General features: G+C 47.3%; 2 protein-coding genes across 4 annotated transcripts; one reads left to right on the plus strand and one right to left on the minus strand.

The window, feature by feature from the left end:
• Positions 1 to 9,258: 9,258 nt before the first annotated feature.
• Positions 9,259 to 19,991, minus strand: LOC140706101 (uncharacterized). Its single transcript, XM_078389703.1, has 2 exons — positions 18,542 to 19,991; positions 9,259 to 17,816 (listed from the first exon to the last, which is right to left on the minus strand). Exon 2 carries the CDS (start codon positions 11,307 to 11,309, stop codon positions 10,395 to 10,397), a length of 915 nt encoding a protein of 304 aa, XP_078245829.1. The 5' UTR covers positions 11,310 to 17,816; positions 18,542 to 19,991; the 3' UTR covers positions 9,259 to 10,394.
• A 296-nt stretch (positions 19,992 to 20,287) lies between these two features.
• Positions 20,288 to 51,972, plus strand: BCL6 (BCL6 transcription repressor). 3 transcript variants are annotated; one of them, XM_072996365.2, is made up of 10 exons: positions 20,288 to 20,425; positions 38,911 to 38,949; positions 40,036 to 40,210; positions 41,228 to 41,449; positions 42,517 to 43,509; positions 45,446 to 45,627; positions 46,501 to 46,668; positions 48,311 to 48,441; positions 49,979 to 50,116; positions 51,686 to 51,972. In XM_072996365.2, the coding sequence occupies exons 3-10, from the start codon at positions 40,050 to 40,052 to the stop codon at positions 51,827 to 51,829; spliced, it is 2,139 nt and encodes a 712-aa protein (XP_072852466.2). In that variant the 5' UTR covers positions 20,288 to 20,425; positions 38,911 to 38,949; positions 40,036 to 40,049; the 3' UTR covers positions 51,830 to 51,972. The 3 variants fall into 3 exon arrangements, with proteins under 3 accessions (XP_072852466.2, XP_072852467.2, XP_072852468.2); XM_072996366.2 differs by having other exon boundaries at positions 40,039 to 40,210; XM_072996367.2 differs by lacking the exon at positions 46,501 to 46,668.
• Positions 51,973 to 70,577: the final 18,605 nt, after the last annotated feature.

A 70,577-nucleotide genomic window follows, 5' to 3' on the forward strand; every position in this document is an offset into this window, starting at 1 on the left:
TTACAACGGTAAGTAATGAAACTGAAAGTAATGAAAGTCATGAGCTGTCCTTTTAAGGAGAAAGGCGAGGTAAAAACAAACAAACAAACAAACAAACACACGTTTTAGTTCTTTCTCCTATCAATGTCTTAGAGTGAGTTATTGAGCCTTTTTGTGCTACTTAGTGAGAAAGGGGTGGACTGTCTGGGAAACTTGAAGCTATTCTCCTCTATGAGTCTCTGTACTTCTGCTGTGTACCACAAGGCCTTTTAAAGACTTCCGGCCAGGATCTGTATGTGAGTGAGGGAAGCAGAGTGTCTGGTCAGTCTTGTGAGCTGCCAGTTTCCCACATCTGAAGGCATCCCTTTTGCCCCCAGTTTGGAACTGGTGCTGTTTGGGACTAAAAATCCCAGATAGCTGTGGAATGCTGGGGGCTGTAGTACAAAGAAGTAACATTACACACACACACACACACACACACACACACACACACACCTTTGATTCCTTTGGTTGAAAAGAAAACCAGCGTCACTAACTTTCAAAATGTTTCAAAAACTGGAAGTGGGTTTCTTCCCATTTTGGGTAAATTTTCAAGCACGCTTGTTTGTGTGTTTCCAAATTTAGTGTTTAGATCCTATGCAGAACACATGGAAATTAAACTCAAACTGTTTGAAGGATTACTTGAAACGTGAACTCTATTTCAGTGAATAGGCCTTACTCCCGAGAAAGGTTGCACAGGACTGCAAGCTGGCGGTCCCATCCTAGAACATAGTGGCTGCAATCTTGTGGATGACGTGGGTGGAAGTTAGATTGCACACTTTACTCTGGCAATTGCTGCTAATTAACGAGGGGCTGGTCGCATTGCTAGGAGTGCCCTTCTTATGGCGTGAGGTGCATGTCCCGTCAAGTGGCCGGCTCCTCATTAGTTTAGCAGCAATGCACCATGAGTTATGAATTCAACTAGACCTTTGGAACTCCCTCCCACTGGAGGCCCTGTTGGCCCCATCTTTGCTGTCCTCCCGCAAGCAGCCAAAGGCTTTTCTCTTCTCGCAAGCTTTCCCCAAGGCTGCCTGAGTGGGGTTTTTATTTTATTTTATTTTATTTATTTTAATGGATAGTTGTGCCTGACTGCTTTGGATGTGACAACGGTGTAGCCAGACTCCTGTCCCTTCTCTTCCTTCCCCACCATATGTTTTACCGTATTTTATTTTCAGCCTGCTACCCTAAGGGCAACTTCATTTCAATCCCTTCCTTTCCGTGGTTTGGCATCAATTGTGGCAATTCCTTTGAGTGCTGATTACTGCAATACATTTCCCGTGTTGTTGTTGTTTTTAATCACAGTTGTTTAATGATCTCTTATGAAGGGGATGGGGTTTTATGGCTTGTGAACAGGGGCATTGGCAAGTCCTTAGCTCTGAGTCCCAAGTCCGAGACCAAGTCTTGGGTCCCGAGTCCCAAGTTTGAGTCTTTGAAGCCAAGTCCCAACTCCGAGTCCCTATTAAAAATAAAGTTTCCCCCCAGAAAAAAAAGGAGGGGTGGGTGAGTTCCAAGTCCCAAGTCAAGTCATTGGGGGAGGGGGGAACCCAAGTCAAGTCTTGTGTCACCATTGTGACTTAAGTCCAACTTGACAGCAAATCCTGCAACAGTCCCCACCCCTGCTTGTTAATGCCTGCACATCCCTCCTGGTGGGGCTCATTTTCCAGGAATGGGGGGGGGCAGTCTGTTGCAGAACAGCCTCAAGGAAGGCCTTCTTCTGCCAACCTCATAGGGTGGGCGCTCGTGCATGACTGAAAAAGGAGGAGATGAGTCAACCAAAGAAGGGCAAAAGAAGCCCCAGATTGTGTAGAATTGCACATGCCCGCTTATATATACAGAGGGTTGTTATAGTTATGTGCCATCAAATAACTTCTGACGAAAGGTGAGCCTACGAATGAACGGTCTCCAAAATCTCCCGTCCTCAACAGCTCTGCTTGACTCTTGTAAAATCAATCTTAGGGCTTCATTTTGGGAGTCAGACCATCTCACATTGGGGTCTCCCTCTTTTCCTGCTGCTTTCAACTTTTCCCAGCACGATTGTCTCTTCCAGAGAGTCCTGCCTTCTCGTGACGGGCCCAAAGGACGACAGCCTCAGTTCTGTCCTTTTTTTGCCTCCAGATAAAAATGCCCAAAGCTGGAAATTGATTCTGAGCGTTCAAACAGACTTCCTTGGAGTAGCGATGACTGTGAGCAGGTGACCGGCTCAGTCGGCTGTGCCTGATGGCCAACGTCGAGAAGGACCTTTCTTCTTCAGGGCTTTGGCCTTTCCATGGGGTGGGGGACTGGACCGACATTGGAGGGGGAGATCCCTCCAGAAGAAGGAGACTCCTCCATCCGTCCTTTAAAGGGAGGACTGTGTTCGCTAAAAGAGGAGAACTGGCTCGCCACCCCCATCCTATCTCCCTGGCCTCTCTTTCCCTGCCCCGGCTGCCCTCTTATCTCGGCCGTGGCTTTGAGTAAACGGAGAGTCGGGAACAGGGATATGGCGACAGCTCACCCTGTCTAAAGGTTCCTCCTGGAAATAAACAGGGAACGCTGCTGTAGGCCACGCTGAGTGGAAAAATACCAGCTCGACTCAGTCCCCCCTGAGCGCGTTGCGGGCCTCTGGGAGCAGCGCGGCAGCCTGATCTTTGTGCGGCCAGGTGTGTACACCGCGGCGAAGGGTGTGCTCAAAAACAAGGTCCTCGGCTCCAGCAGGCCCGTCAGGTTTTTCAGCTTTGCTCCCGTCGGGCCCAGAAGGAAAAACTCCAGATGTACAACCCAAACATCTCACTGAAATAATAAGAGGGGGGAAAAAATCCATGCGCATGTACCCCCTTCCTCTCTCCTCCACTTCCCTGCCTCGGTCCGTTCCAACTTCTTTTCATGTTTGCAACTCACACTTTCCTAAAGGTGGTCAAGAGCAGGGCCACGGCGCACGGCCTGCATGGATGAGGGAGAAATCTGCCAGGGACTTTCGGCCCGGTTGGGCCAGGTAGCAAGGAAATCGCTTGCCTCCCGCCCGGCACAATCGGTGAACATCTGCGGCTCCCCATGCATGGCATTAGATTCTCTCTCCTCCCAGCCACGCTGGTTCTTTCCCTCCTTGTATAACTTATTAAACTAAATAATGCAGAGCCTGGCACCTCCGAGCATCAAATAAAATTTGCGAGGAGCGGCTGGCAGTTTCTCCGGGGGATCCGGCTGCGAGCAGCTGTGAAGGCAGCCAAACTCTGCCACGCAACATGTTCTCTCTCCCACACACGCACGCACGCACGCACGCACACACACACACCCAACAACAACAGCAACAACAGGAACAACAGTGTCTGAGTGACAGCCCACAGAAGGCTTCATTGCTTGGATGGAAAACTCCCTCCGCATGGCTGATGTGCTTAGAAGAAGCTGTGCGTGCACGGTCATGCGCTGCCATTCAGATGAATGATTTAAGGTTTCCAGATGAGGGTTTTATTGTGCGATCACCTGGCGTCTTTCAAAGAATTTTGGAAGGCGTTCCAATCTCTCTCTCTCTCTCTCTCTCTCTCTCTCTCTGTGTGTGTGTGTGTGTGTGTGTGTGTGTGTGTGTGTGTGTGTGTGTGTGTGGACTACATCACCTAGTATCCCCAAACAACCTGCCCTGCTAGCCATGCTTGCTGGGGATTCTGGGAATTGCAGTCCAAAATACGGTGCCTCTCTCTCCCTCTCTTCCTCCCTCCACATAACCTCTGGTTCACAAACTGGCATAAAGACAACAGTCGCTGAAATCCTCTGGTGCTGTTGCACAAATGGAATAAACTTGAGATGTGAATTGCCATAAATTAAGAAATCTCTCTGGGTATTTACGTATACATTGCCTGCCGGGTTGCACGGCTTGGTACACAACAGAGGATGTTTATGGAGATTCCTTAACTTACAGCCGCTTGTTTCCAAGAGTTACGCTGTTGATGCAGCTGCACAACAGGATTTCAGCACACGAGTTCATCCGCTGGATCAACAGGACCTTTGCAAGCCCCATTAATTCAATGGGTCTACTCTGGTTGGGGTTAAGAACTCGACTGAGGCTGCTGTTCCCTTCCATTTGCCCCCCTCTTGTGCATTCCCATAATTTGGCTCATCCTTTTTTCTTATCACGGGGGGGGGGAAAGTCCCTTGAGGAGAGAAAGGAAGAACGGATGCACAAGGGCTTTGGCTGGGTAGCACAAGGATCTATCAGTCTGGAGACACCCCCATAGACGCACACTGCTAACCGTCTGGATATAATTGTTCACAACATCATGAGGCTTTTAAATTCTCACTTGGTTATTCAAAGGCAAATGAGAACACAAAATCACTGAGTAAGTGAGAAAGGGTCCCAAACGCAGGGCTTCCAACCAATTATGACAGGGGTTTGTGGCTGTGTAACGTGCATCACTTCTGACTTAGGGTGAACCTAATGGAGTTTCAAGGCGTGCAAGATGCTCAAAGGGTGGTTTAACATTGCCACTGCCTACATGTCCAAGCGGGAATTTGAACCCAGATCTGTGCCTTGTCAAACACTCTGTCCCCTAATGACATCACATCGGCTCTCACCATCGTGTGCAACAGGGTTAAAGTCAACATTACATTTATTTAGAGCAGACCCAAAAAAAAGAAGAGCGCTCAGAACTAAGGCTATACGTGTTCATTTCAGTGGAACTAGGCAGGACTGACCCAGGATTAGCTAACACAGTCTATATCCGCCTATGTTGAATTGGTGCCCCCCAAGTACTAAGCCATAAATCCATTCCCTCCTGATTCAAAATTCTTCATCCGTTTCGGGGCTTAAATCCATGTGTAAATCCCAGCTAGAGTAGGCTTATTCAGTCCATGGAACTTACATATGGACTTGCCACATCCTCAGCAATGCAGAGGTTTTAACTTCAGCCTGACCTAACAGCTGGATTTACGCTTCTTTTTTTTAGAAGCACACAAAAAATTAATTTCTGTAATATAAGCATCTGATATGCATCCTTTCGTAATATATGCATTTTTGCATTGTCTCTCACTAACACGAACATTTCTGTTTCCATCTTTCTGGAACACACAAATAGTCACATTTGTTTTAACCCGACTGTCTAGTCAAAAAATGCTCAGAAAAATTCAAAGAATTGCAGGATTTTAGAAGGAATTTCAGGATTTTAATACCTGCTTCTGCTTGGAGCCACATATTATGCCAGGAAATGTGAATTTGTCCAGTTTGCTTAGTTATGTGGACAAAAATAAATAAATTCCTGCATGCCTACTATATGTAAGATTACCAAGTGATTAATCATTTGCCATTAAACCAACAGATCACATCCATCAATTGCTTTCATTGGGGGGAAATCTGCATGTTGACAAAACCTTGAAACTGTGAACTGAGTTGACAGCTTAATCCATAATATCTAGTTAACAGTATATGTGGCCTCAAATCTCTTTTTTAATTTATTGGTACACGAGCTTACCATGGAAACACAGGTAGCGCCAGTGGTCCGTACTGCCTATTTCCATCTGTGGCGGATTGCGCAGCTGCATCCCTATCCTGATGTTGGGGTGCTCACCACTCTGGTCCATGAGCTTGTAGATTCGAGATTAGACTACCGTAATGCGCTCTACGTGGGGCTCCCTTTGAGATTAATGTGGAAGCTTCAAATGATGCAGAATGCGGTGGCCAGACATTTCACTGGGCTGAGAAAATATCAGCATATTTCCCTCACTCTGGCTGCCTAAGCAAACCTAAGACCCAGCTCTTTAGACAGGCTTTCCCTCCTGTCATCACTTGAATAATTTTCCCCATCTTGAACTATATTACTATTGCTGTTTTTTATTTTATTATACTGTATTGTTTTTATTTTGTTTATTATTGTTCGCCCAGAGTAGACTTCGGTCTAAATGGGTGGGATAATAAATAAATAAATAAATAAATAAATAAATAAATAAATAAATAAATAAATAAATAAATAAATAAATAATTTGAAACAACTGATGAAATAATAAATCTATTATTTTGAAACCAGTGCACATCTTTTAAAAAATATTTTGATCTCAAATCTGTGCGAACCTAAGCTGTGATACCCAAAAGCAGGTTAAAAGAAAATGTCTTTAAAAAAATAATAATAAATATCACTTAGTATAGGAATAAGTCCCATTCAACTAAATCCAAAAGAAAAAAAAACCCTAAAATTTAAATCCAGTCTAATGAAATGCATCGGAGCTGCTCATCTCTCTATAGCTAACCTCCACTGCATGAGCTGACTATGCCACGGATATTCTGTTGCTACTTATATTTTAAATATCCCTTTTAAGATTTGTAAGCAACTTTTACAACCTGGACCTAAATAAATTTAGAACCAGTCCATAAATAAATTTCTGCCGACCCAGAGCTTGGAAAATCTTTTTTTTTCAATTGGTGTTGCAGGAATAAGTTATATACTCATAAATTGACTACAGTCTGAAATCACATACAAGTCCCTGGGATTAAGATCCAATGAAGTTTAGTTCTAGATAAACATTCGTTGGTTTCTGCTGTGTCAATTGATTAATCTGCATCATTTACCTGGGATTAAATCCGGATGAATATAATATAATTTATATAGTAGGCATGCATTGTGAAAACATGCAGTTGGTTGATTAATCTACCAGTTCAACCAGTTTCAGGTCTAAAGCCTTAACAAACCATAATAACACCATAACACAATTCCAAAGAGCAATCAAGGTCTTTGTGGAATTAACTGCACAATGTCTTCCTGTAAAAACCTCTCTGGTGTCACAGTTACCTTGTCAAAAATAATCAGGATACAACACTGAAATTTGGACTACAAATTAACGTTAATTTCTCCCCATTGGAAAGGAGGGATGTGTGTGTGTGTGTGGACAAATTGGTTTTACTTTTAGGAGATTTTGAACAGAATCTGAGATACATTTGCAGTGAGATAAGGGAATGGACCTCATGCCAAGGATGTATCTTATACATGTTATAATTACCGGTGGTATAAATTAGTTTAGGATTTGGAACTGGTTTGCTCTGAAAACAGCCTTGGATCCTTGCAAGGAGAAAGGTGAAATTAAATATATATATATTTAAATAAATAAATAATGAATAGGAATTTTATTTTATTTTTAAAAAAGGTGGAGGGAGAATGGCTCTTGAATAAATAAAGGAACATGTATGGAAAAAAAAATCTCAGTTTCAGGTTGTCGTAAGAATAACACAGCTGCTAGGCCTAATATATAAATCATGGGGTTTAGAAAATGATATTATGACATAATGGGAATTTAGTTTTCAGAGCAGCTAAAGTATAGAGATTTATGTGACAATTAGCTATGAGGCTCCTCCCCAGAATAACTCTTCTGATGAAGATTCAGTAAAAGAAGATCTACTGAGTCTGGTTGAGATAAACAGAGGGAAACGTAAAGGATCCATGTTCAAATTTCAGGAAAATGTGCCACTTTCATTTTCCTCATAAATTGGAAAAAGAAAAAAGCTCATGGTACTGTATTTCGATCCCAAATATGGACAGATCTGTGAATTCTTATTAGTTCCTCAAACACAGATTGATCCATGATTCTTTGCACCGACCAAACTCAATTAGTTATCCGGTCTTTTAGGCCAGATGGGCGGGGTATAAATCAAATAAAGTAAATAAAGTAAGTAAGTCTTCTTAGCCAGAAGAGGACCGCTTTCTATGTACCCCGATCCTGGTGTGCACAATTTAAGAGCTAAAACGAGGAGCCTCGTGGGAGGCAAAGAGTTTTCGAACATAACTCGGCATCAGCGTGGTGGAAAAGACATGGATTTGAACCCAGACCTTCAGGAGTTAAACAAGGAAAACCTTCAACCTGGACGCACCGCTCCGTCAGCTTTTCCTTCTCCCCCACTTCTGATCCCCCCCTTTTCTTTCTTAAAACTTAAATTCTTTCAGATATGAAGACATGCACAAAATTTTGTAAATTGTCATCAGAAATGAATTGAAATTCAATGCTCGCTCGTCCTTGGGTCCAAACGGAATATCTCACGGAGATATTCCAAAGATGTTTTCTCTTTCTTTGTGTGTCTGTTTCTCATTTAAATTGTAGGCTGAACATCTGGGAGTTCCACTGGGAAATGACACTTTCCAAAAGTATATGGGAGGCAAAATAGCTCACCCCGAACAGGTTTGGTTTAAAAATAAAAAATCAGAGATCAGGGCTTTGCAGAAAATACAGGATTATGCCTCTTGATTATAACTCTTGATTATTTGTTTGCTTTCCATGTTTATATTTTTTATTTATATCTCACTTTTCTTCTAGCATAAAGGAGCACAAGGTGGCATACATGTGTTAAAAATATATATGCATGAAATCACGATAAATTAAGTCATTATGATTCAGAAAGGGTTAAACAAAAAGAGTGTTCAAAACCTAATTATTATTTTTTTAAAAAACATGGAAACAAATTTAAAATACCTGATGAAAACATACTGATAAAAAATATGCTCCCTGCCCTTCTAATCTTGCAGAGGCATTTGAAGGCTAGAAGCCAGTTCCCAAAGGAATGTTTTTCACCTGCCAGTGGGAGAACTCTAGGGAGGAGGCGGGCCAAAGTAGCCTCATGAGGCTGGGAGTTCCACAGGCTGGGAACAGCCACTCGAAATGTTCTCTCTCAGGTCTCCACCCAATACGCCCAGGATTGGACGTGGGAAAGAGGGGACGCCTTTCCCACATAACCTCAGACATGGGGTGGGGTTAGGGCAGAGGGAGATTGTATGGGGAGAGAGGGTCTTTCAATTGTCCTGATTCCAAGCCATCACCCGCACTCAGAACTGGGCCCAGCAATGTGGTGGCATCTGGGGACTGATTCTGATGAGAAACTTCCCAAGGATGGCACCGATGAAAAGCACAAATGTGTCCGGTCTCTGACCAGGCCTTCTTGAATACAGCAGGAGAGAAGGGCACTTCCCAAAAACCACCTTCTTAAGAAGGCCTCGTATGTCAGTTTCAGCGTGATTGTGTTTTTCTCTGTTGTCTTGTTGGGAATTGGGGGTAGATATATTGTTCATGTTTGTGGTTCACTTCCCTCAGTGGTAAAATGTATGCTGTGATGACGACAACAACAACAACAACAACAACAACAACAAACAACAACAACAACAACAACAACAACAATAATAATACAGTATACTACACCACCATACTGACATTGAACAGATACTTATGTTTTTGGTTAAGACTTGTATCTGTTATATAATACCAGTAAATGCTTTTATAATTTTGATCGACTGTGCCTGGCTTTTATAATAATAATAATAATAATAATAATAATAATAATAATAATAATAATAATAATAATAATAATAATAATAATAATAATAATAATAATAATAATGGCTGCTAGGTTTTGCATTTTATGTATGTTATGCTTTCTCTTTGCTTAAAAGGGGGCTTCCTTTCTAGTTGCAAGAATCCTTAAATGACATGGCATGGGTATCGTAAAGGGATTTCATCAACCCTCTGTGCATAGCCCAGTCAACAGAAAATTGCACCACATGCAGGATAATAAATAGGGACTGGCATGAGTCAAAGAGGTATTTCAAAAGGACCATTGCATAAGTTTTCAATTGATCAAGTGCTTTAAGAGAGGAGGGGGAAACCCCTGTGGTTTCCTTTCTTTCAACCCAGAGATTTGTCTCAATGACAGGATCAGAAATGGGACTCTCCTTTTTCTCTTTAACCCGAGGGGATGATTAGAAGGAGGGAGGGAGGCCAAGTGGGATGATCAAAGATGCCTGATTATTAATACATATATATATTATACCCATCAATCATCTGTCTTGAGAAAGCTGAGCAAAATAGGGCAGAACAATGGGAAAATATTATGGGATCTGAAAGGCCTGGGAATTTTATAGGACTTTATGAGTGGTGTTTCCACCTCTTGCAAACTGGACAAAGTACGTGGAGACACCATTAATAATTGCTGGCTTTGTGACAAATTGTCCAGGGATATCTTAAATGCATAGCAGAACTGCCCACCAGCATGGCCCCACTAAATTAAGTCACTGGCAAAACCAGTAAGAGCACTGGGCTTCCAGTTGCATCCCTCAGTTGTGCCCTTAGCTTTATATCTCGGTGTCCTTTATTACAGGATGAAACACTCTTTTACTGATTTTCTCAGTGGGTGAATGCTGCCAAGAAAATGCTGTTTATTTATTTGTTTGTTTGTTTGTTTTCATTTTTATAGGGCCCCATCAAGGTTGCCATTGTCTCCTGACCTGGGAGGACAGGAATTGCCCCTTAAAAAAATGTGTGGTTTTTTTGTGGAGACTGAAGTCAAAGTCAGGAGATTTTGTGAAGAGAAGGTGGTCCATTTTCAGACCTGCAACAAAGGCGACCCAGGAAAAGTGAGTTGCAGAAGGCTTTGTGCATATTTACCTTTGTTTCCTGTTTTGTTTGGCAAAAGAACAGAGAGCATTTCCTTTGATAAACCATCCGCTTTCAAAGAAAGAAAGAAAGAAAGAAAGAAAGAAAGAAAGAAAGAAAGAAAGAAAGAAAGAAAGAAAGAAAGAAAGAAAGAGAAAGAAAGAAAGAAAGAAAGAAAGAAAGGAACTAAGTAAGAAAGCAAGAAAGCAAGAAAGCAAGCAAGCAAGCAAGAAAGAAAGAAAGAAAGAAACTATGTAAGGAACTATGTAAGAAAGAAAGAATGTAATCAAGAAAGAAAGAAAGGAACTATGTAAGAAAGCAAGCAAGCAAGCAAGCAAGCAAGCAAGCAAGCAAGCAAGCAAGCAAGCAAGAAAGAAAGAAAGAAAGAAAGAAAGAGGAACGATGTAAGAAAGAAAGCAAGAAAGCAAGAAAGAAAAGAAAGAAAGAAAGAAAGAAAGAAGGAAAGAGAGAAAGCAAGCAAGCAAGCAAGCAAGCAAGCAAGCAAGCAAGCAAGCAAGCAAGCAAGAAAGAAAGAAAGAAAGAAAGAAAGAAAGAAAGAAAGAAAGAAAGAAAGAAAGAAAGAGGAACGATGTAAGAAAGCAAGCAAGCAAGCAAGCAAGCAAGCAAGCAAGCAAGCAAGCAAGCAAGAAAGAAAGAAAGAAAGAAAGAGGAACGATGTAAGAAAGAAAGCAAGAAAGCAAGAAAGCAAGAAAGCAAGAAAGAAAGAAAGAGAGAAAGCAAGAAAGAAAGCAAGAAAGCAAAGAAAGCAAGAAAGCAAAGAAAGAAAGAAAGAAAGAAAGAAAGAAAGAAAGAAAGAAAGAAAGAAAGAAAGAAAGAAAGAAAGAAAGAAAGAAAGAAAGAAAGAAAAGGAAGGAAGGAAGGTGTGTGCATACTTTGGTTGTGGTTTTAGTGATGGAGGGCATGCAATTCACCACCTTGTTGTTGTTGTTGTTTAGTCCTTACATCGTGTCCGACTCTTCGTGACCCCATGGACCAGAGCACGCCAGGCCCTCCTGTCTTCCATGGCCTCCCGGAGTTTGGTCAAATTCATGTTGGTCGCTTCGGTGACCCTGTCCAACCATCTCGTCCTCCGTCATCCCCTTCTCCTCTTGCCTTCACACTTTCCCAACATCAGGGTCTTTTCCAGGGAGTCTTCCCTTCTCATGAGATGGCCAAAGTACTGGAGCCTCCGCTTCAGGATCTGTCCTTCTGATGAGCACTCAGGGTTGAAAGTATGGTACATCCAGAAAGGTGACTGGCCTCGGTTATGCTGAATTTATTTGCCCTCTTGCTTCTGAAGTGCACTTTGAAAACATGGGGGGGGGTGGCATTTCAGCCCCATGTCACTCCTGCAGAGGGCCTTCCTTGACTGGTTCTCGCTGGATGAGGCCCTGTCTGCCTAATCCAGCCCCCGGTGGCCAGCCAAATGCCTCCCAAGCAGGACCTTAAATTCTGTGTACCCCTGCTTTTCGCTCTCCCTTGCCCGATATTCAGAGCAGCACTGCCTTTGAACAAGTGCTTGAATTAGTTTAATTTTTGGATTATACAACCCCTTAATTCCTTCCCCCCCCCATCAAATATGGCCAGCAGGGATTCGTGGAGTTGTAGCCCAGAAAGATAATTTTGCTACGCTTCAAATGCAGAGGAGGTGTTTTTTTTGCACCTCCCTTTCTTAATCAGCATTAATAACCCATCACCCCAAAATAATACCCTCCATACACTGGAAATATGGAGAGATTTCTAAGCCTCAAACCCTTCTGTTCCCCATTTCAGAAATAATTTTGTGAAGCTTTCATGCATTTGCTCTCGATTAGGTTTGGGAGACCAACAGGATTTACGAGGGGGGAAGCACCCTGTGTACAGGATTCAGGCCTCTAAATTCAGCCCTCGGGCCTGGAGACAAGAGCCTATCAAGGCTCATTAGCTGATGAGGTGATCCCAACTTATCGAATTACCGTTTTTTCTGGATCTCAGTATTTAATATTTGCACCCAGTTCTCTAACTGCTGCTTGTGTTGGTGTAACAGAAAAAACACCCAAACATCGAGGAAATTAAGTGCAAATTTATTATTTTTATTTCATTTCCGTAACAATGATATGCAGTTAGTTATGCAGACACACCGTTAAATTAAGTGCAACCAGGTCCACAGAGTTGCCACTGCTTGGGGTTATGGTTGAAACATTGTCTGGTTCATCTCTCAGCTGGTTCACCTTGCTTACGAGTAAGTTTAAAAAAAGTCTGTGTGATGGCTGGGGAGAAAGCAGTACATCATTTATCTCATTGGAGGCTAACTGCTTCCAAATTGTGCGATGGTTTTCTTCTACTGAAAGCCCATAAGACGGAAGAAAAAAATCATCTTGGAAGAACTCGGGGTGCTCAGACTAAGCTCACTGGAATGCATGAAAACATTATATTCATCCAATGTAATATAGACTAAAAAATACCGGTAACTGCTACTGAAATTCAGGAATAAATCACAACGAGAGTAAGCCCGTTGAATTTACAGAGGAGCTGACTCACTGGATCCCCACTGATTGAATGGGTCTACTCTTGCTGTGAGTTACTACTGGATTTCAACCACTCTGTAATATTCCCGAGTCCACTGGTTTAATGGGTGCAAAACCACTGCAGCTTGTATGCAGATTCTAGGAAGACATAAAGTTGATGCTATCTCAGAAGGCCACCTTCAAGACAATTAAATCAAGACAGCTGTACCCTTCTTGTGATGTTCTGCACAGCATGGAATCCTAAAATGATGATAATTTCATTGAATGATAAGTCCTAGGACCTCTGTGTCCTTTGTAGTCCCCAAAGGTAACGTTGCCACGCTCTGCCGTTTTGAAGATCAGTTCCCCTAACTTGCCCTTAGCTGTGCAACTGCACCCACAAGACAATCAAGGATCAACAAGTCATCTGACAGATCCGTCTATTGATGAGAATGTAAAACAAAGTACACATAATTAAAATAACTCATAAAGGCCACGTGATGCTTATGCATTCTGAACAAACAGGCAGTTAAACTACTGAATGTCAGGGAGATAATATCTTTGACACCTCCTGCACACATGGCTGCAGATTATATTGATACAGGAAAGAAAAGAATAAAAAGAAAGGTGTTACATGCTTATATTATTTCATTTTCTCATGGGTCAGGCAGAAATGCAGCACAGATCTTGGTCAGAACGCTGGTGTGCAGAGCCCAAACTACTCCCCCATCCAAAAAAGGAAGAACAGAGCAAATGCAAGAAGTTAATTTAATAAGTTCACTGCCAAAGTTATCTTCTAACCCTGCCTTGCTTATGGGGAAAAAAATTGCAACACATTCAGATTCAGGTTATGATGTGTAACATATTAGATATTACCAAACTGGCTTTGGACTTTCCAGACTTATTTGACATCCCCAGCGATGAAGGGGTTAATGAAGGGGTGTGCCTTTATGTGCATTTTCCAGGTATGTGGGGGGAAAAACATTTATAAAACCTTCAAAATATAGCCCGCAATAGTCTTGAGTGCAAGGCTAGAAAAATGGAACAGAATACGAGCAGAATCACACCCTGTGCAAAAAGCAGATTAATGAATCTGGAATAATTACGTGCACTCATAATTTTGATGAAGAAGCATATGAGCTTATCAGAGGAAAAAACACGAGAGACCATTTATGGCAGAGTAAAGAAGAACTGGTCTCTAAGCTTTCGTGGACTGAATCTCTCTTCATTAAGTCCAATAAATCATTTTTAATATTACTATTTAATAGCACAACTCATGATCATAATAATCACTGTTCAGAATGCCAGGGAATTTTTTTCCCAGGAATACTTGAAAGACATTCATGTGCGTATGAAAAAAAAAAGTCCTTCATTTTATACATTACCAACCCCAATTCGAGGTCTGACAGAGCATGGAGGAAGCATGCCGAAAGAGTAAAAAAAATAAATAAATCAGCATTAAAGGAACTTTCTTTCTAAGCTGTTTCTTTAGAGGTTAAAACTTTTCCCTTGGTAAAATTATTGTAGTTGAAATTGTAATGAAGTTATTAGAATGTGTATTTTTTTCAAAGAGACTCATGGGGGGGGGGGAGGAGGAAAAAAACAGGCACACAACCCACGAGTTAAATTATGCTCTGTTCTGGAAGAAAAGCTTCATTACATATAATGAAAATGGACTTTCTAACCCATCGAGTTAGCTGCTAGGCCGGTGGAAGCAGATCTCCGAACACCCAGCATTTAAGAACATTTCGCACTCAGAATAAAACCAGCAACCTCCCAGCCTGGAGAAGTGGGATGAAAACCAACAACGTCTTTGTGAAATATCAGAAATCAGCCCGGACAACATGAAAGGGTGACCTGTCCCGTTTCCCTGTCACCGCCTTGCAGCATGCAGGCTTTTGGCGATCCCTGTACATAAGACTAAGAAGAAAAATTCCATCCAGATGGAACTGCAGGGCCCCCGAATAATTCCCTTGTTCCACTTTGCAAGGGGGCACAGCTTGCAAACTGTCCTTTCGAAGAATACATTCTCCAGCTTTCCCCCCCCCTTCCTTGTGAATGCCGGTGGTGCCGATCCTCTTTAACAGACCGTCATTTGCCGAATGGCATTCATCAAATATTTGATATCCGAGTAACAGTAAAACTCCCCCGGGCTCTTGGCCTTCACACACTTGATAGGCGACCGTTGTTTGGGGACTCGGCTGATAGCTGACAAGCAATGGTATTTGTCTGATGACATGACATGGCATTTAGCACTTGACAGCTGTCGGGGGGGGGGGCAGGCCCTTTCATTTTACATGCCTGACAAAGCAATCAGTAAGGTCTCGTGTGGTGAACTTCAAGCTTCACATTTACAGTCGGAGAGCCAGAGATTCGCGTCCGGGATGGGACAAGAGTTAGGGAGTCGGGGATATTGGTCCAAACTTTAATGTCTAGGTTTCGGCACAAAACTTCTGGAGCTCCGAGGGTTTGCTGCCCAGTGGTACAGGGCATTTCGGGGAATAAATCTGAGATGGAGTAACTCAGATTTTGATCTGTCCACACCGCATAGTTCTATTTCAAAACAAAGCAACACCCCCCTAAAAAAATCCAGGAAAACAAACGCTGTTAGCTCAGCAAACCAAGGTTTTTTTTTTAAAAAAAAAACAAAACACAGAAATAACATCCCTGATTATAAAGCACAGGAGCATGGACTGCTACAAACTAGTGCCTGGATTGTAGTTTTAAAATGTGGGCTTTCATCCCATGGTTTAAATCCCTTTCAAATAAAGCTGGCCGAAATAATGCAGCCGTTTCAAAGCGGCTTCTTATTGGCCTTCTCTCACGTTGCCTTCAAACCGATCGGCTAATTGAACGGTCCCTTAAAAGCATGGCAATCAAATGGCAGGAGAAAACAAACCAACACACACACACAACGCAGCCCAATGTTGCCAGGCCTGTAGGCCTTTCTCAAAAAAGGGAAACCAGCCGCAAAGTCAGGCCTAGGCTGTAGGTTGGCAAATATGAGAAATCAGAAATGTTTGCTTGGGTCCCAGCAAACAGAAAGCAGATGCGTGGGCTGTTGTTATTTTTATTGTTTTGTCTGCTGGGAGGGGGAGGAAGACCGGCTTCTCTCCCCACCTCGGCCCCACAACTCAATGGGAACAAGTGGCTGCCCAAGGGACTCATATGGGGGGGGGGCAAGGAGGAAGGGGGGTTGTGAAAATCCTCCAGGGAGAGCACCTTCTTATGTCACTCAGCCCCCTTCCCATATTCTCCATGGTCACCCTCATTTCACAACATGACACAGAAGAGACGGGACAGACCCGGATGCCGTTCGCTGGGATGAAAAAGGGGAGGGAGGCACCCTCAGAAGTGTGAAAGAGGAATTCCAGCAGGCGCCTCCCACCCCTAGGCAAGCAACCCCCCCCCCCAAATAATAATTTTTGCTTTTGCAGATATAAAAGGAAGAGTGTCTCTCGGCTCCCGGATGGCATTTATTTATGAAACTTGGGTGGAAAAAAAATACAAGGGCTATTAAAAAATAGCAAATATAAGATTGTCTCCATAAAACAGGATTCCCCCCCCCCCATTCTGTACCTATTTTGCTTTGCATTTAGATTCAGCATTTATTTCCAGTCTCCAAAGCACCGTGTGTGTACACAACGGTGCGAGTCTGCAGAGGGAGCAGGGCTGTGGCCACCCGGATGGGAGACGAGAAATCTCCTTCTGGGATATGTGTTATGTGGACAGGGAAGGTCAAGGAAAGGGAGTCGGATCCTTACGAAGGGAACACCTTCACATGGGTATATTTGCAAGCATCACAACTTCAGAAATGGGCCCTCAAATGTCAAAACCGGCGGCCGCCTGCCTTTCTCTTTTCTTGCACCCCGAGGTGGGCCGCCTACTTAAAAACAAAACAACACCAGCTTTTTGTCAGGCCTCTTTAAGTGCTGAAAAAAAAATCGGAAACAGGCGGGGCCAAGATAATAGTAATAACACTGATATTTAACTTAATTTTGACTTTTGGTTAAAATGTATCTCTGTTATATAACACCAGTCGAAGGCTGTGATTCTTGTATTCTTGAACAAAAAAAAAATGGCAATCCTCAGAATAGAATGGTAATGATCATCATGACCTGCCAAGACATGCATGGACGGATAAAGGTTGCACTTCTGTTTTGAAGGTGGAGGTGCGCTGGGGGGGGGGGTTCAACAGAAGTCAGGATCTGGGCTTCCCGGCGTAAAGAATGCTCGAGGCAGGACTGAACTCTGTAGCGCTCTCCAGTGCCCCCTCTGGCCATTTTCGGTAGTGTCACCAGCCCGGGGGGGGGGGGCTGCAGGGAAGACATGCCTCTAAGGAAGAGGAAGTCTTCACTGGACGGGGGGGGGTCGGTTTTGGGGGGAGAAAAGCAGGTGCACAAAGGAGAGGCCCCTGTGGAAAGGATGCAAGCGGTGGATCCGCCGGAAAGGTGGCGGTCGTGGGGATGACAAGGCTCCGAGGGAGGCAGGGATTCCCTGAGAATACGACCCCCATGCACAAGCCCCCCCCCTTTCCTGACTCCCAAACTACCCCGGAGCATCGAGGGCCTGGGATTGCAAAGAGGGGTGTGTGTGTGTGTGACTGCTCATAATAAGAGTTTATAGCCATCTTCTGCAGAGGGTGTGTGTGTGTGTCATACAACGAGGGCACAGCCTCTTGACTAGCTTCCAGACAACTTATTTATAACCTCAAAACACCAGATATTGGCCTGCCAGGCGAAAGGAAAGAGTTTTATTTCCAGACCAATAAATAAATAAATAAATAAATAAATAAAAAGTGACACGGAAGGAATATTGACGGCACAGAGAGGAGCCACTGCCTGCCCCGCCCGTTTTCGGATGGATTTGCAAACTTTCCCCGGTTTCCACGCCGTCCTTCCACCGAGGGGAGGACGCGGCGCACCCGGTCCTCGTTCTAACTGCCTGCAAGTCAATAAATACAATATATATATATATAAAGGCTGGCTTTTTCCTTGCAGAGCCTTTCACCGGCCGAGGAGGGCTGGCGGGGCCCTCGAGTGCGCCCGGTCGCTGTCCTCCCCCCCCCCCCTACACACACACACACAACCGGGCCTGGCAGGAGCCGAAGCGCGCTCCCGCGCCAGATCGGCGCTGCGCACTGACCGCGCGCGTCCCCGCGGGGCAGCGGACGGCGGCCCCTCCTTGGCGAAAGCCGAGTTGCAAGATTACCCGCCCCCCCCCCCCAAGGGCTCCGCTTTTAACCCTCCGATCAGCTCGGGAGGCGCTTGGGGGAAAAAAACAACAAAACTGGGGGGGGGGGTTCAAGCCCTCCCCTCCCCCACCGCCCAGGAAAAGGGGGAGGGGGAAAAAAAGAAAGTCGCCGGGATATTTTTAGATCCTCGCTTAACCTTACGGCGATTAGGGGTTGGAGTTCTGATTAAACCAAGGAAGAGGAGAGAGATCCACGCCACGCGCAAAGGCGCACGCCGGTCTCCGCGGGACAGAGGCCGCCCCCCTTTCCTGTGGGTTACTTTGTATCCCCTTTCCTGGGGGGGTTACTTTGTATCAACCCCCAGCCCCACCACCCCTTTCATCCCTGTGGCTTTCCTTCTCATCTCTCCGGCTACCCCTGCACAGTCCCTGCCCCCCCCCACCCCGCAGGAAAAGGGACCTACTTACAAAAATACCTCGGCAAGGGGGGGGGGTCAATGTTGGCACCACCGACCCCCCGGTCTTTTGCAGCCATAAAGGGCCCGCGTGAAAGCCCAAAGCCCAGAGGGGCACCGGGGGGGGGGCGCTCCGCTGGCGAGCCAATTTTTGCCGAAGTAAAGCCAAAAACGTCCGCCGACTCTTCTTCCATCCATCCACGGCTCATCCCAAGAAAAGATGCCCGCAGCCGGAGTCTGGGTGGTTTTTTTTGGGGGGGGGGAAGGATGGCATCCAGAAGTGTGCGGGGGGGGGGGAATCCCAAATGTCAAATTTCAGTCTGTTTTTGTTCCAGCATCCAACCCGCTCTTCCTCCTCCTCCTCCCCCCTCCGGGGGGGTAGCCCTCCAGGTGGAAATCCACCCACTAGGCCCTCCGGCCTGGCTGGCAGAGGAAGCGGGTGCGAAGGTCGGGCCCCGCGACCTCCTCTGCTCCCCCCCTCCCCCCCAAACATCCAGCACCTCCCCCAGGCCACGGGGCGGGCAGGCGTCCCGGGTGGGGAGCCAAGGCCGAGGGGAGGCAACGGAGAACCAATCCACCGCGCGTCCGTCCGGATCCGTCCCAGGCGAAGCGGCCTCGCCGCCCTCTTTCCAGCCACCCCGCGCGCACGAACCGCGGGTTTCAAAACAAGCCCGGTTGGCGCAGATTAAAAATATCCAGGAGGGGGTGGGGAGGAGAGGGGGGGGGTACCAAAAAATAAAAGAGAGAGGAAAAAAAACCCCACAACAGAAAACAGCAGCAATAGAAGGCGCATTCGCTTGGCCCGGAAATCCGCAAAAAAAAAAAGTTTGGAGAAACTCGAGCCTTCTTCGCGCGCTTGCAAAAAAGAAGACCAATGCAATCCAGAGCAATTGGAGGGGGAAGAAAAGCAAGGAGAAATACATTCCCACGCCGAAGGGACGGGGGAGAAAAAAACAAGATGTTAGCAAAAGTCTTGTGTTTTTTTTCCTGCCCCGGCCTCTTCCTGGAGATCATCGGCGTCCCTGTTTTTTCTTCCCGGGGTTCTCGTCGCTCGTTCCTGCGGCGTTAAGGAGCGTTCCTCTCCTCCCGTTCCTCGGCGGCGGCGGCGGCCGCTTGCTTCTGTTTGCTTTACATTAAATCAACAACCCCGTTGTGCCAAAAAAAAAAAAAAAAGGAATTAAAAAAAGAGAAAGATTCCTGCAAATCAAACCGACAGTAGGAACTCCTTGCACTTCTTTGCAAAAGGAAAAAATAAATAAAAATAAAAACGGCTTTGCACGGAGTCCCCGGGGGAGGGGGTGTCTTTTCAATGCTTGGGGGGGGAGGGGATGTTTTTTTTTGGGGGGGGAGGAATTATGGAGGGGCTCCCCAAGGGCGCTCCATGCAATTCGCCCCGGATTTCTCTCTTATGTCACCGAAACGAGTTCTCCGAATTCCGCGCGGGGGGAGGCGGGAGCGGCGAGGGAAGAGCGGGAGGGGAGGGAGAAGGGAGGGAGGGAGGGGGAGGCCCTCCTCCGAACGCTGCAACATTGTATTCAGGCAGGGGCCTGACGTCACAGAAGGCAAGGCCCCACGTGACGCCGGGCGGGCGGGAGCTACCACCGGCGGCGGGGGGAGCTCGTTGCCCGACCCCCTGCCCGGACCCTCTTTCCGGGCGGGGTTTTGGGCGAGACCCCCGGGGATCCCCCCTGGAAGACCCCCGGCCAGGTGTCCGGGGGTCTCCGGGCCTGCTGGGGGGTCCCATCGGGGCCGCCCCGCGGGGAAGCCTGGCCGGGTCCCTCCCCGGCCTCGGAGCAATGGTAGGGCCGGCCGCTCAAATTCCGAGAATTGAGCGGTGTTGATTCTTAGAACTGGGGTTCTTAGAATTGGTGATGCAAGGAGTTTCTAGGAAAGCGCGGAGACCAGGTGATGATGATGATGATTTTTTTTTCTCCTTTTTTTTTTTTATTTCTGCTTGCGCTCGCTCCATCGCTCGCGGCTTCGCTAGGCGGCTTGGCCCCGGCGGCGGCGGCGGCCGGTCCTGGAGGAGGACAGTAATGATGATGATGATGATAACAATAATAATAATAATAATAATAACAACAACAGTAACAATAACACGGCTAGAGAGGATGATAGTAGGAAGGTGGCCGGGAGGGGGGGGTTGGTGATGATGCTGGAGGGCTGGCGCCTGCCTTTGCTTTATTTCGCTGTATTGTGATGATTGTTGTTGTTTGGAAAGATTTCTGGGAACTGACTTTCCTCGAATGGGGTGGGCTGGTGGTGGTGGGGATGATGAGGATGATGAGGGTGCGGAGGTTGGGAGGCCGGCCGCTCGCTGGCTTGCTCGCTGGCTGGCTGGCTTCCTCCGGGGCTCCGGCCGCCTCGCTCTTGCCCGGCGGCGGCGGACCTCTCGTCGTCCCCCCCCCCCTCCTCGCCGGCCTTCCGCCTCCTTCCCTTCCCGGCAGGTGGAAGGACGAGGCGGGCGGAGGAGGCACGAGAGACCCGGGGCGCCTTCGGGCTTGCCTTGGCTGGGAAGGGGAAGGGGAAGGGGAGGGCGCGCATGGGCCCGGGGCTGCTGGTGGACCCGTGTCTCTGTGGTCGTCGGGAGGCGGCGGCGGCGGCGGATCGGGGCGCCCTGTTCTTCCTCCTCCTCCTCTCTTTGCTCCTTCTCCCTCCCCCGCCCGCCCGCCCTAGTTTCCAAGGATCGCTCTCGGAGCGCCTGCCGCCGGGACCGGGAGGACGTGGACGTGTGTTTGTGTGTTTGTGTGTGTCTCTCTGTGTGTGTGTTTTTGGGAGCAGCGGGCGAGGGGGGGGGAGAGGGAGAGCCGCGGCGGCGGCGGCGCGTGTGCGGAGCCTTCCCTGCCCTGCCGAGCGCGGACCGGCTGGAGATCCGGGAAGGAGAGCGCTCCTCTCGGGCCCGGGAGGGGCCGGATCTGGCCCGCGGTGGGGGCGAGACGCGCTTTCGGGAGGGTTGCGGGGCGGCTCCGCGTCTTCCCAGTCCCCCCCCCCCCCGGGAAAAAGAAAAAGGCTGCCGCGCGGGGAGACCGGGGAAGGAGGGTCCCTCTCCGGCCTCCTCGCCCGTCGGCCCCGCGGGCTCTCTCTCTCGGGCTGGCGGCGGGCTCGTGCTTGGCTTTGCGGCCCGAGTTTGGAGGCCCGCCGGGCGCGAGCCGACTCGCGGACCCCGTGGCGCTGAGTTCCGCCGGCCTCCCTCCAGGGGACTAGCTCCCACCTCTCCCGAGCGCAGTCGGGCCGCGCCGACTCGCGAGGAAGCCCGGGACCCGTAGAGACTCCTTCGGGCGGCCGGGTCAGACGTGCACGAGGGAGATCCCCGTGGAAAAGCTGGGACTCGGGGGAAGGAGGACGCGCCTCTCGCGTGTCGGGGAAGGAGGGGTCCCCACGTTGCCCGCCGGGCGCCGGGCACCTGCCGCGGCGTGGCGCCCGGACGAGCCCGGGCAAGCGGCGGCGGCGGCGGCGGCGGCTGCGTGACTCCGGGCGGCCTGGCAATGGCCGGGCAAGGCAGGCCGGCAGCGCTCGCTCCGCTCCGCTCTTCCCTTCCCGTGTTGTCGGCTGGGGCGCGCGTGGGAACCGGGAGACCTCCTGGGCCCCCGCGTTAAAAAAAAAAAAAAGAGAAAACTAACCGCGCCGGATGCGCAGCCGCGTAAAGGGGGAAAAAGTAATGAAAAAGACTGACTTCGGGAACATTCCCTTTTTGTATTTTTAATTTTTTTGCGGGGCGACTACAAAAACCCTGAATCCCCAACCGATGGGTTGGGGATGATGAGCTTTGTAGTTCCGCAAGAAGCCTTATTTCCACCCCCACCCAACTCCCGGCCGTTCCGTTAGGGAGTAGCGTAGAAAATCCCTCGGAGGGCAACGATGGGCTTCTTCTCTTTTTTTGCGTTCTTTCTCAACCCCCCCTTTCCCTTTTAAAGACAATAAATAGATGTCCGCGGTTTGGTTTCCTTGTCTGGGTTTTTTTTTTAAATGTTACGGTATTTTATTTTAATTTTGGAAGGACGGGAAAATATCTGTTTAAAAAACGGGAGAGGATTGGAAGGCCGGAAAGCATCAGGCCTGGATGGGTGAAAGGGACGGAGCGGTCGCTGCCCCGAGGCGCTTCCAGTGGGTCTTTAAACGGAGAGGAAGGTCCGTGGCGCGAGCGAGCGAGCGATAGAAAAAGCGAGCGAGCTGGCCTGGGTGGGATCCGGACTGCAGAGGCTCTCCCCGTTCACTGCCCGGGGCCCGATCCTCCAGCCCTGGAGACCTCAGGAAAACTGCCTAAGCGACTCACTAAGAGACCGGTTGACCGAAGAGCGCATTATTTGGCTTTAGCCCTAATTTAAAAAAAATCCTAAATTTTCCTCCGGTTGAGCCGCTTTGGATCCTTAAATCTTACTCCAGGGAACCCGAGCTGGAGGCTCTGTTGTGTTCCGACTCTTGATTTCTAAGGTTTCGGGCGTTTTTTTAGGTCTCTTATGTGTGATATAAGGCAAGAGGGGGGAGGCCACTTTTTAAACCCCCCCACCCCCCACCCCCCCCAAAAAAATCCTCTCTTTGCAAAGAGGAAGGAGGTCAGTTTCCAGATCTGGAGATCGAGGACCCCGGCCTCGGGCGGAGCGAAAAGACGGGCGGCTTGGCCGTGCGAGGCGGCCGGCCGATGATCGTCTGAATCGCGCCGCAAGGAAAAAAAGAGGGGCCGGTCGGGGGGGGGGGGGAAGCTTGCAGGCAGAGCCGTGGCTCGCAAGCAGAAAAGAGAAAGGAGAGAAGGGGGAGGAAAACAAAAAGCCATTGGGGGAATTTGGCCCGCGGTCTGTTCCTGATCGAGGAGACGAAAAAAGAGGCATGAAAATAGCCAAGGAGGCGAGAGATCTCCTGATCCAGAAACTGACCTCCTTTCTCTTTGCAAAGAGAGGATTTTTTTTTGGGGGGGGGGGTTTAAAAAAAAAAAGGACCGCTCCGGAATTAGAGTTCAGTAAGCAGAGGGAATCCTTTTGCAAAACTCCCAAAACAAGGTGGAAAAAAAACCCACATACCACACCCTGGCCCCTCTCGAGGCCCAGGACGCGTCTCTTGAGGTCCTTCCTCTCTCCCCCCCCCCCCCCAGTTTTTTAAAGTCCCCAAAGAACGAGAGAGAGAGAGAGAGAGAGAGAGAGAGAGAGAGAGAGAGAGAGAGAGAGAGAGAGAGAGAGAGAGAGTGGTTGTAGGAGAAAGCAACCGGCTCGGTTTGCCTAGGTTAAGTCAAGGCGGAGCGAGGGTTTCCCAAAGCTAACTGTTGAGAATCTGTCTTTTTTTTTTTTTAAGTTGAAAAGGGTCCAGCATGACCAAGCGTACACAAGAGAGGGTGCTTAGAGACGCCTCCCCTTCTCCTTCCCCCTTGAATTTGAGGGGGGGGAGGAGGAGGACAAAAAAAAACACAACAACTTTGTTTTGAAAATTTCAGAGGTTGTGTGTGTGGTCCAATCCCGGCCTCTGGTGGCGGAAGGTGGGATAGCAGGCCATTTTCTCTCTTCTCCCCCCCCCCTCCCCACCGCGTGTTTTTCCTTCCCTGGCAAAGCCTTGACTTTTTTTTTTTAAAAAAAAGATGTGTTTGTTTGTTTTGCAATGTTATGAAACAACCTTGACAGGCTGGAAAGGGGTGTGTGTTTTGGGACAAGAATCTCTCTTTTGTAAAACACACACGCACACACACAAACACCAACAACTCATTTTTCTTCTCCTGACCATTGCAGAAGTTGTCCTTCTGGGACAGCTATTTTGCTTTTTTTTAAAAATCTCAGCTTGCACAACACTTTGCTTAACATGCTCAGTGCCTTGTGTGTGTGCCTTTACCTTTAACCCCATGTGTCTACTGGCAACCTTTTTTCCCCTCCAGCTGGGGTGGGACTGCGTGCCCCATAATCCCCAGCCATGCCATCTATGTAGGGATTGTGGGAGTTGTAGTCCAGGAATCGAGGAGGCGCCAGGGTGGGAAGGCACATGTCAGATAAAGCCCCCAAGGCTTGTTCTGCAAACGGGAAAGGCACTCAGAACCGAACGGTGTTTTTTTAAAGCAGGTCTTTCATCTGTTCTGGCATGTTCTCTGGGTGAACTTATTTATGACTATTTATAGGTTATAGAAAGCAATTCTGCAAGGTCTAAAAATAAAATCTAGGCTCCTCCGAGCTTTGGTGTGCACTCCTGGGCATTCAAAAAATATATATATGCATCTCTCACTTGGTAGAAAGTCCATGTTTTCATTTGTCGTTGTTGCCTCCCTTATCAGCTCAGGATGAATCCCCGGAGAATCCCCTTTCAGAGGTTTTAAACTCCCATTATCTTTCAGAATATTTTAGGGGTAAGCATAAGGAAGGAGAACCTGAGGGCAGGTTACTTTTAAATGTAAGATGCTTTTCATCTCACCATTGAAAACGTAACTTCAGATGAATTGTAGGCCACTGTCTTTCTTTTTAAAAAGAGAGAAATTGGTCCATCTGTTTGGGTAATAATGGTTTTCCTTAAAATGTGGCGTTCTCTCTGTATGTAAAATAGATGACAGTGCTGGTTTTTTAAAAGAAAGTCAGTAAAAACATTTTGCACTTAAGAGGGTTGGGTATAGCTAGGAAAATCTCTCTTTTTTTGCTAGCTAAATCTGGGAAGGGTCACCCCAAAAGTGAACTTTTTTGAAGTTCTAGCTAATCGGCCCCTGTTTTGAAGCCCTTAAATACTCTAGCCCCCTCCCCTGCATAAGAAATGGTAGCAAGGCCAAGAATGGGCAGGGGAGGCGAAGATTAATTTGCCAGTTGCTGGGATTATCTGCCACCTTAAACCAGAAGCTAATACCACAGTCTGGTTAATCTCCAGCGTCTGCAGAAGGAAATGCCCCTTCTTAACACCTTATTCTTGGGTAGCTCGGTGCTTGATGCTGGAAGAAGTTCAGCTGTTTGTAATTTCTCCATCTGTCTTAAGGAGAAGCTGTGACCAAGTCCTGGCGTGGGCAGTCATTTAAAAAAAAAAAGAGGGAGAGATTTTAGAAACCGAATTTAATGCTTCCAGTTGGTTGCAGAAAGAGATAAGCCACCCACCCAGATGTTTTCCTGTAGGAACAGGTCAGGGAACACACCAGTCTTGTTTCCATGGGGTTTGCGCAAACACTCCTCAGAGTGGATAGGGCCCTCGGGTGGTGGCGAGGCAGCACCCGGGTGCCACTACGTGGCTTAGTTCTAAGAAACCTCACGTTCTAGAAGCTTGGCGAGGTAAGAGGGGCGGCGGGTCGTTATTGGCGCGGGTGTGCCTTCGAGCTTTGGAACGTCGTTCAGAAATTGGGTTCTCACCTGCCAGAGAGACTTGGAACAGCCGACTTAAAACCCTGTTCCTTCAGAAAGTAACCAAAAGGGCCCCATCCTGCCTCTGTCGGGACCATTTGGAACCCTGTGGATTTGGGCAGGAATGATGTAGGCTTTTCACCTTTCCCTGGGAATCCGTCAGCCTTTCCTAGAGTAGAACATGTTGGATCGTGTCCACCCGCAGGAGTCGGGAAAGCCCACGGTGCTCTCGAGGGGGGGTATGTGTCATAAAAACCCAGTCAATTTAAAATCAAGTTCTCCCGGAGCAACCTCCTAGCATCATTGGGTCCTGTACCAGCAGGTCCAACGCAGGGGTAGCTTTCATGCAGTAGCTGGAAGAAGAAAGTAATTTCCTTCTTCTTCTTCTGCATTTATCTCCCGCAAACTTTCACTTTGCTTTTCTTGGGGCCCTGTGTCCCTTGTGGTCGGTGGAGGAGCGCAGGGACGAGAGGTGGCTTTTGGGAAGTGGTTACAGTCACCAAGTCCTGTTTTGACTTAGGAACTGCTTCTCGCCGAGCGGCAGGTTTCGTAAAGCTACTTTCGTATAACCTTTACCCTCCCTGTTTTGCCCATGAAGGCCCAGGGGGAGGTTTCTGTTTTGCATCCCTCTGGTTTCACATGTGGATCTATACCAACACAGAATCCCTGCGGACCTTTGGGGTGTTGTTATTATTGTTTGTAATTTTTTATTATTATTATTATTATTTTTGCAAATCAATCTTGACAAACGAGCTCCCAAGCTTGGGGAGAAATTTCACCTGTCCAGAGAAAGATATAGTAAGTTCTCGGCATGAGATTTATTTGCATACATTTTCCATTTTGCTTACCTTGATGGTTGGAACGTGGAGTTCTGCTGGGAAAAGAGATTCCCCCCCCCACCCAACCTAAGCCTTCACGGTTATCATGCTAGGTCTTCTTGGTAAGGTGGATGTCCTCAAAATCTGGTGAACATCTTCTTGAAGAAAGAGCGGGCTGAAGCGTGTGGGGCGTGAAGCACTGAAGTTTGGACAAAGGCTAAGAAGAGCCGAGATCTGATCCCCACTCGATTATGAGGTTTATTGAGTGGCCTTGGACCTGTCATGATCTGTCAGCTGGACTACCTTTCAGGGTTGTTGTGAGGATGAAAGGTGGAGAGGGAGAGCGACGTTGAGTTCCAGGGAAAGAGATGGGACCAAAATGTAATAAACACAGTTCCCTTTTAATTTTCTTTATTTGCATGACACAGTATTTCCAAGTTCTGGTTTGCCTTTGTGAATTGGCTTTAGCTCTCTGTGCTTCTCCAGTTAGAGATCCTTCGACGTGGCGTTGCTTGCTGCTGCTCTTGGCTTTTCTTTGCCAAAAGAGACGGCCCGTCTGTGTGTTGATTTTGAAAGTAGAGCAGGGTGACGAATCCAGAAGCCTGCCTGGGCATCCTCTTTTGCATGGCGGCTCAGTGGGCATCCAGGCCGATGAATCTGGACTACCTGGAAGCAAAGCAGGCGGGTGGATTCAACATCATTCACCTGCACCATCACCGATTCTAAAAATATAATGTGAAAAGTTTTCCGAAGTCAGCCAGAGGCCACGGTAGGCAGATGGGTGGGTTACGGCTCATTCATCGAAGAACGTCAACCTCAAATCCCACTGAGGGACAATAACTTCATGAGCACAGATGAGAAATCCCCAGCAGCATGCAAACTTGAGAGCTTGCCATTTTTGACATGAGCTGGCTCTTTAAAAGTCCAGCACCCTACGCTGATTTGATTTGGTTCTGCTTTCATGGACCAGCACAGTTATTTTTTGGTTTTGTATTTATCTCGGTACAGCAGTGCAGTGAAAACGAGACCCCCACCAAGATTGTTTTCAGTGGTCTTTGACTAGATCGGCATGTCTCTCTTCCGTCACTGGAGCACACCTCTCTTTTATGACTAACGGATCTTCCCAAAAATGTCTCTCTGGGCCCGGAGCTTTCTTCCACCACTTTTTGGCCCCATTTCCTCAGGGTTGCTATTTTACCTATGGGGAAGCAAGGCGTTGTAATGGTAGCTCTTGTCACCCTCGTTAGGGGATGGGTGGAGGACTCATTGGACCTGCTGGACCTAAGGCCCCGAATGCTCTGAATAAGTTCTTGCCAACTCTCTGCGTGGCTCTGCTGGGTTTCTCCTAAGTGGGCGAAAGCGAGTTACGCAAGTCAGTGGATCAACGGAATGGCCCAAGGCCAACTCTGCCTCTGACGTTCCAGCAGTAGCTGAGGAAGGTGTTCACGGCGGCTTTGTGGACGTATCCCCTATTCTTGCTCCCTGTCGTGGCTCGGTGGTGGCCGCCGACTCTTCCGTAGCTTCTCAGGGTGAGAATGGGCTGTCTAAAGGTTGCCACCCAAAAAAGGCTGCAACCCAAACCTGGCCCTTTGCCCCCTCTGCTTCCCTTCCATGCTCCATCTGTAGGTGTACACTTCCTGGACACACGCACACACACGTTCTTTGCCTGTTGTTTTTTCTATTCATTGCCTAGCTTAGTGGCTCTCGGCCAATGAAGCTTGCATCAACTTGCCGCCTTGGGGCAGACTGGAAGTCACTTTAAGACACCCGGGGTTTCTCTTGACCCCTGGACCTTGTCACCTTTCCATTAACTTCACCATCAAGTTAGAGGCCTTCAAGAGAAGATGGGACCGCCCTCTGTCCGATCTGCTTGGATCGGGATTCCTTGCCTTGCCATTTGGACTCGATGGCCCTTCCAACTCCATGATTCTAGGATTTTACGAATGATAAAATTCGTAGCAAAAAAAAAAAGCCTGCAAATAGACCAGAGTCTTTTCTAGGAAAGAGGATGTTTATGGATGGCATGGCATCAATTGATGGCAAATTTACTATTTTGTAATGATCGCTGGGAGAGCAGGTAGAGAGCCTCTGGTTTAGCCAGCCAAGATCACAGCGCTGGTATGGCAAATCTTACAGAGCGTGGTAGCTTTATAGATGCCATAATTCATTGCCGATGGCTGAATAGCTCAGTGAGTTAATTTTCTGGCTGTGGAGCCAGAGGTTGGGAGTTCAATCCTGCACTGGGCCTCCTGGAGAAGGGCCAGCCGTATGGTGGTCCTGGGGCAACCCTAGAAGAAGGGAAGAATCATCCACTGTTCTGCATTCTCTACCTGCAAATCCCTGATTGGAATCGACTTGACGGCACATCAGGATGATGATTTAATTCATTGCAGGCGTCAGAAAGCTGGGGAAAGTGCCGGTTCTTTTGAAGCGACAAGAAAACACAGCAGCGTGCTAAAGGGGAGGGTAAATCAGCAGTTCACGCTGCGGAAGGCCAGAGGAACCTCGTCCCCCCTAAAGGTTTTTGGTAGGAGCTGGAAATTGGAGATTGGCCTCTCTGGGGCACGGGGGGGGGGCACGCAGCCGCTCGTGGTCTTCAGCCAAAAGGACACGGCCTGCCGGTCTCGTCAGAACATCCTGTTCTGGGTCCTGGCAGAAGAGCCGTTGGGCTCTCTGCTCCAAACCCAGCCCTGGGGGGCACGGGGAGGGGGCGGACGGCTTCGGGTGTTGTCGTCCCAGCCGCCATGATGGCCTGTCATCAGGAGCTCTGGAATGGGAACCGGGGGACCCACAATGAGGAGTGAAACCTTGGACAGGCGACAGCTTTATGCAATCCGGCCCAAAGGCTGGATTCTCCCGTTGGCTTGCACTGAATCATTCTGGAGTTGAGTTGATGACATTGGGTTTTTCCCCCCCTTCGGCTGGGTTTTCAGACTATCTGCCCCACAGAGAACCCAAGGTCTTTTCTTGCTTAGCCCCCCCCCCATCAGGACTTGGCTGGCTTGGGGATACTGGGAGTTGTAGTTGAAAGAGGGCAATTCCAGACTCTGCTCCTTAGGCTCTTGATTGCTCCTGTTCCTGCTGTTTCTCCCCCTTTTTGTCAAGAAAGTCCCATTGCATCTCAAAACCCATCTTTCCCCCCACTGGCCATGCTGCTCTTTGCTAGCTTCTTGCAGCCAGCTGCCCCGGTGGGATTGCCCGGCTCCCCTGGTGTATCGGTGGCCCCAGGGAGGTGAGGTTTGTCGCATTGCACAAATCCTGACACGCCTGTACCAGATTCCAGCAAACCAGCTGGGCACTGTTCCACCGGGAAGGAGCCGGAGCGCTGTCTCTCTGCTACACAGGACAGAGATAGGTCCTCGGTCACCTCGCTCGACGTGAGAATTGGTTCATGTTGTGGGTCAGGGTGGCTGACTTTGGGTGTGTTGTTGAGAAAGAACCCTACCATTGCTGGCCAGATGTTTCACAAAAATTTCGCATTCGAGTTTCCAGCGAGTGGCTTATCACAAAGGATTTCTCTGCTGCCTAAAGATGTCCAGGGTTTGGGAAAACATTTCTCGCTTAGATTACAAATCCCAGAATCCCCCAGCCAGTGTGACCACTGGAACATGTAGTCAAAGCATGGAAATAGTGAGTTACAACTGATCTCTAGTTACTTCTAATTAGTTATGTCAGGAGTAACTGAGAGTAATGAAATTACATTTCAAAAACAATGTATAAGCTAACGATTAGAAACAAAGTTATTTCTATTGGTACAGTGAGTAACATTTTCTGGTTACTTTTTAATTGACAATCCTAAGCAATTGGCTTTCAAACATCGTATGGCTTGTTTAAAAGCCATTTTCACAGAAGGTAGTCAAGTTTTATTTTGGTCTCTTATCAGTCCTAAGGTTCCCCTTCCCTCTGCAACAGGGAAGTAGCAAAAATAATAATAATAATAAAGACCACTAGGACACACAATGTAATATGTTACATTTGCATAGGGTATTTTTCGGGAGCGGGGCAAGATCACAAATTGTTGATGAGTTACTTTTGGAAAGTTACATTCCAAGCTCTGTAGCACAAAAACCAACTTTCTGGACTGTTCTATTTCAGTGTAAAAAAAGTAACTTCTGTAAGATCAGTGCATTTGCCAGCATTTTGTACAAGCTGGGGGGGGGGTTGAGAGATTTCTGAAGGAAGCGGTATTTCTCGTCCAAGGCTGTCGTTCTTGGGCTGGAAAGGTGGCCTAAAATATGCTTAAAAGGAACATTTTAGGGTGGAGCGAATCTCCAGGAAGCATCATGGTGTTCAATTTTTGTAAGAATTCAGGATGTGTGCTTATGTAACACTTCTGTAACCCTTTAGCTGTGTTGAGTGGAAACTCCTCGTTGGCACTGTGAGCTGTGGAGAATGGGAGTTCTAGTCTGGCACATTCGGAAGGCAGCGTCTCAGGGAAAGGGTGGTACAGTATATAATAAATTACAGACTGTTGGACTAACCAACTTCAGAAGCTTGGCGTGAGTGGCACACGTTCTCCTAGAGTTTTGGTGAAGGGAATCCTGCCCCGCTGTGCTGTTTTAGATCTGTTTCCTGGCAGCTGCTGGGATTTGAACTTCCAGGTGCAGTGGATTTCGTTTTCATACAACCCTAGAATCATGGAGTTGGAAAGGGGCCTCTAAAGGCCATCAAGTCCAACCCCCTTGCTCAAGGCAGGAACCCAAATCAAAGCAGCTCTGACGGAGGGCGGTCCCATTTCCTCTTGAAGGCCTCCAGTGTTGGAGGCGCTCACCACCTCCCCCTGAAGTTATGGGTTCCATTGTTGTACTGCTCTAACAGTTGAGACATTTTTCCTGAGAGTCAGCTAAAATCTAGCTTTCTGTCGCTTGAGCCCATTATGACATGTCCCACACTCTGAGATGCTCCAGAACAGATCCTGTCCCTCCTCTGTTGGACAGCCTTTCAAGTATTTGAAAAGTGCTACCATATCACTCCTCAGTCTTCTTTTCTTAAGGCTAAGCCTGCCCAGGGCTTTTCAACTTTCCTCCTAAGTTTTGGTTTCCAGTCCCCCTGATCCTCCTTGTTGCCCTGCTCCAAGCTTGCTCCAGATTGTCGGCATCCTTCTTGAAGTGTGGTGTCCAGAACTGGACACAATAGTCTGGATGAGGCCTAACCAATACAGAATGGGGGGGGGACTAGTACCTCATGGGGTTTGGAGACTAGACTTCTGTTAAAGCATTAAAAATAGCATTGGCCTTTTTTGCAGCCACATCACACGCTTGGCTCCTATTCAGCTTTTGATCTACAACATTTCCAAGATCTTTCTCATTTGCAGTGTTACTGAGCCAGGTATCCCCCACCTTCTAAGTGTGCATTTTGGGTTGTTGTTGTTGTTTTGGCCTAGGTGTAGAATTTTGCACTGATCCCTGTTAAATTTCATTCATCTCCCAGAATGGGGTTTTACCACTCCCAAGAGGATTGAAGCTCCCTGGGGTGGATGAGGTATGTCCGCCTGCCTGTCATTTCATTTGTCAACCAATCTTTGAGCAGCCAGACCAAAACAGCCAGCTGTCAATATGATGACTATGCTTTAACATGAAGCCATGGTTATGATCTTTTAGAGAGACAGTGGATCCAGAAGGCACCGGGAGAATCAAAAACAGAAATCCCGCCAGCCTGCAGTCTTCCTGCTACAGTGCCTGAACGATGCTTTTTTGTCTCTGCCTTTTGGCTTGTTTTGGATGAGAACCCACCTAGTTTATCTTGATTGGAGGCTGTTGAGAAATTCGTTATTCCTCTGCTCGGACAGGAAATGGGATCACACTGGAGCCTGGAGCAGTAAACTGACCGTAGGCTAGTGAGTGGTAGCCTGTTATCCAGAATCTGGGGATGGGGAGGAAGAGACAGGAACGGGCAAGACTCAAAGATGGTTCGATTGATGGTACCATAAGGGTTTCAGCGCTGAATGCCTTCATCTCTGCCCTGTCCTACCACCATCTTGTAAATGAATCTAAATGCATTTTCTGCATGGTCAAAGGAGGAGAGCTTAGCCTTGCATGTCACTCCCTCTCTGGGTGGGAGGAAACCCAGTAGCCCCATGTCACATTGACGCATCGGCGAGGCATCATGATGCCACGAAAAGCAGGAGGAGCATGGCTAAGAACAAAGTTCTCAGCGTTCAACATGTGGCCACACATGGGTGGGGGGGGGAGATGGCATTTGGTGCCAAGCTGATCTTGGTAAGTTACTTTCTTGCAGAACAATCCACCGAGTCCCTCAGCCGGGCATGGCCGTGGCGTTGTCTTCAACAGGAAGACCTAAAAACAGCCACAGGTTTCTTTAGAAGAAGCACAATTTTATCCCGAAAGCAGATGAATTACACCTGTGTAAGCTAACTATGTGAAGAGTTAAGGCCACCTCTCTTTTGGTGCACTATGCATCCCCTGTACATAGGGAACAGTGTGTTCCCTATGTAACGGAAGAGCCACCTCTTACCACACAAGGATCTGAACCAGGGGCTTGAAGATTCCCTGCATTTCAGGAACTTCCCAGGATTTGCACTCGGTGTATAGGAGTCAAAAGAAACTTGAGAGAAGCAGAAGGAGGGTTTCTGATGTCTGCGTGAACACACACATGCGTTTAGTTGACACATTGGCTGCCGATTTTATGGTGCAATTGGTTGGTGGTGTACTTTTGTGTTCTGTGGTGGTTTTGGAGACGCCCACAGAGGTGCCCCCCACAAAAGGTGGTCCCCAAATGAATTAAGCAAAAGGGTTATGACTCACGTCCTAGAATTTGTGACCAGGTGGCATAGAACTCTCCACGGCCCCATTGGGAGAGAGGCCAAACACTGGAGTTTCACGGGCGTGGAGAACGGTGTGGTTCCTGGACCCATTCATGGCCATCTCATCTAATCTCGATGGATATCGAGTCTGTTGCAGGGTTGGGTAGAAGCTGCTGGGACACATCAAGAACCCATGGTCCGTCTGACCCAGGGCTGCCAACTCCAACTGGCTTCACTGGGTCTCTCTCTAGGTTTTGGGGCAGGATTCTTTCCTAGTCTGATCAGGAGATCCTCTGGTGGTCTTCCGTCCAAGTTCTAAGCAGGCCTCAACCTGCTTGGCTTCTGAAATCAGCTGGGCCTGATGCGTTCGGGGTGGCATTGAGTGGTTCTGTCTAGACCGTTGGGTCATCCCAAGCTAAGGTTGAACGGCAGGAAAAACTTCCTAACGGTTAGAGCAGTACGACAGTGGAACCCATGACCTGAGGGTCAGCTCAAGAGGCGCCCAACGCTGGAGGCACTCAAGAGAAAATGGGACAACCCGGGGTCAGATCCGATCCGATCTGTATTCCTGCCTCGAGCAGCGTGTTGGGCTCCATGGCCTTTCAGGTCCATTTCGACAACATGATTTTATGGTCTTGCAAAGTGCTATCATGGAAAGAGTCATGATAGAAGACGCCGCTTCACCCTGCCCATCGTTCAACTCTGGAATTCACTGCTGCAGGATCTAACAATAGCTGCCAGCTGGCCTGGGTTTGACTGGGTGTTAGAGAAACCCATGGACAACAAAGCTATGAATGGGTCCTTGTCAGGAGGGTTATGGTTTCTTTCCAGGAAGCAGGCAGGGACCCACAGCTTCTCTGTCCCAACATTCTGTCCTCCGTTTCCCCCGGGACCAGCTAGATCCCCTTTGGGAAATCTGGTTTCTGTGACTCCCATCTCCCAGAGTGTGGGACTGAGAGTAGACTGCCGGACTCCCCATCAGGACGACCCCCACCAGCCCAAGGCACCCAGCCGTGCACGCCAGAGACCGACAGCATCTGTACGAGCCTATGTGCTGGTCTTCCAAGAAGAGCCGGGCTGCAGGTTTCCACTCCAAACAGCAAAAGTTCAAACTGAATCCAGCAAAGGAGCTTTTACAGAGGACAGCAATTCACCGGAGGCTACGTAGTCCATTAGCGGATGCTGGGGGCTCCTCTTGGTTGCCAGATGCGAGATATTCCCACCATCTCTTTCTGACCTCAAGCATCGATGAGAAAGTGCACTGGCATTTTTACCCTCCTGGCCCCGAGCGTCCAGTCATTGATGGAACCGCTCCATAAGCTCCTGTGAGCATCAGAGCGCACCGGGAGCCTGGCCGCCTCGGATCGGGAAGGCTGGCTGGTCGCTCCCCGCTCCCCCCAGAGTATGCGCAGCTTGAGCGCTTAAGGCTTGTTGCACCAACGATGACGGAGGCCCTTAGCCGATAACATGGTTGCAAGGCTTGGTGCGTGGAACGAATTCCAGGGGCTTTGCTTGATGCAGGCGCTCCCTCTTGTGGGAATGGATGGATGAGACAAGCCAAAGCGGAACGTTCTTTGACAGGGAAAGGGGAGCCAAGGGGGTTTGTCCTCACCCTGTGGAAGGATCTTAAATGAGCTGCTTGCAAAATGCAGGGGAGATGATAGAAAATGCAAGGGGCATTTGCAATGAAACGTAGAACAAAGACCGTTGCACTTTGGAGACCTGAATACCTTAGAACTGATTCTCTCTCTCTCTCTCTCTCTCTCTCTCTCTCTCTCTCTCTCTCTCTCTCTCTCTCTCTCTCTCTCTATCTATCTATCTATCTATCTATCTATCTATCTATCTATCTATCTATCTCTATCTCTATCTCTCAGGAATGGCAAATTTAGAGTAGTCTATTGACTACATGGGTGGAATATAAATTCAATCAATCAATCAATCAATCAATCAATCAATCAATCAATCAATCAATCAATCAATCAATCAATCAATTCCCAGTTCTGAGATTTGCCTTCCAAAAAACGGGGGGCAGAAGAGACTTCTTCAAACTGTGCCTGATAGACAAGGAGGTCCTTCTTCTGTACCCACAAGTTACCTCCAACTCATGCCAACCCCATGAATGAGCCACCCCCAAAAGGTCCCGCCCTCAACGGCCCTGTTCGGCTCTTGTAAAGCCTGTGGCTTCCTTGAGGGAGTCAGTCCATTCATCCCGTATATGGTCTTCCTCTTTTCCTGCTGTCTTTCAACTTCCCCAGAATTTAGGTCTTTTCCAGAAAATCCTGCTGTTTCATGATGTGCCTGTTTCAACATTTTTACCTCCAGAGATCGTTTAGACTTCGTTTGAGGTTAAGGAAAGGGACGTGGTGGCGCTGTGGGCTAAACCGCAGAAGCCTGTGCTGCAGGGTCAGAAGACCAAGCAGTCGTAAGATCGAATCCACGCGACGGAGTGAGCTCCCGTCGCCTGTCCCAGCTCCCGCCAACCTAGCGGTTTGAAAGCATGCAAATGCAAGTAGATAAATAGGTACCATCTCGGTGGGAAGGTAACAGCGTTCCGTGTCTAAGTCGCACTGGCCATGTGACCACGGAAAGATTGTCTTCGGACAAACGCTGGCTCTATGGCTTGAAGAGCGGGATGAGCGCCGCCCCCTAGAGTCGGACACGACTGGTCAAAAATTGTCAAGGGGAACCTTTACCTTTACCTTTGAGGTTAAGGGCTGGGGGATGGAGAAAAATTTCTCATTTTAAACTTGTGCATCTCACAGCTTGGAATCTCTCTCTCTCTCTCTCTCTCTCTCTCTCTCTCTCTCTCTCTCTCTCTCTCTCTCTCTCTGTATCTGTCTGTCTGTCTGTCTGTCTGTCTGTCTGTCTGAGATAAGGTGGCTTATATGTCTATCTAATATTTTGGACTACAACACTGCAGACGTGTGTGTGTGTGTGTATGCACATATAAATGGGTCTTCAACACACACGCACACATGTTGTAGGTCCACAAGCATTTCTGGGAGGATTCTTGGTGTTGTCGTCCCAAGAAAATGGTGGGACGACGACTCTCCTCTCCAGAATCTGGTGGATCCAGAAAATGGGTTGGGTGGCAGCAGCAAAGGGGAAGAAGCTATTGTTTGCTCATGCCACGGGAGATGTGCTCAAGGCACAAAAACGTTTGTTCCTTCCAAACTTTTAGGATCCTTGCCATCTGGGGACGATGGGAGGGCATTCCCCCCCCAAGCTCTGGTGTGGTGGGTGAGTGGGTGGCAGATGCCTCGTCATTATCCTTTTTTCCCCCAAGAGAGGTTGGATGGCTATCCATCCAGAATGCTTTGGCCGTGGATTTTCTGTCGTGGGTGGACTCGGGCTTGGCCCCTGGGCTCCCCTTCTGACGTGACGGGTCTACGATTCTAGTTGGCAGATTCAGCCGGGAACATCTGGGCAGGTGTTCGGGGGCTTCCTTGCCATTGATGCTGAGATCCAGAAGCCCCCCCCTGCCCAATAGGGCTGCCCGAGAGGTTGGAGGCTGCCATTATTATCCGGGTTTCCAGAGCAGGTAGTAGGCTTGGCATGCAGTCTTTCGTGTCTCGGCGGTGGCGTCTGAATGGTGCCAATTAAGAGATCCCCTCCCCAATTTTCTCCTACGGGGGAGTGGGGCTGGTTTTATGGCCCCGATCAAAAGAGCCATGCCACCGAGATTTTATGGGGCATTTTACTGAGAGGTGTAATCCGGTGCTGGAAGGAGAGTGAGTCTGTCCCGAGGCTGGTTTGAAAATCCCAAGCAGACCTGGGATATTTATTTAAGAAAATAATCATCATTATCTTGAAACATGGGGCGATGTTTCTGTTTCTTCCTTCCACTGGGTCCCAGCAAACCACGCCCAAATCCTTAGGCAAACGGCACCTTGACACTGGCTCCCGGGGTGACCCGGATCAGGTCTCCCTTCCTCAGACAAACCAAATCTGTAGCAGATTTGCAAAGCAGTTGAGTGTTTTTCACTTTATTAATTTGTTTGTTTGTTTGATAGATGTTCTTCTGATAAGGGGACCCAAAATTCGGCTCACGATAGTCAAAGGAATAGAATTAAAAACATAAAACCTTTCTCTTCAGGCAGGCTTTTCCTTAATGGGAGGGATTTTAAACGGACGGCTGTGCTCGGTTGTTTTTAAGCTGTTTTCATATTGATCTCAGTTGCCGTTTTAATATAATACCTGTTCCGTCCTTTACTAATATTTCGTATACTTACAGTTTTGAGCTTTGAAATGCTATTTTTAACAATGTAAGCCATGTTGGGCCCTTTTGGGGGTGGGGGGGAAAAGGCGGGATAAAAACAAACAAGCAAACAACTTAAGAGAGTAAGACAGGCGGATGGAGGCCAAATTACCTTCTGAAATCAAAATACCTGCGCCTTGTGAGTGAAACGCCTTATTCAAATGGTGTGGTTTCTGCTTTTCTGGGAAGACTTTTGCAGAAGTCAGAAAATGTACAGCGGGTGATTTTTCTCTTCTTTGTTCCTGTTAGTCAGGTTTTGAACCTCGGGTCAGAGCCTATAGAGGAACTAATTATAAGTGCGGGCTGGATAGCTCCGTGGGTTCGGTCCCTGGCTGTGGAGCCAGAGGCTGGGAGTTTGCTTCGCTTCTGGGCTTCGTGGGAGTAAGAGCCAGCCTGAGGAGGCCTGGGGCCAGCTGCAGGGTGGTCTTCATGGAGCCACCAGAAAAGGGGATTCAGAAGTCACATTTCAATAAGTGGTGCCCCGCATGACGACGATAATTCATTCCCCTGAAATCGCTGTACAGCAAAATCATCATCATGCAAAAAAATAATCCCCATTGGAATGCATTGAAAACTGGTTAATGCGTTCCAATGGAGAAAATACCTGATCCTCCTGTGAATATCCTCCATAGGTGGCCATTTTGTGATCGCTGTCTTCCGAAGAATGAGTCCGGAAAACAGCAGGAAACTATTTTGCGAGCCGACAATCAGCTGTAAAGATTGTCATCTTGTGAATAAACAGTCTGCGAAGCACGGACCAAATCATTGTGAAGCGAAAATTGCCCATTGGAAACATTGTTTTGCAATTGCTATAGCAATAGCAAAAAAGTCATCGTCAAGTGATTTCATTGTTTAGTGGGGAAAGCGTCTAGCGGGGCACCACTGTATCTAGACTTAGGAAACCCTGGAAAAGGTTATCTTAAATGGGGGAGTCGACTTGATGTCACACACACAAATGAAAAGAAATTATAATCGCAAATAATAATAATAATGCGGTAATCAATTACGGAGTGTGCTCCAAACAGTTGCCTTCATTCTCCTAACATACCCACCGACCCACCACATTCTGTTGGAAATAAAGAACTGGCCGTGATCCTGCCACCTTCCGTGGTCATCAACACAGCTGTGGGTGTTTTAAGCTGCCGGCGTTTGGGGTCGCATCCTGCAAAACTGCCTCTAGGATGTCCTGTGGTTTCTGTGGCTCTGGTTTGCTTTGTACTCACTGTGTTTTTTCTCTCTCTCCCTTCTCCTCCTTTCTGTCCACCTAGGTCTGACAGAAACTCTTGGACTGTGAATTGAAACACAAGGTAATTTCCCAGCTGGCTTCTTTTGAAAAAAAAATGTACAAAAGGGAGGGTTTTTATGAGGCTCGGCGGGAAGCTGTATTCAGAAGAGTTGCCTGCCTTGACAAAAAAAACTTGACATCTTCATCTCTGGTGGATGGGAACGGAGGGGGTGGGTGGGGTGGCTGCTGTTGGCACGCATCTCTGATGTTAAAGGTGCCTTTCCAGACACAGTATCCCTTGCTTGGAGGGAGGGACCTGGCATTCTTGGGTTGTCATTTTAGTTTATAATACATTTCTAGACACCATTAAAAAAAAAAAAAAGCACATACAGTTCTCAGACCTCGGGATGAAGCCCTGACTCATAAACAGTCAAGCTAAAATAAAAACAGCTGGCTGCCCTTAAGACAGAATATGGAAAAACAAGAGTGGTTTCCTGTAGGCCCAAGTGTGAGCTGTGGGTGCATTTCATCAGTTCAGCAGGTGTGCAGAGTCTATCAGACAGAAAGCCAGATTAGATTGGTGAAAGAAAGGCCAATGATTTAAGATATGCTGTTGACACCCTCTTACGGGTAGAAAACCCCAATCCCTTGAGATGACTTTTGATGAAAGTAAAAGAAGAAAGTGCCAAAGCAGGACTACAGTTGAAAGTTTAAGATGACCAACGTCATGACTACAGAAGACCTACAGAGTGAGACTAAGAGTTGAAGGCCTTCTTCCATTTGGTGCAGCAGCAACACTGGGCTTAACTCTGTGGTTGGGCTGCATCAACAGCCATCGTCTTTGTGGTTGGCTACTGCTGCCATGTCATGAGCTGCTACATGGCCTCTATGCAGTTCCAAGTCATCTCCTTTCCCTTGGAAGGCTTTGCTGTTGACATGCTTGGCGACCCTTCAAGGACTTCTCCTAGGATGGGCTTCTAGACTAAAAGGTTTCCAAGCAGGCATGCCGGAAACCTGTGCGGTCCGGATCCAAGGGCATGGGTTAAGGCCCTAAATAGTGTGCCCCTGCCCTCACCTCCTGCACATATTAATTCCTTCCAGGTAGAAGCATCTGTTGCTGGGGCTTCTCTGAGGTGCTGACAAGGTCTTCCCCGCTTTCTTTCCACAGTAGGTGGACCCACGATGGCGTCTCCGGCGGAGAGTTGCATCCAGTTCACCCGACACGCCAGCGACGTCCTCCTCAATCTCAACCGCCTTAGAAGCAGGGACATTCTGACAGATGTCGTGATTATCGTCAACCGGGAGCAGTTCCGAGCCCACAAGACCGTCTTGATGGCCTGCAGGTGAGGATCAGGGAGGTTCCCCCCTCCGCGCCCGTTGAGTTGGGCCAAACCTGTCAGTTTCATGCACACTCCCAGATGTTCAGATGCTCAGATTCTGTCTCAAATCTATGGGATGAGAATTGAGGCAAATTCTCCACGAGAGGAACGGAGATAAAACCTTTACCCATCTTCACGGGTCAAATTCAGAGGGCGCTGCCTTTCATGTTCTCTTACATCTGGGATTCAGAAGGACGGAAATGGAATGAATTCATTTTTTCTCCCAGAATCAAACATTTTCAGCACGAAACTCTTTCCCTCTTTGCAAATTTTGCAAACACACAGTGCAGGGGGATGTAAGGTATGCACAGGGCGCTGGGTGCGATGTAGGGTGTGGCAGAGGTTTTGCAGAAAGCGCAAAGGGACTTTGTGAAAAATGTTAAAAATTAAATTGGGGTGAGGATGCTGATGGACCGTGGGTGCACGTGAGAGCCCACCTGTAGCCTCCTTTGGTCAAACTAGGAGCAGACTAGACATCCCGCTTTACTTTGGTCCTGAAGAATCCTAGACTCAAGGAGTGGGAAGGGGCATCTAAAGGCCATCGAGTCTGACCCCCTGCTCAAGGCAGGAATCCAAATCAAAGCAGATCTGACAGAGGGTTGCCCAATTTTCTCTTAAAGGCCTCCAGCCTTGGAGTGCTCACCACCTCCATCCTGAGGGGATGGGATCCATTGTCGTACTGCTCCAACAGTTAAGACATTTTTTCCTGATATTCAGCCGAAATCTGGCTTCCAGTACCTTGAGCCCATTCTTGCGCGTCCTGGAAACCTCCTTGAGGTTATAACAGTGGGGTTGACCTTTTCTGGTTGCACACTCTGAAAAAGTCCAGTTCGATGGGGCTGACTTCCAAGTGGGTTTTAATGACATGGTGTGGGGAGCTGCAGATTTTTCCATTTTACCTAGGCAGAAGATTGTATGATGGAATAAGGCGGCCGGGGATGCCTTTTCTGATTCTTGCTTTCTTCCCTCCCCCCCCCCCAGCGGCCTTTTCTACAGCATTTTCACAGATCAGCTGAAGTGCAATTTGAACATCATCACCTTGGATCCCGAGATCAACCCTGAAGGGTTTGGAATCCTCCTGGACTTCATGTACACCTCCCGTCTCAACCTGCGGGAAGGCAGCATCATGGCGGTCATGACCACCGCCCTTTACTTGCAGATGGAGCACGTGGTGGATACTTGCCAGAGGCTTCTGAACTCCAGGTGAGCTTTTCCCCAGCGTCGAGAGCCTCCATCTCCTCAGCGTGGACTCCTCATGCCACAGAGCTCCGAGTAAAATGATAATTGTTCTTCGGAGATGGGTGCTGAGTGCATCTCTGAGGGTGGAAGATGATGGGGGGCATGGGGTCCAGCAACATCTGGAGGTTCACCTATTCCCTGTTCCTGTTGTAGAATGAGGATGGGTGGTCAGGTGACACACCTCCTGCCTTGACAAAATTGCCGTCAGAAACGCTGAGTCAGAAATAGGCAAGAGAAGGAGGGATAAAAGATTCTTTTTGGGTTCAGCCAATTTCCGCACCAGGGCGAAGGATGTTATCTCGGTGTGGCTTGTTGTGTTTCTTTAACTAATAATAACCATGTGATGTCAAATGAATCCTGACTTACGGCAACCCTTTTCCAGGGTTTCCCAGGTAGAGAAGACTCAGAAGAGGTTTACCTGTTCTGTTCTTCTGGGAGGGGATCCCTGGGACTCCTGTGCAGCTGGCCCAAGGCCACCCAGGCTGGCTCTTTCTCCCAGGAAGCCCATTGGGGAAAATTGGAACTCCCAATCTTTAGGCTCTGCAGCCAGAGGCCTTAAACCCTTGAGCTATCCCACCAGTGTTTCTTTAACAACAAGAGTTGAGATGTTGTGTTCTCTATCATGGAAAGCATGAAGCAAAAAAAACCCCCCATCTGTTCCAAATGGAGAACTGTGCGCCAACTGTCCCAAAGTATGTCCCACAGTGATCCAGGACTTCGGTGTCTCTGGCCAGGAGGAGGGAAACGAGAGGGGCTGTCGTGATCAGAGGAAAATGGGAAAATAGGTGGTGCTTTTTAGTGTGGCTTTCCCCATCTCTAGGCCTACATGATTCAGTTGATTTCCCACTCCTTGGCTGTTTTCTTTGCCCGCGTGGCTCTTCCCAAACCAGCCTGTTTGTCAAAGAGAAGGATGGGCATTATTGGCCACAGCAGGGCCGGTGATCTATAAATGATGGTTAAGCCTCTCTCTTTTTTCCCTCTTTCTCTCTCCCCCCCCCCTCCATCATTCCCATGCTTCTTGCTGCGTTCAGTGAAACAGAAATGGTGTCGGCTGTGAAGGCTCCTCGGGAAGAGTTTCTGGCCGGCCGGATGCTAAGCCACCCGGAGATGATGGCGTACAGGCCGAGGGAAATGTCGGACAATAGCTTGCCTCTTCGGAACGGGCCGATTTGCGACGGGAGGGCCTTCGTCCCCGGCTTGTACGGCGGCCTCTCGGGATCCCCTCTCTCCTACACTGGATACAACGCCATGCCTGTCGGCGGTTACCTCTTCTCGGATGAAGAGCTGCGAGAGTCGAGGATGCCCCTCTCGGACGTATCAAGAGGCCACCCTTTCCCCAGAGAGCGAGCCCTGCCGTGCGGCGGGTCCCGGACGAGCACCACCGAGTACGCCCGGGCGGTGGCCGACGCCTCTCCTAGCATATGCCACAGCGCGGTCTCCTCTCCGAGGGAAGCGGTAGCTGAAGAGGTCAAAACCGATGTGCACTATAGCGCCCCCGCGGGGCCCAAGCCTGTCACCCCCTTGGCCCGTAACAATGCGTACTTTGCTCTGGACAAATCTTCGGGCAAGGACGAAGACCTGGCCCCGGCCGAAGAGGAGATTGGCCAGCGCTTTGAGCCGACCAACACGCCAGTCAATCGCAAGGTCCTCGTCAGCCCCCAGAGTCCCCAGAAATCGGACTGCCAGCCCAACTCCCCCACGGAGTCCAGCAGCAGCAAGAACGCCACCTGCATTGGCCCGGGCTCGGCCCCTCTGTCGGCCAAAAGCCCCAGCGACCCCAAAGCCTGCAACTGGAAGAAGTACAAGTTCATCGTCCTCAACTCGCTCAACCAGGGTGCTAAGCAGGACGGCTCCGAGCAGAACGAGCCGGGGACCCTCTCCCCGCGGCCCTACGTGCCCTCGCTGGCTTGCCAGCCGTCGATGGAGCCCGAGATGCTGGGGGTGCAGTCACCCACCAAAATGAACACCAACGGGGAGGACTCGACCATCCCTCAAGCGAGCAGGCTGAACAACCTGGTGAACAGGTAGGCGGAGAGAGCTACCTGCCACGGGAGGTTGGAACTTGCTGAGAGGGAGCTGGAAGACTCTTCCAGTTTGGCAAGAGGTTGAGTAGGAAGGCACGGAGAGATTCAGTTTCTCCTTCCATCCATCATCAGCTCCTTCCTTCCTTCCTTCCTTCCTTCCTTCCTTCCTTCCTTCCTTCCTTCCTTCCTTCCTTCCTTCCTTCCTTCCTTCCTTTTATCCATCATCAGCTCCTTCCTTCCTTCCTTCCTTCCTTCCTTCCTTCCTTCCTTCCTTCCTTCCTTCCTTCCTTCCTTCCTTCCTTCCTTCCTTCCTTTTATCCATCATCAGCTCCTTCCTTCCTTCCTTCCTTCCTTCCTTCCTTCCTTCCTTCCTTCCTTCCTTCCTTCCTTCCTTCCTTCCTTCCTTTCCTTTCCTTGTTGTGGCAGATGTTGAAAGGCACTGCATTTCTCCAATTTCATCTGTGCAGAAAGATTCCTCAGTTTTACTCTTCCAGTCTGGTTTACTCACAGAGACGCCCGTCCTGTTCCCCTGATCCCCTGTAACCCAGATCAGAAATCATAGTAACCCTTCTTTCTAGGGTCCCTTCCACCAGTGCAGTTTGATGGTGGTGGCGATAAAAATATTTGAAAATATGAAACACAGTCAAAAAAGAGACAAACGTTTTTAAAAAAGCATTGACTGGCATTATGTAACACTTGCAAGTTTTAACTAAAATCAGTTAAATGTCAGCATAATACCTATGCTGTTCCTAATATTGCTGTTGTTTTTTTTTTTTCAACTATGATGGGGTTATTTCTGAGATCTGCAGAGAATTGTAAAATTTTATAAAATTCCACAGTTTTGTTTCCAAAACCCTGATGATTCCCAGGGAGCCCTGAAACGTGTTTCATCTACAAGTGAATTATTTCTGTTGTTAAGTGTCCATATTTTCTTAATTTTTTTCCAATTCTCTAACTTCAGTTCTTTATTGAAGATAAATAATTGGAATGATGCTGATGCTGATGCTATGCCAATATATGAGCCTCGTGGCGCAGTGGTTAAAACGCTGTACTGCAAGCTAAAACTGTGCTCACGACCTGGGGTTCAAATCCCAGGTAGCCGGCTCAAGGTTGACTCAGCCTTCCATCCTTCCGAGGTCGGTAAAATGAGTACCCAGCTTGCTGGGGGGCAATGTGTAGCCTGTATAATTAAAAATTGTAAACCGCCCAGAGAGTGCTTGTAGCGCTGTGGGGCGGTATATAAATAAATAAATAAATAAATAAATAAATAAATAAATAAATAAATAAATAAATAAATAAATAAATGAATAAATGAATAAATAAATAAATAAGCATCATTGTTGGTGAAGATCATACAGCAGGCACTTGGTGGCTGGCTTTCTCCAACCTGTGCCCTGACTTCTCTTGCTGTGTCACATTTCCCACATAAGTGCAGACCCCGCTTTCCCGAGCATCCCCTTCTGGGTCACCCACGTTGGCAGCCCTTCCACTTTGGCCCGCGCTGTGCCCGAGGTCAAACAGCGACACGGATTTGCATACCTTGTAGGGGGGACGTAGGATCGGATTGTTCAAAGACTTGAAAGGTAGACATAAAAGAGGAGAGCCAGGATCCGTTCTCAGTCATCCCAGAGTGCAGGGCAGATAACACCGGGTGCCACTGACAGGAAGCCAGATTTAGGCTGAAGATCAGGGAAAACTTCCTAACTGTTAGAGCAGTACGACAAAGGAGCCCATGGCCTGAGGGGGGGGAGGTGGGCAGCGCTCCAACGTTGAAGGCGTTCAAGAGAAAATGGGACCACCCTCTGTCGGATCTGCTTTGATTTGTGTTTCCTGGCTTGAGCAAGGGGGTCAGACTCGATGGCCTTTAGAGCCCCCCTTCCAACTCCAGGATTCGAGGATTCTGGCGGCCCATCTCATCGGTTGATCCCTTCCCTAGGTCGCTCGACGGATCCCCTCGGAGCAGCGAGGAACAGTCCCCCTTGTACCTGCACTCCCCCAAATGCAGTTCCTGCGGCTCCCAGTCCCCCCAGCATTCTGAGATGTGCCTTCACACCCCCGGCTCAAACTTTGGAGAAGAGATGGGGGAGACGCAGTCGGAATACTCCGATTCCAGTTGTGGTAAGTCTCGGGGCCCCTCTTCTGGGTTGGTCAACTTGGGTGGGGCTGGAGGCCAAGCCTTCGCCATCACCCCCGCGGGCCATACCCAAATCTAGAAATGGCTCCGGAGTCAAAGACGAGACATGACCAGATGTCTGGTTCAGGGTTTTATTTTTTCGGTCCCAGGAGTGCCCCCCCCCCCCGTGCAGGAGAGCACGTTCCCCCACCTTGATTTTTTTCAGGAAGAAAATGTCTGTCTCTGGAAGTCAGGGAAGCTGGTGGGGGCAGAAACGGCTGTTTGGGCCACCGGGGGCACTTCGTTCATCTCTAGCCGAAATCCACAAGGGGCGGAGGATATTCAATAGTTGTTGTAGCTTTTTGGGGCTGTTTGGCCATGTTCTGAAACAGCCCGAAAAAACGTACAACAACCATCGGATCCCAGCTGCGAAAGCCTTCGAGAATACAGTGATGATTGCAAGACGAATGCCTTGCGCAACAAAAAAACGCTTTCATCTTGCAATTTTTTTTGGTGACTCGCAAGGCAAAATTTTCTATGATCGTGCTTTGCAAGACGAATAGGAACGCATTAATTAAATTTCAATGCATTCCTATGGGAAGCTGCGCTTCGCAAGACAAAATTGTCGCAATACGAAGCAACTCACGGAACAAATTATTTTCGTCTTGCGAGGCATCACTGTACAGTGGAGGATTCCTTCGTTGGTTGTTTTTTTTTTAAATGGTCTCTTTTAAGTGTCTCCCAGTTAAACCACCGCCAAAGAATGGCACCGGTAACGCCCCCACTCTGTGCTCATGTGTGTATGTGTGTGAGCCCATGGGCGCCCCCAAGCTTGCTTATCTCACCGCCCTCCCTCTTCCTCTCTCGGTCTCCGGCAGAGAATGGTACCTTTTTCTGCAACGAGTGCCACTGCAGGTTTTCGGAAGAGGCGGCTCTGAAGAGACACTCTCTCCAAATGCACAGTGACAAGCCGTATAAGTGTGACCGGTGCCAGGCTTCCTTCCGCTACAAGGGGAACCTAGCCAGCCATAAAACCGTCCACACAGGTACGGCCTCCCAGAGGCTCTCTGTTCAGGAGGAGGCGGTTGACGGGAGCAGCCTCGTGGCTCTCTCAAGTCCTGGGCCTGGGTTCGAATCCTTCCGTACCCCTCGGTGGGCTGCGTAGTTCCCGGCGGGTAGCTTGGTCTTGGTGTTCGTTTCGGCAGAATTCGAGTTTCAGAAAGGTTGCTTTTTTTTAAAGATAGCTGCTCCCAAAATCTTCCAGCTTGGCTAGGTGGTTGTTGGAGGGGGGATTCTGGGAGTTGTAGTCCAAGACGATTGCTTTGGCAAGTTGTGCCACAAATCAGAAGGAATGTGGTAGCGGAGGTGGCATGCAGACAGGGTAAACTGCATGACCGATTTTTTAAAGAAAGAAAGAAAGAAAGAAAGAAAAAGAAAGAAAGAAAGAAAGAAAGAAAGAAGAAAGAAAGAAAGAAAGAAAGAAAGAAAGAAAGAAAGAAAGAAAGAAAGAAAGAAAGAAAGAAAGAAAGAAAAGAAAATTACATTCTGGGTGACAGCAGGAGGAAACCCTTCAGCCTCCCCATCGCATCTTGGTGACGCCGAGAGACAGAGGGTCAATTTCCCCTGAATGGCTGGCTCAAAATGAAACTGAGCAGTTGAAATCCTAAGATTTCAGCCTTCGTTCTCTAACCGCCAGGGTGACAAGAGGTTCAACCCGTTTTGGAGGTCTAAGAATCTGCAACTTAGCTCTGTCCGAGGAGGTGCCTGAAAACCTCCCTGAAACGGCAACCCCCCAGAATTCCCCCAGCTGCCCTAGCCATGGGCTGAGGATCCTGAAAGTCGTCATTTCCCCCCCCCCCTCAAATACGATTCCTGCATGCCCTGGCCATGGGGGGGGGGAGCGCACTGGGATGGTCCTCCACCTTAAAAGTCTTTCCATTTATAAAGCACTCTGTGATCTGGGGCAAGGCGGGAGGATGTGAAACGTTCCAGATGTTTTGGTTAAATAGAATGAGCTTTGAGCCAGAGCGCAGGCAGTTCAAATAACTTCACCCAGGCCGTTTCCATCCCCCCCCCCCAAATCTGGATTTAGCCAGCTTTATTCTCTTTTGGCCTTGGTCTTCCCATCTCTGAAATGTGGGCAATGCTCATCTACCTTGGTGGGTTCTTAAGACTGCTGAGATCGTAGGGTACTACATGAAATGCCAGAGAGTTCAGGAGTTGAGGCTTCTGGCTTGCAAACCCAGAGGTTGAGAGTTTGAATCCCCCCCTGGGCCTCCTCAAGCGGGGATGGACTGGATGACCCCACGGGGTCCCTTCCAGCAATGCAGTGAATGACGATTAAAATAAAACTGGAAGCATCTCTGACGGATGGCTATCCAACTTCCTCTCTAAAAACCTCCAAAAGTAGAAGGGTCGTGCTGGCTAGGTGTTCCATAAACCGCCATCCCCCCCCCAAAAAAAGAGTTTTAATGGGGTGCGTGTCTTTGGTTGAGGGCCATGCCTTTCTGTGGGGCCCCAGGAGAGTCCAGCGATCCAAAACTTTCAAGCTGAAGAGCGGGTGAAGCCTCTCGTCTGAGGCTGGCTGCCGGGTGCTTGTCAGGAGAGCGTCTTCAGACCTTTTGCTCTGCTTCCTTTTTGTTTTTCCACCCTGGAACTCAACGGGTTCCGTTCTCTTTGTCGCGACAGGTGAGAAGCCTTACCGCTGCAGTATCTGCGGGGCCCAGTTCAACCGGCCGGCCAACCTGAAGACTCACACGCGGATCCATTCGGGGGAGAAGCCCTACAAATGCGAGACCTGCGGGGCGAGATTTGTACAGGTCGGTGCCCAGGAGGGGAAGAAAGACATTGACCAGTTTGGGTGGCAGTGGAAAGCCTAGCTTCCTGGCATCCTTCTGGGGAGGACCTCCTGCTTTACGGGGATGTGGTGGCGCTGCGGGTTAAACAGCAGAAGCCTCTGTGCTGCAAGGTCGGTAGACCCGCCGTCGTAAGATCGAATCCCCTTGACGGAGGGAGCTCCCATCGCTCATCCCAGCTCCTGCCAACCTAGCCTTTCGAAAGCATGTAAATGCAAGTTGATAAATAGGGACCACCTCGGTGGGAAGGTAACAGCGTTCTGTATCTAAGTCACGCTGGCCACGTAACCACAGAAATGGTCTTTGGACAAATGCTGGCTCTACGGCTTGGAAATGGGGATGAGCACCATGCCCTAGAGTCGGACACAACTGGACTAAAATGTCAAGGGAAACCTTTACCTTTACAGGCCTCATCTGAGTTGACTTTAGAAGCTCAGCCAGGTTGGGGCTGACTATTTCTTTATTTAAATTTTTATCCCGCCCATTGAGTAGCCAGGCCACGACTCTGGGCAGCTTACCAACAGCGTAATGGATAAAACATGTGATAAAACTGCAGTAATCAACTAATTAAACATCCCACAAAACCAAGTCTCTAAGAAGAAAATAAACTAATGCTTAAACTTAAAATATATTTTTATACTGTTTTGTTTTATTTTGTAAGCCGCCCCGAGTAGACATGGTCTAGAGGGGCGGGGTAAAAATCAAATAAATAAATAAATAAATAAATAAATAATAAATAAATAAATAAATAAATAAATAAATAAATAAATAAACAAAGAGGTGTGCATATGTATGTATTATGTATGTACGTGTGTGGGTGTAGAAATTAGAGTACACTAGGACTCCCTTATCCACAGGTACAGTATCCACTGATACAGTTATTTGTGGTCTGGAAACATGAAAATGAAAATCCCTTCAAATATAGTGGTACCTCGACTTGAGAACATCCCTACGTAAGAACGATTCGAGTTAAGAACAGCTCCGTTCGCAAAAATCTGTCACCGAATGTGGCAGTCCTGCCGGTTGGAGTTGGTAGCAGTGGGTTAGACGGATATGGTCTTGCAGAAAGAATTACTAGCAGTAGGATTAAGAAAGATATCCCGCCTGTTTCAATAGAGAATTAATGTTCGAGCTGTACAGTAAGACCCCCATATCTGTGTGGGATTGGTTCCAAGTCCCCGTCCCCCCAGTGGATGCTGAAAAACGCGGATGATACTGAATGCTGTTTTAATAGCAAGCCCAGTGGCTCTACCTCCCTCTAGTGGCCAGTTCTGCTAATGTCCCCTTTAGAAATATATATTTCTAGAGCTTTTCTTTTAATATTATTTTAAGCCCACGGATAAATGAGTCAGTGGATAGTGATCCTGCGGGTAAGGGGCGTCTTATTGTATGAGTCATTCTTTGGAGGTGGGCTAGCCCTCACCAACATTTAGAAGCCACCAGCCAAGAATGTGATTTGTATGGGAGCCCCTTCGCCTGATACCTCTTTCTCCTTTTCCAGGTCGCGCACCTCCGAGCTCACGTGCTCATCCACACTGGCGAGAAACCCTATCCATGTGAAATCTGTGGTACACGCTTCAGGCACTTGCAGACCCTCAAAAGTCACCTTCGCATCCACACCGGAGAGAAGCCCTACCATGTACGTGAAGTCCTTTGTTCCTCCCGCTTTCGATTTTGCACCCGTCCTCTTCCTTCTGGTTTGGGGATTTTTCTCCTCGTTGCGCGGTAAAGCTTAGCGTGGGCTGGTAAGGCTCTCGAAATAACAATCCCAGAGGCGTTTGGCTGGTGGCCCTTGGAAGCCGCACGCTGAGCCGGAAGGCATCCAGTGTCAAGAGCCCCAAGCCGAGGGTCTCCTGTCGGGGAAGCAAAGATCGGAACACAGAGCCCAGGGTCCCTTCTGAGGATGCTCCATCGGCCACCAGCGGTCCTCGACACCCACAGAGTCAACGGCAAAGCAGGGGAAGGAAGGAGAGTCATTTTCAAAGACTGTGCCCAGTATGAGTGCAATGGTGTAAGCAACAGCAGTGAATTGGTGCTGTCATTTACACACTTGGTCTTATGTGGGCATACGTAAGGAATGAAATTTGGGGGAGAGGGGCTATTACTACTACCACTAGTAGTGGTGGTGGTGCTAGTAGGAATAGTGGCAGTGGCAGTGGCGCGGCGGTAGTAGTAGTAGCAGTAGCAGTAGCAGTAGCAGTAGTAGTAGTAGTAGTAGTAGTAGTAGTAGTAGTAGTAGTAGTAGTAGTAGTGCCACCACTATACTAGTAGTGGTAATAGTACTTTTACTAGCACTAGTAGTAATGGTAGTAGTAGTGGTGGTGGTGCTAGTAGGAGTAGTGGCAGTGGCGGTGGCGGCAGTAGTAGTAGTAGTAGTAGTAGTAGTAGTAGTAGTAGTAGTAGTAGTAGTAGTAGTAGTAGTAGTGCCACCACTATACTAGTAGTGGTAATAGTACTTTTACTAGCACTAGTAGTAATGGTAGTAGTGGTGGTGGTGGTGCTAGTAGGAGTAGTGGCAATAGTGGTAGTAATGGTGATAGTGATGGTGATAGTAGTGGCAATAGTAGTGGCGATGGTGGTGATAGTAGTAGTGGTAGTAGTAGTAGTAGCCTGTCTATACCCCAACTTTCTGCATAAAAGTTCCTCACATGCAGTGGTGGGGGATTCTGGGGGCTGAGTAAGAGGTTTTAAATTGATGGTTGTACCTCACTGCATTGAATGTGTTTGGCTGTTGCTTTTTTAAAAAACCATTTTTAGTGGGGCATTTGTTTGAACCTTTTTAGTATTTGTATTCTTATTGTTTTTAGCTTTCAATATTGTTTTTAAGGATTTAAGCTGCCTTGGGTCATTTCTAAGGAGAAGGGCAGAGTAAAAATATTTTAAAGAAATAGTTTCAGATCAGGCAGCCGTGGTAGTCTGTGTTAGCCTAAAGTATATTAGGCAAAAACAAAAGAAAATATGAATAAACAAATGAATGAATGACCGACCCACAGGATTCTGCCATTGCATTCTTGATCACTGTTGTCAAGTTGTTTGCAGGATATGACCTTCCCAAGGCCTTGTCCTTTGAAAACCCTCCTCAGGTCTTAGAAATTCAAGGCCTGAGGTGATTGTTGTTTTTTTTTTTTTACGAATCCATCTAGTCCGAGCGAATTCATCGTAGTCCTGATTCGTTTCTCCTTTGTTTCCCTCCTTTCTCTCCCTTCAGTGTGAAAAGTGCAACCTCCATTTTCGCCATAAAAGCCAGCTGCGCCTTCACCTTCGCCAGAAGCACGGCGCCATCACCAACACGAAGGTCCAGTATCGGGTCTCGGCGGTCGAGGTGGCGCCCGGGCTCTCCAAGACTTGCTAAAACAAAAAAAACAAAACAGAACAGAAAAAAAAAACGGAAGAAAGAAAATTTAAACGGACAGCAAGACCTGTTGGCGTGGGAGGGATGGCGTGGGTCCGACGGCAGGAAGCCGGGGAGGGTGATGGCCAGAGGATGCGGAGCGCCGCCCTTTAGCCATCCCTTCGCCTGGTTCGGTTTTGCTCACATAGCGGAGTGCCTCTGGAGAAGCCCAGCGTGCAGGCAGGTTGGAAAAGCGGGGTGAGGAAAAGAAGAGAAATAACACGGGTTAAGGTTTATTGGATGTTAATTTTATTTTACTTTTTTGTTTCCCAGTTATGTGAATTTTTCAAATATAGAGTAAGGTGTGCGTGTGTGTGCGTGTGTGTGCGTGTGTGTGTACATACACACACACACATGGGTGTGTGCATCTCTCCATGTAACTTTGCGTGTCAGGGAGAGGTTCCGTAAATACTTTTCTTTAAAAATCTGTGTCGTGGGGGGGCGTGCAGAGTTCGGACCCGTCACAGCCAGGAAATGAGGAATGTATATCGTTTTACGGGAACAAATTTTATTTCTCTTTATGCAAAACGGCGTGTTTTTAATGAAAGAGAAGAAGATTGTATATGGTAGGAGAATAGAGAGGGCTTTAACTTTTTAACCAAAGGTGAAGGAATCTATGGCAGAGTTGTAAATATATGAGAATATATATATGCATAATATATATTATAAACCTTTATAATATATACTATGCATATATATATATAAACCTTTAAAAAGATATATTAAATATATAAATATAAATATATAAATATATATATATATATATATTAAAATGCATTGGGATCTCATGTTTGGTCTCTGCAGGCAGAAGACCAACCAGATTCTTTATTGTGACAGAGCACTTAACAAGATATTTTAAAAGTATTGCATCGATATTAGTGAGAAAATATTTTGTCTAAGAGCATTGAGTGTGTATTTGTATTTTTTTGCAAAGTGAAGGTTTACAATTTACAAAAAAAGTGTGTGTATTAAAACCAACAAAGCTGCAGAAGGAATTTAAAATAATATAAAGTGTAATTTTTTTTTCAGTTTTTTTTCCCAGTCTGTATATATGTGTACAATGTTTGTTTGGGATTTTATTTTATTTTCTCACAGTGCCTTTCTTTTCGACTAAATTAGAGCCCTGTTTGAGGTACGGTCTGATGTTTGCTTACAAAAGGGTCCTTCCAGGGCTCTTGATGGAGAATGTTAGGGTGGTTGTGGTTGTTATTATTTTCTTAAAGAAAAAAAAAAGAATCATCATAATTTGGTCTCATTTTATGCACTTGTGTTACAATCAGTCGATCTCGGGAGACAGGGTTTGGGCTACATCAAACTGCATTAATGCGTTCTGTAAAATATAGCTGTACAAACTGAAGAAAAAAAATAATAAAACAGCAGAAAGCAACCATGAGTGAGTTGGCGTACTGCGTTTTCTTTCTTTCCCTGAGAAGTAAGGATATACCGTATTTTTCCTTGTATAAGACGCCCCCCCCACTTTTCTGATCCAAAATTAAGAAATCTAAGTGGGGCTTGGCAAGGGAAAGGGATCAAAGCGCTGCAGGATAGCTGTGATCCCCGCTTTCCCCTCCACTTGTTTTTGTTCTCTCCTCAGCTTACTTCCATGTATAAGACGAACCTCGATTTTTAGTCTAAAGATTTTAGACAAAAGTATAGTCTTATACATGGAAAAATATGGTAAATCCACACTTGCCTTGTTCTGGAAAATTCGCAACATCGTTCTCTTGCGAAGGAGAGCAAGGGATTGCTCGATGCAAAAAAATCTGAAGCACTGAATGGTTTGTTTGTGTCTTGGGGAACAATCATTGGCCGGTCTTTTTCATGCTTGCTGGATATGATTGGCTTCTCAAAGGGGACGGACATCAGAGACGTTTTATGCACTATACAGAGACCTCGAGGGGTACAAGAATCTACAAGAAGGAGTGCACCGCCAAGGCTGATGAAGACTCCTGTGGGATCCAAAAGCTTGCCCACTTCTCTATAAAGTCTTGGGGCTTGATCCTAATCAAGCAGAGTCGGGGCCCGCCTGTGGGTTTGGGTTGTGTCTCTGGTTTCTCTATAAATCATGCTCTCAACACTACCTGGTATATTGCAAGGGCTCCAGATGTGCCTCCTTCTGCGCGTCTTGTTTGTTACCAGTGTCTCGCCCTTTCTCATCTGGGGATAACGGGAGAGGTAGCTGATCTCAAAGGCCCCGGGTTTCTGCTTCAGATCTCGGGAATACTTCTGCAGCCTCTTTCACTGAAATGCTCTCTGGATTTGGAGGTCTGAAGGAGGGACAGTTCGGGAACGTGAGATACAGTTTTCTATCGTGTCAGGCTTGTGACCCGTCTCGCTCAGTCTTCCGCCTCTCCCAGTTTCCCCAGAGGAATTCCCAGCCACTCCCTTGGATCTGCCGGGGGGGCAGAACCAGACCTTCCGCATGCAAAGTGTATGTTCTCCCTGTAGTTGGAAAAAAAGTTATTTCTCGCACTACAGTTCCCAGAACCCCCCAGCAAGGGTAACCACTGGCACTGACTCTTCCCTGGGGCTATACTCTGTCCTTAACCGTCATCGTGCTATGAAACATTGTGTGCTTGCAAAATCATGGGTTGGGAAACCTCTGGTCTTCGAGATGTTGCTGGGCGGCAAATCCCTGTTGCCTTAAATCAATACGGACGATAAGGAAGGATGATGGGAGTTGTAGTCCAGCCTCAGGAGGGACGCAAGATGTTTGCCGTTGCTATAAGATGCCTCTGGAACAAATCTATACAACATTAGCATCCTTTGCCTCTAAGGGAAAAAAAGTAAGCAGACAGGCGGGCACACGCACACACACACACACACACACACACACACGACTCAAGGAGATGCAAGCCACTGGCAGACCTGAGCGATCGCATTTTCAGATGAAGTCTGTGATTGCCTCCCAAGAACCAATCAGAAAACAATGTGCAAAGTACAGGAGATGGGGCAAACCAGTCGCAATAATCAGAGGTTTTCAGCCCTTACCGAAGCCCCAAGTGGGTTAGCTACGCGTATAACATACGTAAACCCTGTTCAGTTCTTACCCAGTTGCTACCAAGAGACATAGAGAGGAGGGGGTTCCCATTCCCCTAGGTGTCTTCTCCCCATGGGGAAGGGTGTGTCTGATTTGTAAGATTTTCCCCAAGTTCTTTTTTGTGTGTAGAGCCTGCCTTTCAGCAAAAATCTCTCTGCTTCAGACACGTCAAATAATGAAAGAGGCGAGAGGACCGGTCACTTGTCTGTAATCATGTTGAAGACAGCCTGGTAGGTAACCGCTGAACAGGGTTGGATCCTCTCCCTTTCAGGTGACCCTTTCAGAATCCTTGTGTACATCATTGTGCTAAAAAAAATACTGTAATAACAAGAGCACCTACGGATGGCCTGGTTTTTGGGTAAATCAGTCGTCTTTCATGGTAATGACTTGTCTGTGTGGGCAGAAAAATGCATGACATTCCAGTTGGGGCTGCTTTCCCTTCGCTTCTTTTCCTCCAGAGATACATTAGGACCCTTGTGTCCGTGGGGAATGTGTTCCATGCCCCACTGTGGATGCTGGAAAACGTGGATGATACTGAACGCTATTTTAATAGCGAATGGTATACATAGCATGATCTCTGGCTCCCTCTAGTGATCACATCTGGTGACATTATCTTGAAAAATGTGTATTTGTAGGATTTTCCTTTTAATATTTCTAATGTTTTCAGACTGTGGATAAGTGAATCAGTGGATAGTGATCTTGTGGATAAGGGGGATTCTACTGTATAGTGTTATGGAGTTCCCATCTGCTCTCCAGGATGAGCCAATGGCTTTGGCTGACTAGTGGACATAAATTCCATAATCTACGTTGATCAAGCCGTCTTCAAATGTAAATAGCGCTTTAAAAACAGAGAAGAGTTTTCCTTCTCATAGTTAGAAAGGACCACGTCTGGTGGTTCTCTAGAAAATTTGTCCCTCCCGCCTTCCCCCCCCCCCCCCCAGCTCTATTAATTTCGTTGTCTCATAATCTTCCTGGAAGCCATGCAAACATCTAGGAGTTATCTTATCTTCAGTGTAATTTAACACCAGTCATGAAGGACTTCTCCATGAGAAGTCAGAGGCTAGTTTTACTGCAAATACAAACTTATAGAGGTGTTTCCCAGACCAAATTATCCATTGACACTAGAAGCCAGTCAATTTCAGTTTCGTGAATCTCCCATGGAGGTGGTATGCATGGTAGGAAATTGATTAACATAGCCTTTAAAGTCACGGAAGCTTTTGATTCAGAAGACTGCGCTTGAGATCCTACTGAAGTGTCCTGCTAAAGGAGATGTGTTTGGTTGTAGTCTAAAGACTAGGCTGTATGCAGAGCGAGCCTTTTGTTGGGAGTATGTAGGAGCCTTTTCTTTTGGGGAAAGTTCACAACCATTACACAAGCCACAGTAATATTGTTTGATGTGAACTTTTAAGATATTACTTTGTAGATGTTAGATGATTCGTGTCCGTCCGTCCCAAAAGTAACACATCGAACACTGGCACGCTATTTCCATGCTCTACAATCATATCCGCATGCAGCACTGCCAGTACCAACCTGCCAGAGGAGCACATGGTAAAGCTACAGAGGATGGGAATGCTCACAGAAAGGGAGACAACCATTACACATGCACATTCGTTTTTCTGTGGACTCTAAATCCCAGAACTCTCCATTCTGGGAGTGCCACCTGCCAGAAAGGCACCTCCACTGTTCTCACCTGGAGGAACGTTAGGATAGAAGGACTCATGGCCAAGGTTAGGCCACACTCCGGTCTGTTTTCCTGTAGGAAAAAGAAACTCTGGCGGCTGGGCGGTCCCAGCAGAGTCTGAGAATACCGGCGTGCTTCAGATGAGGTCCAAAATCTCAACTACTTACAGTAGGACCTCCTATCCACAGGATCAGGATCTGCTAATTCACTTATCTGCTTCTTGAAAATACTAAATAAAAACTGAACTGGCCACTAGAGGGAGCCAGAGACTATGCCATGTAGAGCGTTCCATACTTCCGCTTTTTTCAGCATCCACGGGGAACTTATCCTTGAGTCCTTGTGTGTTATTAAAATCTACCAAGCGAAAGTGGTGGTAGAAAATAAATCTCATTGGAGAGGAGAAGGGTAGTAAGAATTGGCCACACTTTCCTTATGCACCCCAGACCCAATGTGTTCCAGATCTGAAGGACGTTATGCAAACCCCATGATTTTGCAAGGCCTCCGTTGCCCGAAAGTGAAATGGCCAACTTAGGAGAGTTGCCAACCGCCTCTCCGGACAGGCCGCTTCCCTCTGCCGCCCCGTTTGGGAGCCTTGGTGACATGCCACTACGGATCGAAGCTTTAACGGCCTCCCAAGGTCTGAGCGTTACCAGCTCTGCTCAAGTCTTACAAGCAGAGATGGGCACAAACGGGAAAATTGGTGGTTCGGGACGGTTCGTGGTTTGTGGCGACCCACACGAACCTGCCAAAAACCAATTTAAAAAAATCCACCACCACACACCAGTTTGTGGCTTGTTTCTTGGGCTCCTCTCACCCCGTGGGCTGAGCGGCCGGTGCCTGCAGACAGACAGCAGGACCCACAAACAGTTCGCTGTTCGTTTGTTTTTGTTTTTCTGGTTCGTGGATGTGGCTTCCTTTATTGGTCAATCCCTCTCGTGCTAGGTCTCCCTCTCCCCCTACTGCCTTCCATTTCCCCATAGCCTTGTTGACTTTCCCAACAAGTCTTTTCTCCTTAAGCTGGATCCAAACGGCAATGGCCTCCTTTACTTTGAATTCGGGAGCGCTAAAATAGCCATAATGTTCTCTTTTTTTTGTCTTCTGTAACCACAGGGTGGCGGTGTAATGCAAGCTTTGAACAGTCAGTCCACTCACAGGCTGCAACTCCATTTTGGAGTGATTCTGTGCAGGGGAAGCCTTACCGGGATCCAGTTCTCATGTTATGGGACACCAACGTGTGCAGGATTAGATCCATTTCAAGACTGCGAAGGTGCAAACCAAATTTTCAGTAAGGAAGATATGGGGCCCTGAAAGAATTCAAGCTGTCATTAGAAATTTGAGCAGGACATACCAATAGCTTGAAAAAAAAACTCTCTGTCCTTAACAGCCCTGCTTACATCTTGCAAACCTAAGCCTGTGTCTTCCTTAATTGGGTCAATCCATCACATATTTGGGGCTTCCTCTTTTCCTGTGGCCTTCCACCTTTCCCCAGCATTACTGGCTTTTTCGTCGAGTCTCGATGCTCATGATGGGCCCAAAGGACAACGGCTTTAATTTAGTCACCTTAGCGTCTAGGCAACGTTCAGACTTGTCTGGATCTAACATCCCATTTACTAGTCTTTCTGGGTGTCCCTGTTTCAAACATTTGCAAACCAACACAAAATATTTATGAGTTGATTAACATCTTTGATTGTTAACCTTCTCCACCCGTCCAAGTTTGCACAATCCCCGGAGATGGGTGATGGGTCGTTTCTAATGGGAAAAGGTGCCATTTTGGACAACAAAGCTAAAGGTTTTTTTTAAAAAACTTTTCTTGCTCACCCTTGGCAGCAGGCAGACAGCTATCATTTCAAAATCCATTTTTATCTTGAAGCCAGGAATGTTCTGTCTCTAGAAAGCTAGTTAGGAACCCAGTGTGGTAGAGTGGACTATTTTATTTATTTAATTTATTTAATATATTTTTGCCCTGCCTTTCTTCTTAAAAAGAACTTGAGGCAGATGGAGTGACAGCGAAGACTCAGAAGGCCTGGGTTCGAATCCCAGCTCAGCCATAGAAGCCCACTGGGGGTGTGGACCAGATCAAACCACTCATAAATAGCTCACTTTGAAAGCCCTTTGAGGGCTTCTGGCTAATCGCTTCCAACTGGACAAGACGAAACTAAGAAAGCTAAATCACAGATCTGCAGCATTGCTCATTACAGAGACAGGTCAGAAAAAGTGCTCTTTAGACAACCAGCTGAAGAAAGTAGTAAAAAGGAAGAAACTCTTGGAAATTACAAGAGAGCATTGAGCTTGGACCACAAATAATTTGTGTAGGTTTTTGGGGTGGGGTGGGGATATATATAAATATATATATATAAATATTTATCGAGGAGTCTTGTGGCACCGTGGTGAAACTGTTGTACTGCAGCCAAAACTGTGTTCAGGATCCGAGGTTCAATCCCAGGAAGCACTATAGGGCAGTATATAAGCAGCATGTTTTTGCTTATATATATAGTAAATAATATAGTCAGTAGTCTGCTGACTATATATGCTTTTACTTATATATAAGCAAAAGTGTGCTGCTTATATACCACCCCATAGTGCTTCAAGCACTCTCTGGGCAGTTTACAAGTTAATGATGCAGGCTACCCATTGCCACACCCCCACACCCCCCCAGCGAGCTGGTTACTCATTATACCAACCTCGGAAGGATAGAAGGTTGAGTGAACCTTGAGCCGGCTACCTGGGATTGAACCTCGGATCCTGAACACAGTTTTGGCTGCAGTACAGCATTTTCATCACGGTGCCACAAGACTCCTCGATAAATATATATAAATATATATAATGGACTACTGACTCTTGGGGCTTATTTTCAAGGTTGAATTAAGCACACACTCTGAAATCCTTCACATTCCCATACTAACCCCAGTCTTGCAATGATTTGCAATGATCCCTGAGATCTAGCAAGCTTGGTCTAAGGACATAAGGTTTCAGGGCACAGATCTCTTTGCCAGAAGAGCTTCTAGGTCATGAAAGAGGGTTGCTTGGAGTGAAATTCCACATGCAATAACCACCGATCCGTGCTGATCTATGCAGGATCATTTTTCTGGGAGCATCTCCTCCCTTGAACAGAGACAGGGACCACCGACTTCCAGGTGTCCATGGACCACACATACCCAACCCATGGATCTTGGTGGGCCATGCTTGCTCTTGGCTTTACCCATCCTGGAAAACAATTTCTCTTGCCCGGACGCATCATAAAAATGGAAAAGTTCACCTTCACACATGCTAGTGCCCAGATTTTGTTTGTTTGTTTGTTTATTTATTTATTTATTTATTTATTTATTTATTTATGCAAATTACTCAAAATTAAGTGAAACGATTGGGTTGTAAGTAGGGTCCCTGAACATGACCGAATGGCCTCTCACGCCCATCAGAGGGCACCAGAGGGCTTTTTTGAACCAAAAGCGGCGCTCTTTGTGTGGAAAGATGAAACGGTGGAGATGGGTTCCGGAGACTGAAGGCTGCGTTTGGGCTTTGGGGGGGTGTATTGGGGGGGTGTATGTGAAGGCTGTAGGTCAGTTTTGGCCCCTCGGTAACCAGAAACAGATGGCTGGCATCCTCTTCTTGAGCAATGGGGCCGATCTGTTTGGGGGGAAGAAAAGGACTGGCCGTCTTCCCCAGCTGAGAAGCTGGAGGCACAAACTGCTGGCGGGCTCAGGGGTTGAGGTCTCTGGAACTGTGGAACCAAAGGCTGGGGGTTCGATTCCCCCACTGGGGCTTCTTGGCAGGGGCTGGACTGGATGACCCACAAGGTCCCCCTTTCCAGCTCTGCCGTTCTCAGATGATGAGCTAGTGGATCAGCTCAGGAGGTGAGGCCTCTGGCTTCTGAGCCTGAGGTTGGGAGTTCGATTCCCCCCTTAGCCTCCTCGATAGGGGCCGGACCAAATGATCCAGAAGGTCCCTTCTAGCTTAAGGTTAATATAGATACCGGAAGAGTGTCGTTTGTTCCAGGGTTTTAATTCTGTTTAGTTTTTCTTGAACGCTGCAGAACGGAGACAGCTTCCCTTTTGAAAGCAGACTTGTCGGCAGATTTTCCTCCTTTGTGCATACGCGCGGTCCTCCTGCCCTCTCGCCCCACCTCTTAACATCCCCTCCCACAGAAGCACATCAGTTACAGCTTCTGAGGTAATTTCACAACCAACTGATGAGTAAAGAAAGAGGCTTTTGGATCCACTTGATCGTCTCCATCAATTAGGCCTGTTTGCAGTGGTGGGATTCAAATAAATTAACAACAGGTTCTATGCCTGAATGGCAAATAAATAAATAAATAAATAAATAAATAAATAAATAAATAAATAAATAAATAAATAAATAAATAAATAAATAAATAAATAAATAAATAAATAAATAAATGCCCAGGACAGTGGGATCCGATGAGAATTTCTTCTACAGTGGTCTCCCTACTGCCTATCTTCACAACTACTTCTCACATGATTAAGATATCTGGATAAGTGTATCTGTTTGGGCATGCCGCTGCTGTTAACCTCACCATGGGCATGTGCCAAACACACACACACAAACACACACCTCACAGTGGGTGCTTATGACCAGGTTTGACAGAGAACTGACACATCTCTCCTTCCCTTTACCTCCTATTTCACCCTATAGCTCACCAGTAAAAATTGCTTCCATCCCCTTTCCTGCTCCTGAAATGACTGATAGCCCTGCTTGTTGTTACCTGGAGGCTGCCTTTGCACACCTGTTGAGGAGTTCTTCTCCCCCCCCGCTTCCTTCTGGCTTGGAAGGTATGGTCTCTTTTCAATCTGTTGCCACTCCACCTCAACCCCACCACCTCAATCGGTCCAGAACACTGCCAAAGAGCCCAAAAAACCCACAACATCCAAAATCAACAAATGCTTGATTAGTATGCTCTCATGTATGTCTTTTCTGGAGAATGCTGCCTTCTCATGATGGTCCCTCCCCCTCGGAGTCCCTCCAGCCCCCACCCACCCCCCATGTTGACCTGTGGTCAAGATGCGTCTGAATGTCTGGAGAGAAGAATTTCAATTCCCCTTATCTATTGATATGTTTATGTGTTTTCCTTTCTTGGCCCTGGATATATGGTCTTCAATAATAGTAAGTCTTACTAGTGTTAAAATACTGATAGCTGTCTTCCTCCTTCTAACAGAGTGGGCCATCTCTGTGTGCCATTTGTCTCCCGAAATTGTCAGTTTTGGGGCAGGAGGAAGAGTTCTTTGTTACTCTAAATGAGGCTTGGAGGTTTCATCTCTTTGTGGTGTGAGTGACTTTTCTATTGCATACCTTGCTTGCATGGATCAGTGAGACTGTCACTGGTTCATGCATTGGATATTCTCTGGGATTTTAAAAAAAACTGTTTCTAGGCAGAGCAACAGTCTTATGTGGTACCTTTAACTTGAAAAAAAATCATAGTAAAACGAGGACGGTTGTTTGTTTGATTGAAGCGGTCTCACCCCAAAACTTTTTCCCTCTGTGTCCTGTCCTCATGCCTTGTCAATTACACACACCCTCTGCCTCGAGGCCATGGGCTTTCCTCCAGCGACATCAAGAACTCATCCTCCCCCCTTTTCCCCCAGTGACACCTCTGCTCTTTCCAGGGCTTTATCTCTCTCACCCATATCCCACCTCAGACGGCTCAGTGTGGAGTGGGAAGGGAGGCAGTTAATTGTGCCCCCTCCCCCTCGCTCATCGCTGGTCACCTGGCCCCTCCTCCTTCATTCATCTCAGGCCAACAAACGGTTCTAAGAACCAATAGTACATTTAGGAAGCGGTTCTATAGAATAGGTGAGAACCTGCTGAATCCCACCTCTGCCTGTTTGGTCTTTGCCACCACCACCCCCCGCTTCCGTTTCTTTTTGCCTGAAATCAGAGGTAAAAGTCAGAACAGCCAGTGACCATTTTTGATTTTTAAGTCCATGTTTTAGGTCCATGTGCGTGCAACCAGGCATACAGAAGAAGATCTGGCAGATGGTCAAGATAACACTGTCGAAGTAGCCAGCTTCTGGCCAAAGGGAGTCTAATCCTTTTGTTTTTAATTTTAGCTATATATCAATTAATAATAATTATGTGCCCTCAAATCAATTCTGACTTGGGGTGACCAGGAAAGGAAGGAAGGAAGGAAGGAAGGAAGGAAGGAAGGAAGGAAGGAAGGAAGGAAGGAAGGAAGGAAGGAAGGAAGGAAGGAAGGAAGGAAGGAAGGAAGGAAGGAAAGGAGAGAGAGGAAGGAAGGAAGGAAGGAAGGAAGGAAGGAAGGAAGGAAGGAAGGAAGGAAGGAAGGAAGGAAGGAAGGAAGGAAGGATGGATGGATGGATGGATGGATGGATGGATGGATGGATGGATGGATGGATGGGTTTCAAACTAGCTGTCTTTGGCTTTCTATTCTATACTAACAGGGATGATGAAGTGTTTTACAATAGTTGTGTGGGTTTTTCGGGCTCTTTGGCTGTGTTCTGAAGGTTGTTCTTCCTAACATTTCGCCAGTCTCTGTGGCTGTCATCTTTTGTTGACAAAAGCCTATCTCACAGCCATAAATTCTCCACTCCCAAGCAAACTGCACCAGAGCACAGAGTGCTGTCCTCTGAAGATGCCCATGGCCACAGAGACGGGCGAAACGTTAGGAAGAACAACCTTCAGAACAACGAGCCAAAGAGCCTGAAAAACCCACAAGAACCATTAGATCCCGGCTGTGAAAGCCTTCGCGAATACATTGTTTTACAGTAAATGGTGGTTTTTACAATAAATGGTGGTTTGGAGCAGTCCCTCTTAGGCTAAAGAAAAGCAAGGGGAGGAAGATGTGAGGGTTGCATTGCTCCATGTTGTCAAGTATCTTCTGACTCATTCATAGCAACCCTACAAATGTATGGCCTCCCAAAGGCCCAGTCGTTAACGGCCCTGCTCAGCTTTTGCAAACGCAAGGCTGTGGCTTCCTTGACTGAGTCAAATCATCTCATATTTAGTCTTCCTCTCTTCCTAATAGATCCAGTGGTAATGGGAGCACAGAAAAGCAGGAAGAATAGAGAGTGACAATGGTAAAGGTTCTTTCCTACACAATGGAAGTAACTGAAGATGACTTTTGTTAGCAGTGCGAAGAAGGCAATAGTAAATCACTTCTAAATATTCATACCTCAAAAACTCTATCATGGGATGATCCATAATGAAGTAAGAAATAGTGCTGGAAGATGAGACTCCCAGGACGTGATAGAAGCGTATAATATTATGCATGCAGAGAAATTAGATAGGGATACATTTGTGTCCTTCTCTTATAATAGTTGGACACTCCAAAGAGGTCACTCACTGCATGCTGAGAGATATAATAGTCAAAAGGAAGGGCTTTCTGGAATAGCCCACGGTTGAAATGTGGAACTTGTGGGAATGAAGGCCATCACTAGCCAAAATCTGATGTTGTAGGCCTCTGCGTATCAGTTATCAAGAAGCACAAGAGGCAGAACAATCCTGGGCTCATGTTCTCTCTGTGAGTGGCACGCTGGGGTACCTGGAAAGGCAGAGCTAGACCAGACTGGCCTACCTCCATTCACTGTTTCTGGTGTCTCTCTCTGAGTGCAAACAGTTTCCTAAATCTAGAACTGCAAGCAGGGTGAGGGTCGGAGAGCAATCCACAGAATTCCCTAGCCAGCATCCCAACCCACCACAGTGGCTCAGGGATTCTGGTCGCTATTTCCAAACTGTGGCTCAACTGCTACCGTTTTTGAGTAAGTTCCTTTTTTTCCCCCCTGTAACTTCCAGAATCCTGCATCCAAGGTGGTTGCTGCTTGGGGGATTCTGGTATCTGTAGTCCCAAAAAGAAGTCATTCTTTCTCAACCTCTGAGTGTCTGGACCCATGAAGTCTGTCTACAAAGCTGGGAGACTGATCGACATAACAGCTAAGCGGGCCTCTTCCAGCTCTCTCCTTCTGAATAACAACCAGGACCTTAAGAAAAATATTAGAGGAAAAACATAACTTAAGTCATTCAACTTAATGAGGGCAGAGGGCGATATTTATGTGCAAGCTTTGGCATTTTGTTTGGCCTATCCCGGTGTGACCAGATGCTCAAGGATTCAAACAAACAGCAATCAGAACCGTCCAGAACTTGCTGTTTTTCTGAGCTTCTGCCCGGGGATCAAGGGGCAGAGAGACACTTCTATTCTTCTCATTTGGGTGATCTTTAAACGGCTCAGTTCCTCCAACAGGTCCTCAGAAAAAACAGCGCGCACACACACACACACACACACACACACACACACACACACACACACACACACACACACACACACACACACACACACACACACACACACACACACACACACACACACACACACACACACACACACACACACACACACACACACACAGGGGATCCACTAATGAGCTTTATTTATGTCTTCCTAATGATGAAGGAAAAGGTTTGAAAACGGCACATTCAGGGTGAGCGAGAGAGAGAGAATTCTCTCCTCTCACTTTTGTGTTTGTGCAAATGCAGAAGAACTCGGTTAAGCATCATGCCAAAATCCCACATCAGGGAGGTACTGACTTCTCTGTAGTCTTGGCCAATGGTGTGCGAACAAATTTCCAGGTTTGTCCAATTATGACAAACCATGTTCCTCCAGGAGAGATCACAAGCCAGCCAATGATGTCGGCCTTTCAACAGATGGACACTTGTTTTGTTTTCACAACCTTTTTCTCTTCACCTGGCAAGGCCGGGAAATGGCTCTCGTACATGGGAGAAGGATTTGCACCAAGTTTGTGCAAATATCTTCAAAAGTACACAAGCTGCTTTACTTACCACAGGGAGTTTTTAAAATTAGAAGCACTGGATGGGGTGCTCGTATCTTTTTGAAGAATCAGCCCATAATTCTGCTCCTGTGCGCAGATGCTTTGCTGGAAGCAATTTCTCAGCAGGCAACAGGGTGCTTGATGGAGCTGCCCTCTGAACCAGCAGGACTCACCTTATATTCTTCCACCTTCATACTTGCAAATGTGTCTCCCAGCGTTTAAGCTTGTTGCTTAATGATATATTCTTTATTTTATTCAAAATATTTTTACCTCGCCTTTCCCTTTGAAAAAGACCCAATTAAAAGATAATATTTATAGCCAAAAGCAATGAGTATCCAAAGGCAACTTACATAACTAAAACATAATATTGAAAGCTGAAAGCAGTACGTATAGAAATACTACAAAGGATCAAGCAAATAATACACGAAAAAACACGAAACAAAAGCAATGAAAATTGCACGCTTCCCCTTCTTATTCAAAATTACATTAGTAATTATAAGAAGCTTATTGCTCACAAGGATTCAAACAAGCCATTGAAGGCTTTTTTTTTTTTACTAGTCCATGCAAGAGGGGATGAGTTATCACTGGACAGAGGGAAGGTCTTTTCACTGTCACCCAAGACCAGAACCAGGGGACATCCACTCCAATGGAGTGCTGGGAGAGTGAGGACAGACCAAAGAAAATCTTTATTGACCCAGCACGTGGTTAGTCTGTACAACTCCTTGCCACAGGATGTGGGGACGGCCTCTAGCCTAGCTGCCTTGAAAAGGGGGACAGCTTTCTGGAGGAAAAGTCCTATTGCAGGTGACAAGTCGTGATGGGGATGTACAGTCTCCAGGCTTCGAAGAAAGGTACCTCCAAAGGCCAGATGCAGGGGAGGGGGGTATCAGGAGACACTTATCTAAACCCCTGAGCTATCCAGCTGTCATCCGATAGACTCTGGTCAGAAATATGGTTGGCTTCTGCTCCCTGTGACATCTTTCCCAGTGACTTATGAGATCTTGTGGAATCAATCTGGAGCTTTGTGTATCCTGAACATCAAGAAGACACATAAACGCAACCCACACCCCTTTCCCACCTGGACAAAGTTGTCTATTTCCAGGAAACATCAGGAGGGCTTCTACTTTAATGGCAATCAGAACGGTTGAGAACTGAACTGGATTCCCTTTTAAGTTCACGTAGGAGTAAATTACTCCTGTCTGTAATTGGGGTAGGAAGCTGGCGACATCGCTTTGTTTACAGTTTTCTGAAGGGTGGTTTCTGCTCTGAAATATCTCTGGCTTTCAAACGTCGTGGTCTATTTCCCTTCCCATTCCTTGTTTTGCATCCATGGTGTCTAATCCGTGCCGTGCCATTAATGGGGCATGCCTGATACAAAATCCTTCCAGTGTCTTCAGTGGCCACCCTTTTTGCAGGGGAGCAGATTTCAGAACGTTGGCAGCGCAGGCAGGACCTCGCAAGCGAAAGATTAGATATACAAATAAATCCTGTGTTGTAAAAGAGAAGCAAAAAAGGGGGGGGACAAATGATAAAGAAATAACAGGGAAGAGCCACCCCATGGCAAAAGAAGTTTAAAAGGTACCTTTCAAACGATGATGTCCACAGTTAAAATTTTGAAATGGAAATGGGGGACTTTTTCATACCACAAACTTGCTCCCTTGGAAAGCCCGTTTGCTTCTGTCTTGGCCTCACAAATACATACCTGGCTCATCAAGTGTATTGACTCATCTCCATTTTTCTCCCGCCTTGGTCGTTTCTCATCTTCTTGCGCAGGTTGCCTTTATCTCTGTAATTAACCGCAAGTTATTCCTGTCATTTTAATGGCATTTCCTCTTTTAAATGCTCCCCACCCTACGTCGACGCTGACATCGAATGAGTTAAAGTGCATTCTTTGACTGCAGTGCCAATAGCTCTCTATGGAAGGACCGAGGTGGGTTTAGGGTCATGCTCTAAGATACATGCTCTGTACTTGTGTTCCAAGGAGGATTCTAGTGTCCCAAGAAATATGTGTGACTTCCTGGCAACTAAAGGCCATCATGTCTGAGACTCCTTCCCCCCACCTGACACATTACATTGGTGGGAGAAGAAGCAAACCCTTGGTTGGGCATGATGATGCTTTTTCTGTCCTTGCTGGTGTGTGTATGGATGCACCTGTGAGAGTAACACATGACCTACACTTACATCTGTTTGAGGGAGGCCAAGACGGAGGGGAGATAGGAGAGCAGTTTTTGAATACTTGAATGGCAGTCCTACAGAGGAGGGGCAAGATCTGTTCTCAATCCTCCCAGAGTGCAGGATATGCAACAATGGGCTCAAGTTAACAGGAAGCCAGATTTCGGTTGAATATCAGGAAAAACATCTTAACTGATAGAGCAGTATGACAATGGAACCAATGACTTGGGGAGGTGGTGAGCACTACTGCTTTGATTTGGATTCCTGCATTGAACGGAGGGTTGGGCTTGATGGCCTTATACAAACTCTACAACGCTATAATTCTGTGACAAAAGGCTGAAATTTAGGGAAATCTGGTGCAGCTACCCAGCTGACAACACTGCATACCTATAGGTAATGTTCCCCTTGACATTTAGTCCAGTCATGTCTGACTCTAAGGTGCAGTGATCATCCCCGTGTCCAAATCGAAGAGCCAGCATTTTGTCTGTAGACAGTTTCCATGGTCACGTGGCCAGCGCGACTAGACACAGAACACCATGACCTTCCTACCAAGGTGGTACCTATTTATCGACTCACATTTACATGCTTTCGAATGGCTAAGCTGGCAGGAGCTGGGCCAAGCGACGGGAGCTCCCTCCGTTGCGTGGATTCAATCTTACAATTGCTGGTCTTCTACTCTTGCACCACAGAGGCTTCTGCAGTTTAACCTGCAGCGCCACCACATCCCTTTTATACCTATATTGTTGGTCTAGTTCTATGTCCATTCTGCAACACAGTAAGATTTGGAGGGTGTTCCATCCTGGGGCATGAGGCTTAAAATTATGAAATAAGCTGCCCCAGGTCAGTTGAGCTTATAACTGAAACAGGAGGCAGAATCTTCATAAGTAAACAGGTGTGAAGTTTTACTGACAAAATGTACTTTTCAGCCTGTGATGTACAGTATCTGTGATGCTCCTGCTCTTCTCATGTGGGTTCATTCCCGAGGAACAGCCTGGTGTGTATCATTTTAAGTACTGCTTCTTAATGAGGACTAGAGGCACGTTCATTAGGTTTCCTGCTGCGAAATGGCCCTAGAGGGAGTCAGGGCAGAATCTCAGCTCCGTCTGGGGCCTGCTTTGCATTCAGCTGCTCTTTCCAAAGAATCTCATCTTCATTTCATAAATGATGGATCACCGGGTTTGCTCTCCTGCATCTGGGTTTCTCTTTCTTTCCTTAACTTTGACAAATTATCTGACCTGCATTAATGCATTATTCTCCTCTGCTGGACCGGTGCCTACACATGTGTGAGGGAAGCCATAAAAAATTTAACTGCTGTGGGCAACGGATGCTCAGACCTCCATGAAAAATTAACGGTCCTCTTGTCGAGGAAAGATATTGGCACATCCATAAAGGATGAAGGCACCTTGGTGGATGGACAGGTACATGTGGCTTCCCTCCTCCAGCACTTAACCCTTCCTTAGCCATCCAGACGGAGAAGAAATTGCTCGTTTACTCCCTTCGTCTCTTGTCGCAGGAGCAGATCATGATGGAAGCGAAGAAAACCTCCTTCTGCTGGATTTCCAGTAGGCGGACTGGGCATTGTGCTTTGCAGATGACAAGCTTCCCTCTAGAAGGATGTCTGACCCCATTGCTCTGAGGACCACCCGTGGAGGCTTGGGAGCTGTCCAGCACCAGCAGTGCTTGAACAGTAGATAAGCAGTCAGGTCCAGGCCTCCCGTGCTGTGGATTCCAAACATTTAAAAATGTTCAATACATCGGTACAAGACATTAATGATGGCAATCCTCTTGCAGTCTGCTGACACTGCTGACAGTGACAGGTTTTACTTTCTTGGGCTCCATGATCACTGCAGAGGGTGACAGCAGCCACAAAATCAAAAGACGCCTGCTTCTTGGGAGGAAAGCGATAACACTCCTAGACAGCATATTAAAAAGTAGAGACATCACCTTGCTGACAAAGATCCGCATAGTCAAAGCTATGGTTTTTCCAGTAGCGATGTATGGATGGAAGAGCTGGACCATAAAGAAGGCTGACCACCGAAGAATGGATGCTTCTGAATTGTGGTGCTGGAGGAGGTTCTTGGGAGTCCCCTGGACTGCAAGGAGAACAAACCTATCCATTCTGAAGAAAATCAACCCTGAGTGCTCACTGGAAGGACAGATCCTGAAACTGAGGCTCCAATACTTTGGCCATCTCATGAGAAGAGAAGACCCCCTGGAAAAGACCCTGATGTTGGGAAAGTGTGAAGGCAAGAGGAGAAGGGGACGACAGAGGACGAGATAGTTAGACAGTGTCATCGAAGCGGCCAACATGAATCTGACCCAACTCCGGGAGGCAGTGGAAGAGAGGAGGGCCTGGCGTGCTCTGGTCCAGGGGGTCACAAAGAGTCGGACACAACTTAATGACTAAACAACAATAATCCTGTTGAGCTAAGCCTGCCTATGCAAAGGGAGTGATGCCAAAAGATGGCCACTGATGAAAGGCTCCCTTTTGTGATCCTGGAGTGCAGGTGACTTTGCATTACATGCAAGCTGTGCATACATCCAAATGGCATAAAGAAGTCTTTAATCAGTGGCTGCCTGATGCTACCAACAATGACATCCCCATTGCGTAGGTGAAGCGGAGCAACAAGGGTTTCAGCTAATAAGTGCCCACCTGGGGCAAATCGGTAGCCTGGCTTTTTGATCCTGCATTTCCTCCTTCTTGACAATGTTTAAGCAGTTACCTGAGTACAGAACGTGGAAATGTTGGGGAGTTGTATGGTAGCCCCATAATCCCTCAACCAACAAGGCTAGTGGATTGGTGAACGTTCCAGTGTCATCCAGAAAAAAAAAAACCTTTTCTGAGTCCTGGCCTAAGGTGAAGGAACTCGGTTAAGATTTATGGATGTTGAGAGGGTTGGAGGAATTGCCTTCTGGCTAGTCCCATCCAGAACAGACATGTGGATCCTCATGTATAAGCCTTGACTTCGCATTTAACAGTTGATTTAATGGGTGCCTGCTCGAGTTAGAATTTGCAATAGG

The sequence above is a fragment of the Pogona vitticeps genome, chromosome 3 (assembly GCF_051106095.1).
Source record: "Pogona vitticeps strain Pit_001003342236 chromosome 3, PviZW2.1, whole genome shotgun sequence".
Taxonomy (NCBI): domain Eukaryota; kingdom Metazoa; phylum Chordata; class Lepidosauria; order Squamata; family Agamidae; genus Pogona; species Pogona vitticeps.

Bases quoted from the DNA above. Each gene is read 5' to 3' on its own strand.
- LOC140706101 (XM_078389703.1), bottom strand. From the start codon at position 11,309: ATGCCCTCCATCACTAAAACCACAACCAAAGTATGCACACACCTTCCT.
- BCL6 (XM_072996365.2), top strand. From the start codon at position 40,050: ATGGCGTCTCCGGCGGAGAGTTGCATCCAGTTCACCCGACACGCCAGC. The intron at 46,669-48,310 runs GTACGGCCTCCC...TTGTCGCGACAG, and splicing joins CCATAAAACCGTCCACACAG to GTGAGAAGCCTTACCGCTGC. The intron at 48,442-49,978 runs GTCGGTGCCCAG...CTCCTTTTCCAG, and splicing joins GCGGGGCGAGATTTGTACAG to GTCGCGCACCTCCGAGCTCA.